The sequence below is a fragment of the Vicia villosa genome, linkage group LG6, assembly GCF_029867415.1.
Source record: "Vicia villosa cultivar HV-30 ecotype Madison, WI linkage group LG6, Vvil1.0, whole genome shotgun sequence".
Taxonomy (NCBI): Eukaryota; Viridiplantae; Streptophyta; class Magnoliopsida; order Fabales; family Fabaceae; genus Vicia; species Vicia villosa.
This window is the reverse complement of record NC_081185.1, coordinates 164,118,756-164,190,374: the sequence shown is the minus strand read 5'-3', so window position 1 is coordinate 164,190,374 and position 71,619 is coordinate 164,118,756. Positions and strand designations below refer to the sequence as shown.

At 31.9% G+C, this 71,619-nt stretch overlaps 7 protein-coding genes, 1 non-coding gene and 2 pseudogenes across 9 annotated transcripts; 4 read left to right on the top strand and 6 right to left on the bottom strand.

Moving 5' to 3' along the window:
* The first annotated feature begins 1,465 nt into the window (after positions 1-1,465).
* Positions 1,466-1,549, top strand: TRNAL-CAA (transfer RNA leucine (anticodon CAA)). Its single transcript has one exon. It is a non-coding gene; the product is annotated as a tRNA-Leu (tRNA).
* Positions 1,550-3,380: 1,831 nt separating this feature from the next.
* On the bottom strand, positions 3,381-6,782 carry LOC131610981 (uridine nucleosidase 1). The gene is made up of 9 exons (XM_058883088.1): positions 6,430-6,782; positions 6,017-6,132; positions 5,844-5,903; positions 5,480-5,662; positions 5,264-5,368; positions 4,219-4,315; positions 4,019-4,126; positions 3,777-3,912; positions 3,381-3,687 (listed from the first exon to the last, which is right to left on the bottom strand). The coding sequence occupies exons 1-9, from the start codon at positions 6,506-6,508 to the stop codon at positions 3,579-3,581; spliced, it is 993 nt and encodes a 330-aa protein (XP_058739071.1). The 5' UTR covers positions 6,509-6,782; the 3' UTR covers positions 3,381-3,578.
* Positions 6,783-19,778: 12,996 nt separating this feature from the next.
* On the bottom strand, positions 19,779-22,422 carry LOC131613088 (uncharacterized). Of its 2 annotated transcripts, XM_058884801.1 has the most exons (11): positions 22,179-22,421; positions 22,005-22,099; positions 21,658-21,715; positions 21,385-21,576; positions 21,223-21,299; positions 21,016-21,098; positions 20,866-20,917; positions 20,730-20,798; positions 20,351-20,437; positions 20,195-20,259; positions 19,779-20,078 (listed from the first exon to the last, which is right to left on the bottom strand). In XM_058884801.1, the coding sequence occupies exons 1-11, from the start codon at positions 22,312-22,314 to the stop codon at positions 19,967-19,969; spliced, it is 1,026 nt and encodes a 341-aa protein (XP_058740784.1). In that variant the 5' UTR covers positions 22,315-22,421; the 3' UTR covers positions 19,779-19,966. The 2 variants fall into 2 exon arrangements, with proteins under 2 accessions (XP_058740784.1, XP_058740785.1); XM_058884802.1 differs by lacking the exon at positions 20,866-20,917 and having other exon boundaries at positions 20,730-20,781; positions 22,179-22,422.
* Positions 22,423-25,528: 3,106 nt separating this feature from the next.
* Positions 25,529-26,735, top strand: LOC131610979 (zinc finger A20 and AN1 domain-containing stress-associated protein 4). Its single transcript, XM_058883087.1, has 2 exons — positions 25,529-25,762; positions 25,949-26,735. The coding sequence occupies exon 2, from the start codon at positions 25,987-25,989 to the stop codon at positions 26,500-26,502; it is 516 nt and encodes a 171-aa protein (XP_058739070.1). The 5' UTR covers positions 25,529-25,762; positions 25,949-25,986; the 3' UTR covers positions 26,503-26,735.
* Positions 26,736-31,313: 4,578 nt separating this feature from the next.
* LOC131615233 (purple acid phosphatase 22-like) lies at positions 31,314-32,998 on the bottom strand (annotated as a pseudogene).
* A 935-nt stretch (positions 32,999-33,933) lies between these two features.
* Positions 33,934-36,904, bottom strand: LOC131610977 (purple acid phosphatase 22-like). The gene is made up of 4 exons (XM_058883085.1): positions 36,222-36,904; positions 34,690-35,258; positions 34,512-34,600; positions 33,934-34,315 (listed from the first exon to the last, which is right to left on the bottom strand). Exons 1-4 carry the CDS (start codon positions 36,748-36,750, stop codon positions 34,096-34,098), a joined length of 1,407 nt encoding a protein of 468 aa, XP_058739068.1. The 5' UTR covers positions 36,751-36,904; the 3' UTR covers positions 33,934-34,095.
* A 1,182-nt stretch (positions 36,905-38,086) lies between these two features.
* LOC131610978 (protein IN CHLOROPLAST ATPASE BIOGENESIS, chloroplastic-like) lies at positions 38,087-40,722 on the bottom strand. Its single transcript, XM_058883086.1, has 11 exons — positions 40,413-40,722; positions 40,240-40,323; positions 40,030-40,104; positions 39,673-39,715; positions 39,532-39,589; positions 39,272-39,439; positions 39,136-39,198; positions 38,952-39,046; positions 38,784-38,865; positions 38,557-38,667; positions 38,087-38,439 (listed from the first exon to the last, which is right to left on the bottom strand). Exons 1-11 carry the CDS (start codon positions 40,642-40,644, stop codon positions 38,299-38,301), a joined length of 1,152 nt encoding a protein of 383 aa, XP_058739069.1. The 5' UTR covers positions 40,645-40,722; the 3' UTR covers positions 38,087-38,298.
* Positions 40,723-42,025: 1,303 nt separating this feature from the next.
* On the bottom strand, positions 42,026-44,700 carry LOC131613087 (protein IN CHLOROPLAST ATPASE BIOGENESIS, chloroplastic-like). Its single transcript, XM_058884800.1, has 11 exons — positions 44,527-44,700; positions 44,355-44,438; positions 44,138-44,212; positions 43,762-43,804; positions 43,622-43,679; positions 43,283-43,450; positions 43,146-43,208; positions 42,963-43,057; positions 42,788-42,869; positions 42,564-42,674; positions 42,026-42,449 (listed from the first exon to the last, which is right to left on the bottom strand). The coding sequence occupies exons 1-11, from the start codon at positions 44,639-44,641 to the stop codon at positions 42,309-42,311; spliced, it is 1,035 nt and encodes a 344-aa protein (XP_058740783.1). The 5' UTR covers positions 44,642-44,700; the 3' UTR covers positions 42,026-42,308.
* Positions 44,701-60,925: 16,225 nt separating this feature from the next.
* On the top strand, positions 60,926-64,007 carry LOC131613086 (probable purple acid phosphatase 20). Its single transcript, XM_058884799.1, has 4 exons — positions 60,926-61,180; positions 62,565-62,853; positions 62,942-63,516; positions 63,613-64,007. Exons 1-4 carry the CDS (start codon positions 61,031-61,033, stop codon positions 63,883-63,885), a joined length of 1,287 nt encoding a protein of 428 aa, XP_058740782.1. The 5' UTR covers positions 60,926-61,030; the 3' UTR covers positions 63,886-64,007.
* Positions 64,008-67,964: 3,957 nt separating this feature from the next.
* Positions 67,965-69,157, top strand: LOC131615232 (probable purple acid phosphatase 20; annotated as a pseudogene).
* The last annotated feature ends 2,462 nt before the right edge of the window (positions 69,158-71,619 follow it).

Genomic DNA, 71,619 nt, shown 5'->3' with positions numbered 1-71,619 from the left:
TATTTTCGTTCATTACTACATAGGTGTGACGTCTTAAGGTGAAACATCTTACGAAAAACACTATTGCTCCCATCCTTGCCATTAGGGAAACAACGAAATCCTTAAAATGAATAATGCAAACCTTTTATATGAGTTGAAATCATTGAATAATTAAAAATTGTTCTTTTCTTTACGCAATACAAAAGAGGTCTAGTTGATGAATTTTATCAAACACTTTGTGGGCATCGGCTAAAGAGCATTTCACCATGGTTGTATTGCTTCCTTACATAACTTTTAAATTGGTAGAATTAAGATAACAGAAATAATAGAGAAAAATGGAGAATAATAATAATAATAATCCTTAGAGATAATGATTCTAAACCAAAACCAAGTCTCTCACTATGATTTGATATTCACGAAACAGTAACGTTGTTGAAAAAATTTAGTATTTTTGGACTTGTGAAAAAGGAACATTGCTAAAAATATATAACCAAACACTGTGAAGTTATCTTCACCATCATAGACACCTTTAATTTAACTCCACCGAACAACACTATTTCTTGATATTAATGGATTCAACATTAGAGGGTTAGAGAATTGACAATTTTCCCTTAATCTATGCACTAGATCTTGTTAGAACAAGATTTGTTTCTACACTTTATCTCTAAGTTCTGATAATAACAACACATATATTTTATATGTAAATAATTTTGTTTCTAATGTTTTCTTGAGTGTGTAGACCATAAAGCTCTGTATGATTTAGGACTGTTGTCTAAAGAATTATCAGAAATGCTGTCGTCAGAAAGACTACTCTCTTTCACCTTGACGGGTGAAAGGACTAACCTTTTCTAAGGGGAACTTGGATAAATGAATATGTCATCTTTCTCTTTATTGCATACGCTAATGTTTATCTTAAATAGATATTTTTTTAAAAGGGAAAGTTTGGAAAATCCAATTTAAATCCCCTTTCTTGTGTTTTTCTCTACCTTCAGATATTAATTTTCCCTTTTCTTTTCTTAATAGATTTAGTTTAGAACAACATTATGATTTTCCCCTTAATGTATATTCTATTATTTATTACTCTTGATACTAATTAATGAAAATCATACATAATATCTCTTTCTCATACAAAATTAAATGTTTTTTAATATTAATAATGGTATAAGATGTTACTCCCTCCGTCTCATAAAAAATGTCTCATTTGAGCAATGCGCGATTCTTAAGAAAATAATTAGATGTGTTGGTTTTAATGTTAAAACTAATATCAATTACTAGAATACCTTATTTGTTGTAGTGAATAGAACGGTTGAATAAAGTGAAAGTTAATAAATAGGGGTATAGTAGTGGAAAAATAATAATAAATATTACATTAGTAACGTGAAAGGACAATTGTTTTGAGACAAAAAAAAAATGCATATGAGACACTTTTTATGAGAGGATGGAGTAATAATATATATTATTGCATTTAACAAAATTAACAACATAAGTCAGGATGGCCGAGTGGTCTAAGGCGCCAGACTCAAGTTCTGGTCTTCGAAAGAGGGCGTGGGTTCAAATCCCACTTCTGACATTTTCATTTTTTTTGATTTTTTTTTTTATTAATATTGTTTGTATTTTTTTCTTATTTCACTAACATGTAAAATTATTCTCTTTTGCTTAATTTTGAGTTTGATTTAAATTATTGTGATATATATTTAGATAATATTGTATTTTTTTTTGTTTAAAATATGTAGTCATTGTAACTACAAATTATTAGTCTCATAAATTTAAACATCTATAAAACAACTCTTCAATGAAAAAGTCATAGGTTTTCTTAAAAATTTATATAGGTTTGAGATAGGGAGATCGTTTATCTCCTCTTTTCTTTTGCATTATATAGGAAGCTTTCAATTGACAAATAGTTAGAGTGGTGGAGGAGCAAGTAAAAAGTAATTACAAAACTTCAGGTAATACAGTCATTATTAGCTACTAGGATGAAGGCAACAAGCATCCAAAATCTTCTTCAATAATATGGACAAACTCATGACAAGATATTCCCCATATCAAGTGCAAGATAATTAGAGGATATTCAACCATACTAGGTTCAACAACTTAACTACTATGTTTGGCTTTAACATTGATCAAACCCTTTTTGACTACCTTGAAGTACCTATATTAAGAGGCAAGCCTAGAGTCATACATCTTTAAGTTGTCTCAAAATCTATGAATGGACAATGGCCATTTTGAATAGAATGGATAGTTACATATGAAACTTTGTGTGGAGACGAAATTTTCACACAAGAAAACTTGTCACTATCTTATGGGATAAAGTTGTACTCTTATCTCTATAGGTAAACTTGATTTGAAGAAAATTAAGAGTATAAATAAATTAGGATGTCTCGCTATTTGATGGAGCATGATCAAAACTAACAAGCAATGGATCATTACGCTTATAATCAAGAACTTCAAGAAAAAACAACCTATTAAGCATCACATATCTTCCTCTATATGATTTGGTTTAAAGCATACTTTGAATTATATTGAAGATCTGCTATGTGGAAAATAAAAAACATGAAAATTAATTAGGTTATAAAATGAAAGACTTCATTGATCTTTTGGATCAACTATAAGTACCTAAAAACTACTAATATTCAATATCTTCTAATACAAAGAAGTATTTGGATCATTCCTCAAATGTTCACCACTATTGTACCAGAGATAACAAATAATATTATATCTCTCTTTTAAAAAATTTGGTTCATGTTATATGTAATCTTTATATTCATGTATGACTCTTTAATATTAATACTTGTTTTAACTTTGCCACCTAAATCATTATTTCATGGGGTGACATGACATCGAAAGGTGTTTGTCATTAATAGATTCAAGATAATTATCTATTTGATACTAGCGCTTAGAGATAGGGTTAGCATCAATATCTGCAAGTACTGTTGTATGAATCGGTGGGGACTCTTGATAGTTTTTAACTATTGGAGCTTAATATTGTGTTGGTTAATAGCCGATATATCAAACTATTAGGTAATGCACCGATCTCTTGTTGTTGAGATCAAAATGAGATACGAATAAGAGTAACATGTGATAATATTAATAACTGAGTATAGACACATATTACTGACCTATGGATGTGCATGATAAACATGTAATGATAAAATCTATCCCCCCAACAAATTTCTTACATTTAACGCCAAAATCTCCATTTAACTTTCTGTCATTTATTTTTATATAATTTATTTTCACGCATCACAACAAATACACAACCCTTTTCTACTAAAGATATTAAAAATTGTTAAACAATCTTTAAAACAACTAGTCTCTATGAATACGATACGATAATTGCAAAACTATCAGAACTTGTAAAGAGAATTATAATCAGTCTTTTAAACAACTAGTGAATAGGATAATTGCAAAACTTGTAAAGAGAATTTTATTGGTACATGAACTTCTAATATTGAAAGGGACAAGGACCCATCGCCCTGAAGATGAGGGGAACTACTATGAGCCCTTGATACCCAAAGTTCTAACTGACAATTAGTGAAATAAATTGAATAAACTTATACATAACTTTTTCCAAAGCTTTGACATGTACAAATGCCTATTCTTCAGGGTTTCATCAACAACTCCTTAATGTAACTAAGAACCCCATCAACATTTACAGTCCAAGCTACTGAAATTGGCGAATAACCCGTCCATGGGTTGCTCGTATTCCATCTGTATGAAATGAACCCAATTATGTTGAGCATTAAAATATTAGCACCAAAAAGAGTGAACAAGAATAATAGTTTCAAGTATGGAGAAACCTTTTTAGTCCTTGGTCTAGAAGTGTATGTCCAACACAGAGGCCTTGTGTCTCTACCCTCACTACTCCTTTCTTGTATGTGAAAAGATCTGGACGCACAACTGCCACAAAACTAACAGGGTCGTGTAGGAATATTCCTGAAAGAAGAAATCAAATTATTATTCTCCTGTCAACTTTAGTTAGTTCAAGATGTGTATTCCTTAACAGCATAATTTGCAGCATCAAAACAGTATGAAAAGTTACCATAGACACCATCGGATTTTACATGCCAATCCCTATAGAATTTGCACATGTCACTTAAAAGAGATGCATGCTTTCCTTTTGATTCCTTCAGTTCAAGGAGATCAGCATCTGAAACCAACCGAAAAAGTTTACTTTCCAGAATAATAACTAATAGTAAAAGGTAGCATAGAAATTGTTGCCAATTGGGATTACAACCCCACCTGTAAGTTGCACTTGGGTTGTGATGTTAATGCCAACAACAACAACATCTGCCCCAGAAGTAAACACAATATCTGCTGCTTCTGGGTCTCCATATATCTGCAAGTTTATGAATAGTCATCAGGATTAAGACCAATATAATATGAGATTGTATTAGACTAAAATGATTCCATTTATTTATTTTCTATAACCACTCCCCTTAGAAAATAATATGCTTGAGAATCAATTTATAGTACAGAGTGAATGGATAATATGCTTGAGAATCAATATATATAGTGCAGAGTGAATGGATAATATGCAGTCCTTAATGTCAAGAAGCCAAAAGGGCGCTTACTTTTCATAAAAGTGTAGATTGTTTATTGGTTTATACATGTAAGGCCCTCATTCACAAACTTTTAGGAGTTACTACAGTAAACTGCATTTTGGGGCACGCCATATACAATCAACATACAAAGAGATGAATTTCCTCAAAAACAACATACAAATAAATGAAGGTTTAGTTTTAACCCCATAAATTACTACTACCCTCAACATAATTGCACAAGTCGATCAACAACCAAATCAGTGTTATAAGTTGTGGATGGCATACAAAAACACTTTGCTAAAAAATTTCACTATGCTATAGTAATATAACAGTGCTATAACTTATATCCGACAACAGTGGTGGAGACATATTTGGATCACAGGCATTAGCGATCTGTTCAAATTCCAATATGTTGCAGAGCTTTAGTGTTGCAATTTGACAGCACTAATAAAAAATACAGTTATACTTTTTTTAAGGCGAAAAATTAGAGAATGAAATAGGATATATAAACACAGTTAAAATAATTCATGGAATTGTGATGCATGATCCTCGATATAACATTATGGCATAAATTGATCCATGTAGCCGACCCTAATTAGTGGGATAAAGCTTGGTTGTTGTTGTTGTTTTGTGAAGCAAGAGGAACTCACAACTGGATATATATATATTTTCTACATGATAATTTTCAAGCAGACAAAAAACTTTATTGCAGGAAACATAGCAAACAGAACTCTAGGACTTACATTTGCTTCTGCAGCTGGATTGACATTTCCCAAGGCAAAGAATGCACCACCAAGTACAACTATTCTCTTCACCTTGCTTGCAAAAGATGAATCTCTTTTGATTGCCTAAAACAAAAAGATAGAACATCAGATCAAAAAATGTATAGCATTGTAAGTTGAAATTGCCAAGGTCCAAGGCCAGGACCATAAAGTACAAGACAGAAGTATGCAACTTACTAGAGCTATGTTTGTAAGTGGTCCAAGTGCTAGCACAGTTACTTCACCGGGACTTTCAGATACCTTCTCCACTAAAAACTCACTAGCACTTTTGTCAATTTTATTAGCTTTAGGATCAGGTAAGAATATGTTCCCTAATCCATCTTTACCATGAACAAAATCGGCAACACGGGGCCTACCACCCTATTTCGAAAAAAATACAACAAATCATAATTATTATTACTAGAAAGACATAATCAAATAAAAGTTGTGAGACGGGGCAAGGAAAGGACGCAAATCACACATCTAAAAAAACTTTATATCGACTAAATTGACAGCAGAGAAGCAAAAAAAAAAGGTCAAAACTAGATAGATAGATAGATACCTTCAATGGCTCAACGCTTCCCTCTGCAACAGGAAGATCTTGACGGCCTGCAATCTCACACTATCCTTTTTGCACATTTAAAACACAATCAAGAACATATTCCATAAACATTAAAAAACACATGATTTTCCAGAATCAATATTCATCATCCAGAATAAAAAAAAACCCCGTACCAAAAGCAATGCATTACGTGTGGCATCTTCGGTCTGCGCATTACCAAAAACCGTTGTCAAACCCACCACCTCCACCTCAGGACAACGAAATGCCATCATAATCGCCATACTATCATCTGCATAATCACAAAAACATCATCTCTATTCTACCAACAGAATCTCAGATCAATTCACAGTAAAAAAACACTTCTCATGCAAAACTTCACAAATCAAGTAAAACTATATTTCTATTTTCAACCACATAGAATCAACCGTAAACAAACAAGCACATCCAGAAATCATAATTATAAACTTCTAACATCAAATTTCATTCAACCTCATGATAATCACCTCTAATCTAATCAAAATTAACACAAAAATCAAACCAATTCCATCCAAATTCACAATTCAAATATAAAAGAAATGAAACAAACCGATCCCAGGGTCAGTATCAATAATGAGCTTCTCAACGTGTTCAACTACACCGTTAACGCCGTTGACTAAACCGTCCATGATTATCAAAACTTGAATTGAATTGAATCGCAAATAGTTAGGGATTCAACAAAATGCAGAGAGAAATTAACGAAAAACGGTTAGAAGATTATGTGTGTATGTATGTATGTGTGAAAATCAAGGTGCATACATACATACACACGAAGGTGAAAGAAGGTGCGAAGGAATATGCAGAGAAGGACGATGAAGTTGAAGATGGAAAATAGAATTGAACGATGACGAAGGTTCTCTTGTATATGTAGTTTGACGAATTAGAACCTCACACGTGGTGGATCATTTTTCTTTTGTGAATATCCTTTTTTTTACAATTCCTAAAATTCTGAAAAGTATATATAGAAAGTTAGGACATCGTAGTGTCGTTTTCGTGGGGTAATGAAAGGTAGGTCAGTAACGTTTTATTTTTAAGAAAGAAAATTTGTTTTTTATTACGATTAACACGACTTTTTTGTATGGATTTATTTTGTGTGCGCTTTAATTCTAAATAAATATGTTTTATATGAATTCAATTCCAAAATAAAATAAGAAATAGCTTAATTTAATTAATGAATTATTAAAATAATAACTTATTTCTAAATAAATATCATTTTAGAATTATTTATTGTTTCCGACTATTTGATGACATGGAGGATAAGAATGACTGCCCATGTCATATCCATATGGTGTAATTATGTACAAATGAAATTATTTTAAAAGAACTAATGGACAAAGCTTCAGCCTCCATGTCAACGAAACAAAACAAGATTGTCTAATGCCACGTTTAAAGATTATGTAGTGTGTGTTTAGTTGTGCGGTGAAAAAAATTGATTTTGAGTGAATTGATTATGTAAAATTGATTATAGATAAAAGTGAGTTAAATATAAAGTGATTTATGTTTGGAGAAATTCTTGCAAAAGTGAGTTGAACAATAAATTTCAGTGTAAAAATTACGTTTAAAAATCATGTTTGATCAAAAGTTTCAAATTCTAACTTCAAGTAGAATCAATTCTTGAAAGCATAATCAATTCTGCTCGAGATCAACCAAACACATCAAAATCAATTCTAAGCGTCCAAAATCAATTCTAAATGCCTCAAACGTGAAACCAAACATAGACTTATTTTGGTAGGAAATGAGTAGAATTGAAAATATGTTAAGGTTTGGGTAAGATTTTATAGCACCCATAAAAAGTTAATTGATGTTTAGGTTTGGTCCCTTATCGATTATAAGTTTATTTTGGCTAAATTTATTTTTTTGTTAGTTTTTTTCTTCTAAGAAACCAAAATGAAATATAATATAAAAGACGACCTCTCTATCATAAGATGTAACACAGAGGCTTCAAAAGTTTCCAACAAATCAACATAATAAGGGCGGCAACCTCACCCTAAAGCCAAACACACAAAGAGATTTTTCCACCACATATGAGATCCAGAAATAAAATAAACGGACTTGGCCTTTAGCCACCAAAAAGAAAGCAATTTAACTCTATCTAACAGTTGAACAATAGATCTAACTTTGGATTTAAACAACCTGGTATTCCTTTTTGTCCACAGAATCCAAATTGTAGCGAGTGATAGTAATCGTAAAAACTCACGGAAAACACTATTGCCATCTGAAGAGTTAATAAATTGTATATCATATCCATCATGATGTAATATGTAAAAATGAAATTATTTTAAAAGAACTAATGGACAGTTTCAGCCTCCACGTCAACAAAACTAAATAACGTTGTCTAATGCCAAGTTTAAAGATTATTTAGTGTGTGTAGAGTTTTGCGAAGAAAAAATTGATTTTGAGTGAATTATGTAAAATTGATTTTAGATAAAAGTGAATAAAGAGTAAAGTGATTTATATTTGAAGAAATTTTTGCAAAAGTGAGTTGAACAATTAATTTTAGTGTAAAAATCACGTTTAAAATTCATGTTTGATCAAAAGTTACAAATCTTAACTTCAAGTAGAATCAATTCTTGAAAGCATAATCAGTTCTACTCGAGATCAACCAAACACATCAAAATCAATTCTAAGCGTCCAAAATCAATTCTAAATGTTTCAAACGTGAAACCAAACATAGACTTATTTTAGTGGGAAATGAGTAGAATTGGAAATATGTTCGGTTTGGATAAGATTTTATAGCACCCATAAAAAGTTAATTGATGTATAGGTTTGGTCCCTTAACGACAATAAATTTATTTTGGCTAAATTTATTTTTTCGTTAGTTTTTTTTTCTTCTAAAAAACCAAAATGAAATATAACATAAAAGACGACGTCTCTAGCATAAGATGTACCCGAGAGGCTTCAAAAGTTTACAACAAATCAACATAATAAGGGCGGAAACCTCGCCATAAAGCCAAACTGATAAGTCTAACAATATCGTTATTTTGTATATATAATTTGTGGCACTTATCGATACTTTTTGTTTATATCGTGTGAATAATCTCCGCTTTTTGTGTAAATATGTATACTTTGTGTATTATTAAGTTTTAGTGTATTTGTGTACCGTTTGATAGTTTTATATTCATTTTGTAGGTATTGATGCATATTTAGAGCATGAGCAATAAAAAGTCGAAGACACCGCTTCAAACGCGCGATTTTAAGCAACTCATCAACGAATAAGGCTCAAAATCAAAGAATAAGAAATCATCAATTTGGTTGTTATTTATTCATTGTTAGATAGGAAATTGAATAAGCTTTCCAACACTTCGAATCGGGCGCAAATCGGAGTTACGGTTCTCAAGTTATGGCAATTTTACTAAAGCTGGAAAAAATTTGACAACACAGACGCGCGATGCACCCTCCCAGCGCGCGACGCGCGCTCTGCGGGTTTCAAAGTGTATAAATAGGGGGAAAACATATTTTTTAGGTTATGGTTTTCCGGTATTTGTTTCCAACTCTATCAAACTTTATTTTTTGGTCTAGATAGCTTAGAAAACAACATTGGAGCTTGCATACAGATGATCCGGAGTCAGATTTCTCATCAATCAGAGCTGACAACCCGTGAGATGTTTGGTTCTTCTTCATTCTTTTTTGTGTATTTCTCTTTTGTTGGATTTTGTTTGTTTGTTGTATAAATTTACTTTACAAATCTTTATCGGTGTTTCCTTGATCTTTTGTCTTAAATGTTTCGGATTTGTGTTGTTGTAGAAATAGACATCACAAGTCTTGATTAGGGGGATATTTGTTAGCTTTAGATTCTAGAGATGGGATTGAGGTTAACATCCACATAATATTTAAGTTTAATGCCTATGTGTTGTTTGATCGGTTGAGACATCGTCGAAAGAGCAATATGGTTGAACTCTCATCGGTGTTGCAGACATGGACATTGACGTGAGAGGTATGTGGTGATTCGGACGAGTACTATAAGTTGAGTGCAACAGCGTGATAGATTTAAATTTGTGACGAGTGAGTGTATTTACATGCCTGATAAGTTATTTCTTTCCAAAGAATGTATTCTTTTTATGTTCATATTTACTTTTCCGTTTTTATGCTTTACCAATTCAATTCAATTCAAACTTTTGTCGAACGATAATTCAATAGCACTAATCCCTGTGGAGACGATAAATTCCCGGATAAATATTTCCAAAACTTTTGTTGCTTGCCGCTCTACAGCTTCAACAAAATGGCGTCGTTGCCGGGGATTGGTGTTTCTATTGGATCTCATTGCGATAGTTTCTTTGTTTTTGAGTTTTGTAGATATCGTATATATTAATACTTGTATACTTCTGTATAGTTATACACACTTCGATTTTGTTTGGTGAGCTGACTAAACAACTTGAACTCGGATTAGCTCTTTAATGACAAATCTTCACTTTTCAACTTGTTTATTTATTTTCACCAAACCGTTTGTAAAAATTGTGTTTTTTCTTATTGTTCGACTTTGTGCACATATGTGTTGTTTACGTATTGTTGTAAATTATATTGTTTCGTAATATTTTGTCAAGTGTGTGGTTAGGATATTTTCTTTAGGTTGCGTTGAGGCGAGAGTGTTGGCGTGTCGTGGAGAAAGTTACTACCTGAGCACAATAAAGGCGTCGAGCTAACTACGTAAAATAAGCCTTTGTTAGGAGGCACCCCAATGGTTGTAAATTTTGTGTTTTTTTTTTAATGAGATGTGTAGGTGATGAGTGGAGGTTGCACTAGGACTGCTTGTTGTTGTCCTGGTTTTTCTGCAACTGGTATAGCGCACTTCACGCGCTAAGCCGCGTGTCCTGTAACTTTCAGCCAGTAAATTCTTTTTAATGGTTTACTTGGATAGCCTTTTTCCTACTTACACCAAGGCTTTATAGTATAGTATTTTATAGTTTTATTTTTAATTCTTTTGTTTGTGTTTAGACTCAAATTTTTGCCCGATTACTTGGAGACGCATTTGGTAATTCTCCAATTTTGATAGATTCAACATGCCAATTGTACGGTAATGATATTGTTCAAAGTTGTACGTAGCAAGGTACTCGTTTGTCACTTTCTATAGCCTAGCATGTTTAGGAGACTTCTCATTTGTAAAATTTACATATCGTTTATCACTTTCTATAGCCTAGCATGTTTATGAGACTTCTCATTTGTACAATTTTCATATCATTCATTCTTTTTGCATAACTTGTTCATGACTTAAATCACATTAATTCTCCCTTTTTACCCATAAATGTGAGGAAGCTTTCCATTGTGTATATATGCGAGTGACCGACATTTCTTGTTTTAACTGGATACTATTATGTTTAATCTGTCGTTTGTATTGATTTTGTGAATGCACGAAAGTGATCAAGGCACTTGTTTAATTTTGAGCACAACTATCATAGCCAAATATCAATTCACCTTGTGAGTGTGTGACCATTAGTAATACCCTTAGAGCCTTTTTGTCAATGTCCATAATGTTTTTTCTTAATGCGTTGTCTATGAGCGTTTGATTCTCAATTCTGTATGAATGTTGATTCTTTGTTTTCTTGAACCCTCAACTATGATTTATAGTTTGAATTTTTGTCTTGCCTTAAAAAGTAGGGAGTATTCATATTATGATGATGGTTGTATTCAAGTTGGAGAGAGGATGTTTGCTTACATATGTCGTGGTTGGTATGAGGTTGTGAAAAGAAAAAAAAAAAGAAAAAAAGCGAAAAAGAAAGAAAAGAAAAAGAAAGAAAAAAGAGAAAATTTTTGAAAAAGAAAATAACAAAAAGAGTATGGAATAAGGCGTGCTAATAAGTATTGTGTTTGGTGTGAAACATATGGTTAAGGAAGAAAGTATAAATCGAGATTTTATTGCGTAGAACTTTGTGGAATGATCGCTCCTTAAGCTTAGGCAAGTATTAAAAATATAAAATATGAAGAATTGTACAAAATTCTCCTTCATTAATAATATTCAAAAAAATTAAAGAATGAAAAGTCCATTAATAGTATAAAAAATATTAATGAATAAAACGGAGAGTATAGTATATATTTAAAGGGGTCTTGCTAACAAGTGCCCTCAGGGCAATGGTTAAGCATTCCTAAAAAAGAAAATATTTTATAGAATTTTTAATATTTCAATTTCCAAGATATTAAATACGCAGATTACTGAGATAAATTTACTATTTTAAAGTCTTGGATATTGTCCTGAGGGCACTGGTTAGCATTTTTCGTAAAGTAGAAAAAATATTATTAATAATTTTTTAATATTGTAAAATAATTTATAATTTAATAAACGATTTTTCTCCAAAATAATTTATAATAAAATACGAAAAAAGTATTAAATAGAGTATAAAACCTTGAAGAAAAAAAGAAAGAAAGAAAGAAATAATACACATTTGGAAGACATAAAGTAAATAAAGGAAAAAAATAGGTTAGGAGTATGATTCCAACTACTTCAAAAAACTTATCCAAGAACTTATCTAGTAGTTAAGCTAATTTTGACCAAGCACGTACATGTGTAATTCATGCAAATAGTATCTTATTTAGTGTAAAGAGAATTAGGTTTCAGAATAAAGTGAGTTATTCTCTAAAGAAACATTGGCCACAACACATGTTAATGTTGTCTTTTACGATTTTTCTCTTGTCAGTACTTTTCAAATTGAAGTTTAAGCCTAACATTAATCATTGCATCAGCAAAATCAAACATTAACAAAAATATAAGGGTCTCTATTTGACAACACCACATTTTAAGCTTACAACATGTGACTTTTTTAAAGTCACATGTATGATAATATCATTTATCGTTTAGACTAAGTTTTGGTGGCTCTTTCTTCATCCTTTGTTCTTTTTCTATTCTCTTGTTGTACCAAACTTCTTCTTATCTCTTGAATCTTGAATCTTTTATTATTTATAAGTGTTGGTGTATTTTTTTTTTTTGGTAATCCTTTTAATATCTCTTTTCACTCTGGTAATATAAGCAAAATTCGTTTTACCCATTAATAATATTTTTTTTAGTTTCCCCTATAATATTTTTTTGTTTGGATTACCCCCTAAGCATGCAATTTAAACACCAAATCTATGGGAGAAAATCAAACAAAAGAATATTATAGGGTAAACTTTACACTTAGTTCGCAAAAGACATAGTATTTTTATATTTCAAATAGGTGTTTGAAAAAAAATTACAGAGAAAAACGAATTTCGCCTATTTTACAGTAAAATTTTATATATTTAACCCTAATAATAACAATATTCTTTATAAAAATGATTTATATAACTTTTTTTTCGTAAACTAATTCAAATAGTTTATAGTTTATAATTGAGTGAAGACCCATTTTGGTCCCTCATAAATATTACACGAGTCAAATTAGTCCTTCACAATAAAATAGACTGAATTTAATCCCTTATAAAATTTAACCGGATCATATAAGTCCTTGTGTTAATATTTTTTTCAAACCGGTTTTTTTCTAGTTTTAAACCGTGACTGGATTGCCACGTTGGATTTTATTTTATTTTCATTTTTAAAATTTTTATTTTTAATTTCATTTTTAAACAATTATAAATTAATAATATAAAAAAGCCAAAATTGTTTCTTATAACGAGTTGAACTCAGGCCCATGTGGTTAATCTAAAACAATTCTAAATTTAAAATAAAAAATAAAAAATTTGTATCAATATGGTCTCGAACCTAAGTCTCTTCAGATTAAATGACAGTCAATTTAATAAAATAGAAATTGATCTGTCTATTTGTAAATGATAGTCACTTTACTAACAATAAAAATAGATTTGTACGTCTAGTTGTTATTGATAGTCACTTTACTAACCGTAGAAATTGATTTGTCTAGTTGTAAATGATAATCACTTTATTAACAATAGAAATTGATTTGTCTTGTTGTAAATAATAGTCACTTTACTAACAATAGAAATTGATTTGTCTTGTTGTAAATAATAGTCACTTTACTAACAATAGAAATTGATTTTTCTAGTTGTAAATGATAATCACTTCATTAACGATAGAAATTGATTTGTTTAGTTGTAAAGTGAAAATCATTTAACTTGAAGGGACTTGGATTTGAGACCTCATAGATAAAAATTTATGTATAAAATTTGTTTATATTAGTAGAAATCATGAAAATTACTTATTTAAAAATTACTTTATAAGAAATAATTTTTTCTTTTTTTATATTATTCATGGATAACTGTTTAAAAATGAAATTAAAAATCAAAATTAATTTACTATTTAAAAAATAAAAAATAAAAAAAATCCAACGTGTCAGTTCAGTCACGGTTTAAAAGTATGAAAAGAACCGGTTTAGAAGTAGGAAAAAACCGATTTGAGAAAAATATTAGCAGAAGAACTAATATGATCCGGTTAAATTTTGTAAGAGATTAAGTTGGATCAATTTTTTTATGAGGGACTAATTTGACTCGTGTAATATTTGTGAGGGATCAAAATGCATCTTCACTCTTTATAATTTAAATCTTATAACTTTTAATTTTTTTCCTCAATTTCGTCGTTGTTATCTTAATGGAAAAAACTAAATATTTTTTTCTTGTAAGTATAAATTAGTCTAATCACTAATTTTACATAACACTATAAATTCAATTATTTTTATTTGATGTCAATCATCAACTAACTTAAAAAATTAACATCTATTAGCTCATATGTTGAAAACTAATTTATGAGTTATTATATTAATTAACAGTTGGCCACATGTGAATGATGAGTCAATCAGAGGCCTAATCAAACTTTATCATGTGGGCAGCAAGATTATGTTTGAGAAAATGGCAAGAGGCATGTGAAGACAACAATAACGTATTGCTGTGTTGTAGCTGAATGTGTTAAATTTGGCAGTATTATGAATAAGCCATTTTAGAATGATCAGAGAATTAATAAAGAATGGACTTTTCTTTGGATCCATATGACCTACTCACTCATACTTACAAAAAAAAATGTTAATAATATGTTTTTTGTTTAACTAAAAATGTTATAATATGTTGTATAACACAACATTTTGAAAATATAAATGAATATAAGAAAATTAAATTATTATTGGTTAGTTTTCATTATCATAAAGTCAAATATTTACAACGACCAAAACCAAATAAATAAATATAAAAATTTAAAATGAATAATGTTTTATTTACATTTAAATCTAAATTATTTCACACAAATTAAAAAATGAATAAAAGAAAATAAGTTTTATAAAATAAACTAAATGAATTATTAATTAATTAATCTCATTATCATAAAGTTGAATATAATAAGATTGATGTTCATAGTATTGATTAAAAAATATAATTGAAAACAAAAATTAATTAATAATACATTAAAATAAAAAATGGCAACTATTTTAAAATATGTTTTGTTGGCAATTTGACAATTATCAAGAAGTATTTTGTTATGATTTGTATGCTTCTAGGCGTATCCCTTATGGTCCTCCGGCTATGGGTGATGAGGCTTTTAATTTGTTGTGGAAATCGGATGTTCCGTATAAGATAAAAGCGTTTGGTTGGAGGCTCTTTTTGAATAGATTACCTACCAAAGATTTATTGGTGTATAGAGGTATAGATATCCCTTTTAGTAATTTAAATTGCATTTTTTGTGAAGCTCATGTGGAAGAGGCGGATCATTTGTTTTCTAAATGTTATGTGATTAAGTTGGTTTGGAATGAAATTGCTCAGTGGGTGGGATTTCCGGGTTGGATGGAGGAAGAATGTGCATCTTTTTTTGTGAATTGGCATTCTTTGAGCCGTAGTAAAAAGTTCAAAAGCGGCAAATTGGGGGTGCTTTGGTTAGCCACAGCTTGGATAATTTGGTTAACTAGGAATGCTTTTTGTTTTAGGGAGGAAGTGTGGAACATAAATAATATGGTTTGGAGTATTAAGTTTTTGGTTTGGAGGTGGTCTTCTTATGGCAATATTACACATTCCAATTGTTGTTTTTACGATTTTTACAAAGATCCTTTGTATTTCATGTCGTAATTGTAATTGGTTGTAATATTGTTCGTTGTAGGCTTTGTGCCGTGCATTTTGTACATGGGTTGAGGAACCCTTTGTTCTCCTTATAATATATCTCTTGCTTTCAAAAAAAAAAAAAGAAGTATTTGTTAGTTCTGAAAAAAATTAAAAAGAGTGTACAACTCAACTCATAGTCGAATATTTGATGAATTAGACACATTCAAATACACAATTCTCATTCCATCATCTCATTTTATTAGTTCATTTACTTGCAGATGACAAGATTTTACAATATTTGAAGAGCATTTTGTGAAAAAAGATTTTGTTTAAAATGAATATAAGTGCTATAGGTTACAATGATGTTGTATATGCGGGTTCAATTATTGATCAGAGATCCACTACAGTACATATTTCAGAGAAAAATTTGTAACTCAATAGAGAAAAAAAATAGAAAGTTGTGGCCTGTTCCAATGCTGAAGTTGAGTACCGAGCGATCACACAAACTATTTGTGAATTACTTTAGTTTAAAATTATGTTAGTAAATTTTAAGATTAAATGGAATCAACCTATGAAGCTTTATTATGATAATGAGTTAGCAATTAGTATAGTTTTCAGTCCAGTTCAATATAATGGAATAAAACACATTGAGGTGGATATGCAATTTATCAAAAAGAAGATTGATTGCACTTTGATTTGCCCTCTTTATGTTCCTTCACAAAGTCAATTTGCGGATACCTTCGTTAAAAGAGCGAGTTGTTCAATAATTAAAGAATTATGTCCAAACTGAATATTAAAGTATTGCATCTTTTAATAAAAGCCAGAGTTCATTGCTCTCTCTTTTATGTATTATCTAATAGAGAACTTAAATCTTTAAAATCTCCAAATTTTTTAACATGTTCCATTTCACATATCCCTCTATAACAACCGAAAATATAACAATAATCTTATTTAATGTATATTTGGTTTGACTTTTGGAATTGTCAAAAACAATTTTAAATGTGTATAATTGATTATAGATGATTTTAAGATATTTGTTTAGGCCATAGTAGAATTGATTTTGTTTTTAAAATTGATTCTACTTGAAGATAAAATTTGTAACTTTTGTCTTAAAAATTGATTTTAGATGATTTTTACATTGAAATTTATTATTCTACTCGTTTTTACATAAATATATTCAAATATAAATCAATTTTAACAAAATCAATTCTACTATAATCATTTCTATCCACCGACAATCCAAACATGCCATTAGTATTGTCCTCTTTAATCCACTTTCTTCTTCTGCTATTTTAAACCGTTCTCTTTAATTCATTTCTTCTGCTCTGTTATCAGTTTTGATTTTACTTTTTAAAATAATGCATTTAAATAAGTCATAACTCTCTTTCTCCATCCCTCCCAGAAATTATAGATTCATTAAGTTTTGAAATATCTAAACATATTTAAATTGTTCAAAGTATTAAACTTTAGGTGGATTAGATTTTAGAGTTTACTAGATCTCAAAACTCATAATATTTATACAAGAAATCATCACATCCACGAAATAAATTAAACTCTTAACATAATTAAATCAGGGATCGAAGAAGATCCAAACTCGCGGGACCTATCTGCATTCGAATCCGAGTCAACGGGTGAAAATCTGGGTGTCACTCGATATTTCGGGTGCGGATTTGGATGGTGTAAAATCCACACCCGAAACCCAAAACCACACCCGCTTAGATCTTAAATTACATTAGTGCCCCTAAATATATATAATTGTAACAAACTTGATGAAAAGTTTAAGACTTTATTTTAAATTTCAATGTTGACGAAAAATTGTAATGTTGATGTTGAAAAGTTGGAGTAAAATTGATGGGAAATTGTAATGTTGTTGTTGGAAAGTTGTAGGAAAATTGATGGAAATTTCAATGTTATTGTTGTATTTTATGTGTTTTGTTAGGGTTCGAGTTTTGGTGAAAAAACCTGAACTCAACGGATGTGAGCGTGAGTGATATTTTGCAACCCGAATAGTCTTTGGATTTGGGTTCGGATGGTGATTTCGCGTGCGGATTTGGGTAGTGTGAAACGCGCACCCGACCTTACCTGTTGCTATCCCTATTTATGTCCCAAAATCTGACCCAAATAAAAGCACCAAAATTTTTTAAGGGACTCTAGAATGTTTCTTTATTCTATAGAGGTTACTCTTTCTTTTCTACTCGTATGTGTCCTCTCCCACCATTATAAAAAATCACAACAACTCATAGCATTCGGAGATGCATGTTTAAAAGCATATTTTTTTACACACTTTTTAATACAAATTTTGATATATTTGGAGATTTATCTTCAAATACACCCAAATATTAATTAAACATGTTACTTTGAAGAGACACAATCATGAATTCATGATGGTGTTTATACTTAACAAATAATTTTGCAAGTGTTGTATCACAACAAAGAAATATGAAAACAGCTGTGCTATATGGCAAGAATAAAACAATTCACAAATATCACGAATAGGTATTTCTTTCTTAAAAAATATTAAAAGTAATGGAACTGCCATAAAAATTTCATAATAGCTAAAAAAATTCATTTCAATTATTAACTACAATCCATTGTCATCGCTTTATAATAGAAATATATATATATATATATATATATATATATATATATATATATATATATATATCATCCACTCATCTAGATTATTTTTCTTGAATTTAATTCACGAAAAAATCAATTATTTATCGAATTTTTTTTTCTTTTTTAACATTTTTATTTAAAATTAATGATGTATCCAAATTCGCGTAACCGAACAGAACCCGTGCGTATGCACGGGTTTGTTACTAACCAATATTTTAAGTCCAATGTAAATTTATGACAAATAATTCCTATGATTTTTAGTAATATTAAATAATTTTTAATTTAAAACAAAAAAGTTGAAATTTGTACCAATGAGGTATCAAACTCATGTCCGTTCAAGTTAAATGATAATCACTTTACAACTAGACAGATTAATTTCTATTGGTAATATTCCTAATAATGAATACTTAAGTTAATAATTCAGAATAAACATTTACTTATTTCAAATAACATACAAAAATTTAAAAGTAAATTTAATAAAATATAAATCATAAATATAATTAATCAAATAAAATTAATTAATTAATATTTAATTGAATTACTGTTAAATTAATAGTTTGAATTAACTAAATAATTTTAAAAATTAATTTATTATTTAATTTAAATTGATTAAATATTTTAACAATTAATTGAGTTAATATTAAATTAATTAATTATTATTTAATTTGAATTAGTTTGAAATAAATAAATATTTAGTTCTGCGCTATTTAATTTTAATTACATATAATTTAATTTATTTCTAATTGATTAAATAAATTGAGGATTTACATTTTATAAATTTTATTTTTATATTGGTGTATTATTTAAAAATATTTGGTTCAATTCCTTATAAGAAACAATTATGTCTTTTTGAATATTTAAAAAATGAAAAATAAACAAATAAAATACAAATTTTGTAAGAAATTAAATTAAACTTTTTTTTTTGTGATGAACTAATTTAGTTGTGTGATTTTTATGAGGGACTAAAATAAATCTTTCACTCTTTAAAATATAATGGATTACAATATCAAATATGACCGAGTGCAATATTTGCTAATATTTTTTTCAATTTTAAAATATAATGGATTACTATATTGTAACATGGATAAAAAATTAAAATGATATTATACTAGTTTCTTTATTTATTTTATAATTATGTTTAATTTTAAGAACAAGCTGTAAAGTTTTTATTATTTTATTTATGTATTCACAAATTTCCTTTAAATATTGTAAGAAGAAACTTTTTTAATTTTTTTTCATTAAAAGTCACTTTAGACCTAAAACTGTTGAATCAACCATGAATAAAATTTAATAAAAATATAACTTTTAGACAATATACAATATTTATTATTATAATAATCATAATAATAGTAAAAAAAAATTATTATTTGTCTTTTACTAAATAAACCGACATAACTTTTTATTTTAGTTATTTCTTAAAGAATATATTTATGGTCCAACTTATTTTTCTAATTAAGTATAAAGACAAGCACAAAAATAGCTAGCTCAATGCAGAATAAGATTTCCCTCATGAAACAAAAGAATCATTGGTTTGATCAAGTTGATGTGGTTACACCTTCACTTTCACCATTAAGTATTTGGTATTCTGTGTTCAGATTCTCATTTTCCTCAATAGTAGTACCTGCTGCAGGAACTGATTTTTTCTCTCTGATAAAAAGAAAAACAAAACACCCCAATAGTAATTAGTAACATGTGTTTTCTCTAACAAGTAACAACAATGAACTGATTATAGTTACAATTATATATAAATAAATAATACATACGTTGTAGAATAAATTGTTAGACCAATACCAACAACTGCAAAAGAGACAAAGTATAACCAATCCACCTGTAAATAATATTATTACATTGTCAAATTATAATGAAAATTAATATTTCAAAAAAAAAAAAACTTAAAATGAAAATTTGGAAAATAATACCTTTTGGTGATAAAAGAAAACTCTGAAAACCACTGCCCACATATCAGCCGTTAAAAGAGAAAGATTAAACATTGTTGATCCACTCAACTGCATGGGACAAAACTCCACTCAGCTGTAATATTCTAAACAGAATTGCCACATTGTCGCAAAAAGAGACGGTCCGTCTTTAGTTTTTAGAGGTTCTGTCTGGGTTAACTACAATTCAGTTGGGACAAAACAACTAGGGCACTAATTAGTCATAGTTTAACCTAACAAATCTATTATGCGATCCTATTTAGTCACAATTTAATTGTTGAAAATTTGAGATTCTGTGCTGTAGTCCATCTTACAGACCCTCAAGCCTCTAAGACCACCCTATGTCTCAAACAAGTAAACTAACCTTAAGAACAAAAGGAGCAAGTGAGTAAAAGATGAAGCTTGACACACCATAGCTAGCAAAAGCAAGGACCTGTTACAAATATGAATTTTCAGTGTTTTGTAGTATACCTAAAATGTTTTGGGAATTGACCACTTACAATATCTGCAGACCATTTGATTGATTCCAGAGTCTTCAATTCTAAAATTGAACTGTCAAATAATGGAGTAATGGAAGAAACTAAACCAAATTTAAATTTGTAGCATTAGGTTTCCTAATTGGAACCAAATTAGAATAATAAGAAGGATACACTTCAACGGCCGTAACTAGAAATCCATAAACACCGAGCATTGCAACTACTTCAACTCGATCTTTTTTCTTAACACAAAATTCCTGCATTTTATAAGATCATGAAAAATCAAGTTAGATTACTCGTTACTCCGCAACTTAAATGGTTTTCATAATTACTAGCGTGCAGACTGATACAGACACGAACACAGACAGGACACGCACTTACCTCGCCAACATTGCTTATTGCATAGAAAACTGTCCCTACAATAACAAGTACATCACCCAAGATAATTTTTGATCCACCTGAAAATTTTGAATTTGGAATCAAACTAATTAATTGATTGAAATGTTCTATCAAAATAGGTTTGAATAAATGAATGTGACTAACCTCCACCACCACTCCAAGTGTCAGAAAGTAAGACTAAAGAGAGACCAAGCACACACAATGTTCCACCAAATAACTGCCATAGTGAATATCTTGTGCCAAGGAAGATCCATGTGAGTAGAATCACCCAAGGCACTGTCCAACAGTCTAGTAATGTTACACTTGTAATTGAACTGTACTGATATGCTTTGATAACTGCATACAAAATCATAACTCGGAATTCAAATTAAATGCAAAAAAAATGTTTCATAGATGGAATGGAACAACACTACTTACCCAAGTAACACCCTTGAGCATCAGCAAAACCTAATAATAAATACCAATACCAAGAAACCTGCACAAAATATAAGGACTCACATGCATTGCAAGATCTCAAAAATTCCAACAATTTAAATTTATTAGGCAAAGATATCGTGGAAGCACCAACATCTCTTAACAAAAAAGTGTCAGGTGTTCGAAACATGTTAATGTGCAATGCAGACATGATATAGCACACGTGATTATGTTTCAATATATTTATTTATTAAAATTATAACTAGTTTTGACGTATCAGTGTTGGTATTGTACGTATCATTGTATATGTCGGTGTTTCTAGATATTAAAGAAGAAATGAAAATACATACCATAGGTTTTTGATGCCTATAAAGCAATATACTTCCATAAACCAAAGCTAAAGATCCATATGTAAGAAGGCTCTGAGTTAAAGGTGTATCAACACCTATATAAAAATCATATGAAAGTTTTAAAATACATATAACTCATAATTAATAACCAGAAAAATAACAGATTAAGAATACCAAATTCAGCAATGAGAGAAGTAGTGATGCTCATGAGTGCAACTGCGGAAGATACTATTTGACCAAGAAGAAGTATGCCAAGGACTTTTAGAGTTGCATTGCTGCTCAAGTAAATTCTCATGCTGGTCCAATTCATTGTTGAAAATTTTTCTTTCTTTGTTAATTCATTTTATGATAATATTGGAATGTGAACTGAATTTCATTGTGATTTGAGAGATGAATGATGATGGGATTTGAAATTCGGATGGATATCGCAGCCACCATTCTTTGTTATTTGAATTGAATGGTGAGTGAAGGGAAAATAGTATAGTGACTTTTTTGTTTTGTTTTGGTGGTTTTTTTTTTACTTTGTTACCTTTAGAATGGCCAATTTAACTTATCTTCGATGAGCACCCGCAAAAATTATCTACAATGATAAGGATAAAAATCTATAAAATGGACACAATCAATTATATATCAATTAAAATTAGTAAGTATGAGTGCAAGTACGGGTACTTTAGTATCCACCCGTCTCATTTCCGCACGATGTATAATTATATATTTTATTTTTATTATCATATACACGATTTTTATCAATTTTATTAAAAATATCACTATTCTTGCACGCATTTGAATATAAATGTTTTTTAATTTCTTAATTCAACAATAACATTTTTAAATTTTTTTCTAAAAAAAATATTGTTAAAAACTTAAAATGATATGATAAATTATAATTGATCAAACTTTTTATTTAAAAATATCAATAAACATGTGAGGCTTTGGGTACTTAGGTACTTAAAGGTACATGAATAAATATTGGTGGTCACACAAATATGAACTCAAGTACAAAGATTTTAATAAATCGGAGATATAGAATGTAGACGAGTATTATAGTACCCTATTCATACCATATCTATTATATCCCTAAGTCTTAAGTTGGTCCAAAATTATATAGTTTTTTTTCAATGAATGGTTTTTTTTGGAAAAATACATTGTACTTAATTAGTTTTAATTTTTTAGTTCATTATTTTGACAAAAGATAAAAATTAATATGTTATTTCCCCTTAAAAAATATTACATTATTACTTAACAGTTCAAAAATACTTTCAAAACGGGAAGTGAACCCACTAATCACAAAATTTTGAATATATGTTTTACTTTTAAAATCATTATGATTATAATTAATTTTTTTTATTATATGATTACTATTTTTTTAAGGAAAATGCTAACCAATGTCCTCGGGGCAATGATTAAGATCTTAAAATAGTAAGTTTATCTCGATAATCTGTGTATTTAATGTCTTAAAAATTAAAATATTAAATTTTTTATAAAATATTTTCTTTCTTTTGAATGCTTAATTATTACCCTGAGGACATAGGTTAACAAGACCTTTTTTTTAATTGTTGATTTATAAATATCAGTAACTCGTTTATTTTAAAGTTGTTGTAAGGGGTATTATTACACTAAAGGATTCTATAAATTAATTGACTGAAGGAAGCATGAGCTGTGACTACTCTCTAAGGTTTTGTTTGCGAGTTTGAAGGGGAAGAGAGGTGAGGGCTTTGGAAAATAGGAAGAATTGAGTGAAAAGAATAAAAAGATTTTGGCTAGGAGGGTTTTGGAGGGTTTGATTTTATTAATAACACCAAAAACCCCATAAAATGGGAGAACTAAAAAATTGTATTGAAGGAGGGCTTTGGAGGGTTTTGGAGGGCTTACATAAATTTTCTAAATATCTTTTAGGGTGTTATACTATTCTGAAAATTAAATATTTAGTAATGATAATGACTATTTTATCATTCTAAACAAAGTTATTTTTTCAAAAAATGTCAAATTTTTTTCTATAATTTTTTAAAATTTCGTATTCGGAAGTCTTCCCCTTTCCTCCCCTATAAACTCGCAAACATATTCTAAAACAGATACCTTTTTAATAACTCGTTAACCACACCTTTTGGTCCAGTCACAATTCATTGAAAATATGGTCAAGTGTCTCCTCATGTCTGAGGTACATAGGACAGAATATGGGACAATGAACCCTTTGCATTATCAATTCACTTCTGTCCGGAATAGCATCTTGTAGGATCCTCCAACTTAATATTTGTATTCTAGGCATAGTTATAGTCCTCCATAATTTTTTCCATGTAGTTCTACTCTCATTATTGTTGACTTGTTCTGGTTCTGGAAATTGCTTGATTATCTCCACATCATAGACACTAAAAAAATTTAATAAGGTCTAAATTTCACCTTGTCCCTCTTTTATCAAGTAGGTCCCTGCCCCAAAACATATTGAATACTACTGATTTTCAAATTAGGACTTTAAACCATCCTTAAATCAAGGATTCTCCCAAATGTTAGTTTTTTCTCATTACCAATTCTCCAAGAGCACCCCTTGAGAACATGCTCTTTGGTATATATGATGCTATTCCATATATAGCTATCACCTAGTTTAACTTTGGCTTCCAGAATGTTGCCCTTAGAAAAATATTTAGCTTTGAGACATCGATGCAACAAGGTGTTATTACTGCTATAGATTCTCCAGAGTTGTTTGACCAGCAGGGTTTGGTTAAAAATATTCAAATTTCTGAATCCCATACCTCCCTATTCTTAATTTGGCCCACTTTATTCCATTTTTTTCAACATATATCTTTATCTTTGGTCCTATTTGTGTTTTTCCGGCAGTAGTGTGTTTCATCAGCTTCTCAATATCATCACAAAGACTTTTTGGATATCATAGCATAATTAGTAGAGTATTTTTAATTTTAAAATAAAATTAAAGAAAAAAGAAAAAAACATTAAAAAAATAAATATCGACGGTACAATAGAAGAAAAGAGATAACTGTAGACTGTACATGTTAAAAATTCCCCTTTAGATCACAAATTCACAATTCACAAAGATATAACTTTTTCCCTTTACACTTTTTTTTTCCGTTCCCTTTACACTTTTTGTTAATGAATTTTCTTTACCTATTTTTTCTCTTATTTATTTCCCAAAAAAAAGTGCTATGACGATAATATTGTTTCCATCGCAGCACTAGATAGGAACGACCCTACCTCCCTTCCCACTCTCCAACTTGTTGCCACGCCTTCCCTCCAAACACGCATCAACTCTCCAACTTCATTAATATTATTTTCAATATTTATTTATTTATTTTTATCAATCAACGCCGTCCAATAAAGAAACTTAGATAAAACTGTGGGTCCTTTCCATTAAATTCAAAACAAAAAACCAAAATAAAAAATATCTATAATAAATCCATTGAATTTAAATATACGTCTAGTTTCATTGAATTTAAATAATATATAATACGTTAAGCTTTCTCAGCCGCTACGTTGTTCACCACAGCCGTCAAGCCAGCGTGTCTTTTGTTCTAATCCCATTCATTAATCAATTAATTTACACTAATCCTCAATTACAACTCTTTATTATTCTCATTCTATTAATTAATTAACTAATCTTTCCCCAGTTGAAAACGATTAATACCAATTTGTCCCCTTTCGCCGTTTCTTCCTCTCTCTCTCATCATAACCTTTCCTACTCTGTTATCTTTCCCGTTAACATTCTTTCTCTTCCTCTCAATTCCTCAACCACTCCTCTCTTCAATCAGGTACAATTTCATTCATAGTTCTTGAAATTTTCTCTTAATTTTTTCTTAATTTCGCGATTTGTAATCAAGATTCATCGTTTCGATTATTCTTTGAATTTTCTTGGAATCGAAACGATGAATCTTGATTGAAAATTCGAATATTCATCGGTTGATGTGACGGTATATTCGTTGTTGAAATTTCTGCAGGATTTTTTTCGTCTGAAAGAACAGATCTACCTGAATCCATGGCGGAAGAGCACCGATGTGAAACTCCGGAAGGCCACAGACTCTGCGCTAACAACTGCGGCTTCTTCGGAAGCTCAGCTACGATGAATTTCTGTTCAAAATGTTACAGAGATATTCATCTGAAGGAGCAAGAACAAGCCAAAACCAAATCCACAATCGAAACCGCTCTCTCCTCTGCCTCCTCGTCATCAACCGCCGCCGCTGCTGCCGTAGTTGTTGCATCTCCGGTTATGGAGATCGAATCTCTCCCTCAATCTCAACCTCAACCACCGGTACAGTCGATCGTGACCAACGCGGCGGAAGCTTCGATCAGATCGGTTCAACCGAACCGGTGCGGGACCTGTAGAAAACGGACCGGGTTAACCGGGTTCAAGTGTAGATGTGGAATCACGTTCTGTGGGACCCACAGGTACCCGGAGAAACACGAGTGCGGTTTTGATTTCAAGGCGGTGGGGAGAGAGGAGATAGCTAAAGCGAATCCCGTGATCAAAGCCGATAAGCTGAGAAGAATCTGATTTGATTTCCGCCGTTTGATGAAGGATGTGATTTCGATGATTTGATCTGGACCGTCCGATGCGGTCCTTGCCTACACAAACGAATCATGTGGCGACGCTGATGAAATGTAAAAAATCTATCTATTAAAAAAGGTTGAATAAGTCTTTTTCTTACGTGGCTTTTGCTTTGTGTATTAAATGGAAAAAAAAAAAGTGATTTCTTATGTTGAATGAAATTGAAAATTTTAAGTCTACATCTACGCGTTTGGAATTTACGGTGTTGTCCAAATGTAAAGCGTTGCTGTTTCATTTTTTACTATTTTATTCGTAGTATTATAGCAGTCCTACTCATTTCTTTTGTTGGCACTAGTGTTTGGTTAGACATATATGTTTGAAAATGAAAAATATGAATAGGTTCAAATGCAAACATCTGATATATTAATTTTTAAGAAAGCTGGCTGAATTCTTCATTAAAAATCGCATTTTATTGAGTTGTTACCTTTTAGAAAATTCTAAAAGAATTGTACCAAAAGGCATAGTCTCAAAGAAACATTCTTCAGCGCGTATTTAAATTATTATACAATTATCATAAATAGGCATTCATAACGAGGAGAAGCTTCTCATCAGTAACGGTTGGAATTTGAAGGGTTGGCAGGAGGTGGAAGGGTCATTGTTTCGCGTGCGTCTGGAGCATATAAAAAGCTAGGAACGATAAGCTGTTCTGCAATAAGGGGATAGATTCTGGAAAGCTACTTGAGGACGTAAAAGAGTACTCTCGTAGGTGGTTGTTCACAAAATCAATCAACATGAAAGAGAACGCAGCTCAATGGAATGCAAATCATTGGGCCTGCCTAGGCTGTACAGAATCATAAGTTTAACATGTTGGGACTGGATATGGAAATCTTATATTATGAGGTCTTTCAACTGTTATTGTTTCTCTCGTGTCAGATAGTTGTGTTGTTGTCTGTACATATTGTAGGATAGTCTCGTTGGTTTTTTGTTATCTTTTTAGCTTTGTGGTTGTCTTGTAGAGCAGGTGTCATTTCTTGGAGTTTGTGGTTGCTTAGGTTGCGGTGGCAGTGTGTGGCTTTTGTTTTCGGACATGTGATACTTGGTGTAGATTTTTCAATGTTTGTTGGCTCTTGGTAAGGAGTTTTATTACTCCTTACCATGTTTAATATACTTCTATTTTTCCTTTCAGCTATACCATTATAATGTGGTGTATAGTGAACAATGACCTAATGCTCTATACCTTCCTCATTTTAATATCTTGAAAATTCTAAAGAGGTGTATTCACCTCCACCATCTGTTCTCAGTTTCCTTAACTTGCATTCCCTTTGTTTCTCGAGATGCAATTTAAACTTATGGAATTGTTACTCTTCTTTTCAATAAGATGCCAGTGCACTTGCCCTGGATGTTTTGAATGATGTCAAAACTAGGAAAACTTTAGCAAACGGTATCTTTGAGTCATCATATGCACCTTAGTATTGAGGATCTTAGAATGCACCTAGAACATGTTTGCAAAAGGTATCATGCATCAAAAATGAATTACATAGCATTAAAAATCAGTTGCAAGCTTTAAAAATCACCTTTTACTCAAAACACAAGTGTATGTGTCGACACATACCTTTCATAGGTTAACACATACAACATTTTAGGTCGACATATAATGAAGAAATTACTTCTATGTCTGCACACCTAACAAAAGCACAAAAGACCGAGAAGGTGGATAAGGCCAGGAGTGCCATTATCTTATGCCTCGGGGATAAAGTTCTAAGGGAAGTCGCTAGGGAGAAAAATACGGTTGCAGTGTGGGTAAAAATTGAATCATTGTATTTAACCAAGTATTTTCCTCATATGTTGTGTTTAAAACAACAACTCTATTCATTCTAAATGGTGGAGAACAAATTCATAGTAGAGCAGTTGACTGAAATTCACAAGATTATTGATGATCTTGAGAATATCAAGGTGAAGATTGATGATGAGGAGAAGACTCTTCTCTTGTTGAGCTCATTACCCATATACTTTGAGAACTTTAAGCCCCTAAGGAAGGTACTATTACTTTGGATGAAGTCCAGACGGCAGTGAAATCCAAAGATATTTCAAAAGAGAAAGATTTAAAAATTGATGATAATGTTGAAGGCTTGAGTGTCTCATGAGGAGGAACTGAGCAAAGAGGAATAACTAAATAAAAGAGGTTTGACAAGTCAAAGGTAAAATGTTATAATTGTAAAAAACACAAGTCACTTTAAGAAGGATTGTTTTAAGAGAGAGGAAAATGATGATGTTGTTAAAGTTGTGGTTGTCTTAGATGAGGATGGTTATGATAATGTTGATGCACCATTGATATCGAGTTTTGAGACTAAAGGTAGTTGGGTCATAGAATCGGGTTCCTCTTATCATACGAGTCCAAATAGAATACTTTGAGACTTTAAAGTTGGAGGAATGTGGATTACTTCGCCTTTGTGATAATAAGGCTTGCAAGGTTCATGGTATTAGAACGCTCAAACTAAAATGTTTGATGATTGTAAGTTTCTTATTCACAATGTGAGGTATGTTATAAAACTTAAGTGAAATTTGTTTTCCATAAGCATGCTTGATGATCTAGGCTATTGCACTAGAGTTGAACGTGGGGTGTTGAAGGTTTCGCATGATAAAGTGGTCATTGTTAAAGAGTCTGAAATAAGAGGTCTATATATTTTAGAAGGTTCAAATAGTGATGTTCACTCATCATTAACTAATGAATACTTTCATAATAAGAACAAGCTATGGTATTTAAGGTTAATGCATGATGATTTCTTGAAATTTATTTTAGAACAGTTCAATAAATTTTACATAAAACAAAGGATAAAGATGCATGAGACTGCTGAATTGTCATTGAGTTTATGGAATAAGGCTAGTGTCAAAGCAACTTACATGTTTGGTAGATAGTTCTTTCAGAGGAAGAATAGTAAAACCTAAGGATGAATCTTTTAGAAACTATATGGAGAAAACTTTGTTTTAGGTGGAGTTTTATACTATATATACTAATATTAGTGAGGGAACGATTAGAGAGATATCTGATTATAACTTGACTCCTAATAAGGTAAGGAATGAGATTGTAGAAATTCAAAGGAACAATAATTCTAGTCTTGGATATTATGCTTTAAATGTGGTTGAAGGATTGCAAATACAGAAATAGAGACCTTCGGGGATGTGTTCGAAGGCATGTGGAGTAGATGATGGTTGAATTAACCATTCTTGTGGACTTGTCAAATTACCTAAGTAGAAAAGGATAATTGGAAACAAGTGGATGCAAGTGGCGAGATCAAGGTTTAAGAGTGAGTTAAACTTTATCAAGGTTATTAAAGAGTGATTCAAGATTTGAATAGAGCAGTAAGGTGGTTGGTGGTTAAATTGACACCACCATCAGTTTTGAGTCAAGGTGGATATTGTTATAATATGCCTTAAAACCTCAAGTGGGAAAGAGAAGGAAAATGACATATTTTGGTAATGACATACTCGCGTACATGTTTGTTAATGAGTTGTGTTTTTGGGATTCGTTATGAATATGTTAGGTTTTAGCAATTATAAATATGTCTCTTCTGTTATCCGCAATGTGACAATTTTAGAGTTTTAAAGTAAAATGGAGAAATAAGGGTTTAGGGAATTCCAAGGGAGAACATAGAAAGGCAAGAGTTGTTTTGGAAAACTTTGGAGTTATTTAAGAGAATTGAGAAATACTTATAAACACCTTGAGTTTGAGAGTTGGAGAGAGTTGGAATGATTGAGAAACTTTTGGGGTAGAAAATAGGGTTTGTTCTTAGACCTTGAAAAACTATTTTCTTGTAACTCATTTGTAATATCTTGTAACAACTTTTGGAGTATAGTGAATTGAAAAGCTGCTCTCTACCCTCGACGTAGATTATTTAATCGAGTTTGGGAAACAAATCTTTTGTGTTTATCGCCTTGCTTTATCTTCTTTTGCTAAATTCACTATTTATTGATTATTATTAATAAAGATCGTTTGTTTTGGTTGTTACTATTCTATGTCCCCATACATCAAAAATTTGATGTGAATTGAACCTTATAATTTTCACAAGACTAATTAGAAGCGTTCTATGTAACTTTGGAAGAACAAAAATGAGTTGAATTGAAAAATAATATAATTAGATTGAGCTCTTAGTATTTTTAAAAATACAAAGAAATGAAATTTACATAATTGTGCTTATATGTTTCACTTCTCCTAACTCAATATATCACCCAAGAAGTAGAGAAAATAACTACTATCCAATTAAACTTCAAATTATGTATCAACAAATATTGTTCAAAATTGTAATTTACAACTCTTCATTAACATCTTGTTGGAAATTTGGTATATCTGAGCAAGCTTTAACCTTGCTTAAGTTCTCTATCCAGATTCTATCAGCTACAACTGCATCCTTAACGTTGTTTCGATGTCATGACCATTCTGCATGAGTTTCATTTAGTATCTGTAACCTTCCATGACCAAAGCTTGGTTATCTAAACAACGAAAGCGGACTTGGAGGACTCTTAAACCTATTATCAACAAATTAGAGGTACGTTAGTAAAGAAATAATAAATAGTTAAATATACTTATCATATATTAAGATTTCAAAAAAATTAACACATTTAAAAAAGTTTATATTTAAATATCGTAGTATCTTACTTTAATGCAAGTCCCTCGCGATTTCCTCCATCTCCAATTGTCACGTACAGTGAACCGCACGAATCAGCCTTGTTATCATAAATTCGAGTCTGCAAATGAATCCAATTAATTAATCAATCAATCAAAATATATCATGTCAAACAACTAAAATTTATGAAAAACATTAATCTAAGAGATGATCACTTAGGAAGCGTTTGTATGCATGAACATGTCCAGCAAAAACCAAATCAACACGACCATTATAAAGCAACTCATCCATAGCTTCTCTCATTGCTTCACCTTCACCTTGATGCGCCTCATTAGTATTATACCAAGGCGCATGCACCAATGTAATGACCCAAGGTGTTTTCGCTCTATCAATCTTAGCAAGGTTTAATTTAAGACATTCGTATTGTTCCGAATCAACATTAAAATCGGCATATGAACCTAACAAGATGATATGAACCCCCAACAACATCAAAAGAGTAGTAGAGATTTGAGTTTGAACCACTTTCTTGAAATGACATTGGCCAACGTGTGTTGTAAGCTTCAAAGCCTTTTGGGTATATAAATGGAAAGATTTCGATTTCGTGGTTTCCTTCTGTTACCATCCATGTTCTTTTGCTAGCATATGGTTCTACTAAACGACCAAAAGAATCCCATAATGGTTGTTGGGAATCTGCATAGGATAAATCTCCTGGTAACAAGAAGACATCGTAGTCAGTTTTGTCGACATGTTTTAGGGTTGATGTTGTCCATTCAGTTTGTCCCAAGTCTCCTGCAGAGCATATAATATGTACATTATTATAAAAAGTGTTAAATATATTCGGTGGCAATTTTTTAAAAAACTCAACTCCTACAAAAGTATACAATTTTTTTAAAAAAAAAGTGTATTTAGTGCTTGAATTTGATTTCTTTAAAAGCAAAATAAAAACTATAATTGAACATAGTTAATGTAGGGATATATTTGAAAATTAACAACGGAAAAAATAAAGGTAAATTCCCTTAGTGATATCATTATGTGTCATATTCTGACATACATAAAAAACTTATTTTAGTATTCCAAGAACATAAATATATTTTATGTGTGACTTATTGTATTTTTTTTCTTTTGAAGAAACCCGTTTTAAAAGTTGTAATATCCGTGGGACCGTTCTGTCCTGCACTTATTTTTCTAGACAGTTAAGATTTTGGACCCGCACCCTCAACAAAATATGTCTCGTCTTTTTTTTTTTTTTTGGCTTTTGAAGAGGGGATCTAAACGGGTGGAAATACCAATTTGCCAACCCTATATGTGACCCACTTCAATTATTCTCAGCCCTTGCCCAGTTGCCACTTGCCCTAGCTACATTCTTTTTTTTTATGTAAAAGAATCTTGATTTTTTTTATAACAATGTATCTAATGAATTACCTGTCTAGTTATAACGTTTTAGATTACCCCTGCTTGAAAAATTGTTGTCAAGTTTGAGATTATGCGACAATGATTTCTAATAATACCACATTTACATTATTATAAAAGTTGTTTTTTTAGGAGACTTATGTAAAACTATCTAAGATCGTGTACACTTTAATCAGAGGAAGAATAGTAAGACCCAAGGAATGAATCTTTTAGAAACTATGATGGAGAAAACTCAGTTTTAGGTGGATCTTTCTATTATAGATATTAGTAGTAGTGAGGGAACGGTTAAAGAGGTATCTGGTTATCATTTGACTCGTGATAAAGTAAGGAATGAGATTGTAGCAAAGGAACGATAATTCTAGTCTTGGGTATTATGCTTTGAATGTTGTTGAAGGATTGCAAATACAGAAATAAAGACCTTCAGGGATGTGTTCGAATGCATGTGGAGTCAATGATGGTTGAATAACCATTCTTGTGGACTTGTCAAATTACCTAAGTAGAAAAGGGTAATTGAAAACAAGTGGATGCAAAGATCAAGGTTTACGGATGATTTAAACTTGATCAGGGTTGTTAAATAATGATTCAAGTTTTGAAGAGAGAAACAAGGTGGTTGGTGGTTAAATTGAAATCACCATCGGTTTCGAGTCAAGGTGGAGATTATTGTAATATGCCTTAAAACCTCAAGTGGGAAAGAGAAGGAAAATGACATATTTTGGTATTGACATACTCGCGTACCTGTTTGTTAATGAGTTGCATTTTTTATTCTTTATGGATATGTTAGATTTTAACAACTATGAATATGTCTCTTCTGTTATTTGCAATGTGACAATTTTAGAGTTTTGATGTAAAATGGAGAAATAAGGGTTTAGGTAATTTCAAGGGAGAACTAAGAAAGACAAGAGTTTTTTTTTTTTTGGAAACCTTTGGAGTTATTTAAGAGGATTGATAAATACTTATAAACACCTTGAGTTTGAGAGTTTGAGAGAGTTTGAATGATTGAGAAACTTTTGTGCAGAAAATAGAGTTTGTTCTTAGAATTTGGATAGCTATTTTCGTGTAACTCATTTATTATCTCTTGTAACAACTTTAGAAGTATAGTGAATTGGATAACTGCTCTCTCCTCCGACGTAGATCATTTCATCTAGCTGGGGAAACAAATCTTTTATGTTTATCGCTTTGTTTTATCTTCTTTTGCTAAATTTAGTGTTTATTAGTTATTATTATTATTAAATATCATTTCTTTTGGTTGCTATTGTGCTACTGTTCTTTGATGTGAATTGAACCTTATAGTTTTCACAAGACATTGCTATGCATACAAAGGTTAAAACCAATTAGAAGCATTCTATGTAACTTTGGAAGAACAAAAATGAGTTGAATTGAAAAATAATATAATTAGATTGAGCTCTTAGAATTTTTTAAAAATACAAAGAAATGAAATTTACATGATCATGCTTATATTTTTCACTTCTCCTCCTAACTCAATATATCACCCAAGAAGTAGAGAAAATAACTATTATCCAATTAAACTTCAAATTATGTATTAACAAATATTGTTCAAAATTGTAATTTACAGTTCTTCATTAACATCTTGTTGTGAATTTGGTATATCTGAGCAGCCTTTAACCTTACTTAAGTTATCTATCCAGATTCTATCAGCTACAACTGCATCCCTATCGTTGTTGCGATGCCATGACCACTCTGCGTGAGTTTCATTTAGTATTCGTAACCTTCCATGACCAAAGCTTGGTTCTCTAAACAATGAAAGCGGACTCGGAGGACTCTTAAACCTATTATCAACAATTTAGAGGTGCGTTAGTAAAGAAATAATGAATAGTTAAATATAGTCAATTGTAAGATTAGATATTAAGATTTTAAAAAAATAATGAATAGTTAAATATAGTCAATCGTAAGATGAGATATTAAGATTTCAAAAAAAAAATCCAAGTTAAAAAAAGTTTATATTTAAAGATTGTAGTATCTTACTTTAATGCAAGTCCCTCGCGGTTTCCTCCATCTCCAATTGTCACGTACATTGGACCGCACGAATCAGCCTTGTCATCATAAATTCTAGTCTGCAAATGAATCCAATCGATCAATCAAAAAATATCATGTCAAAACTACTAAAATTGAAGAATCATTAATCAAAGACATGATCACTTACGAAGCGTTCGTATGCATGAACATGTCCTGCAAAAACCAAATCAACACGAGCATTATAAAGCAACTCCTCCATAGCTTCCCTCATTGATTCACCTTCACCTTGATGAGCCTCATTAGTATTATACCAAGGAGCATGCACCAATGTAATAACCCAAGGTGTTTTCGCTCTATCGATCTTAGCAAGGTCTAATTTAAGCCATTCATATTGTTCCGATTCAACACTAAAATCAGCATATGAACCTAACATGACGATATGAACCCCAACAACTTCAAAAGAGTAGTAGAGATTTGAGTTTGAGCCACTTTCTTGAAATGGCATTGGCCAACGTGTGTTGTAAGCTTCAAAGCCTTTTGGGTATATAAATGGAAAGATTTCGATTTCGTGGTTTCCTTCGGTTACCATCCATGGTCTTTTGCTAGCATATGGTTCTACTAAACGACCAAAAGAATCCCATAATGGTTGTTGTGAATCTGCATAGGATAGGTCTCCTGGTAACAAGAAGACATCGTAGTCAGTTTTGTCCACATGTTTTAGGGTTGAAGCTGTCCATTCAGTTTGTCCCAAGTCTCCTGCATAGCATATAACATGTACATTGTTAGAAAAAGTGTTAAATATATTCACTGTCGATTTTAAAAAAAAAAAAACCTGAACTCCTACAAAAGTTGTATTCAATTTTTTTAAAAGTGTATTTAGTGCTTGTGTTTGATTTCTATAAAAGCAAAATAAAAACTAAAATAGGGATATATTTGAAAATTAACCATAGAAAAAATAAATGTAAATTCCCTTAATGATATCATTATGTGTCACATACATAAAAAAACGTATTATGGTATTCCAATAACATAAATATATTTCTTTCACATGTGTGACTTATTGTATTTTTTCTTTTGAAGAAAACCCCGTTTTAAACAAGTGACTTTTTTTTTTTCAAAATTCATATAGAATTACAATGTCCGCGGGACTTCTCTCTCTTGCACTCATTTGTTTTGAGGTAGACAAAGTTTTGGACTCACACCCTCAATAAAATCCGCCTCGGCTTGTTTATTATTTTTGCAGACTTTTAAAGAGTGAGTTTAAACGGGACAGACATACCCGTTTTCTACCCCTAAGTGTGACCCACTCCAATTATTCTCAGCCCACTGCCCAGTTGCCAGTTGGCCTAGCTACATTCCTTTCATTTTTTTTTTATGTAAAAGAATCTTGATTTTTTTTATAACAATGTATCTAATAAATTACCTGTCTAGTTATAAAGTTTCAGATTACCCCTGCTTGAAAAATTGTTGTCAAGTTTGATATTATGCGACAATGATTTCTAATAATACCACATTTACACTATTATAAAAGTTGTTTTTTTAGGAAACTTATGTAAAACTATCTAAGATCGTGTACACTTTACGCACCCTTCAATTATCAAAACCTTATCGTAAGCCACTTCTAACTATGCGTTATCTTGAAGCACTTACCATAACATAACTCCAAAAACAATTAATCATATGAAACTGAAACCAAATCGTGAAGCAAAAGAAACTTACCAACAATGACAAACTCAATAGGAAACTTGGACGGTGGTGTCTTGAAAGAAAACTCCGGACCCAAACCTCCACACCTGTAAAAGTAAGTCGTGTTTGCATCCAATGGCCCAATCACAGCGTTATGAATTTTACCAGATTTGTAGAAAAAATACTGGTACGAGGTTTTTTCTCCAAATGTTTTTTTATCATACACCCCTGGTTTTTTCCCATACTCCACTATAGTTTTTGCTCCCTTGTCTTCTGTTATCCATGATACTTTCATCTTGTCTTTCCCCACCAACGAGATATGAACCTGTTGGGGTTCTGAGTTTGAGCGTTGATGGGGTGTGATGATGAGTTGACTAGCTGGTTGTCGAACAAAAGTGTTTTCTTGAGACAGTAATGGTTGTGGGAAGACAAGGAAGAGGAAGAGGATTGGGACAGTGATCAAAGAGGTGCATTTTGCCATGAAGTTGTTTGTATGGGATTTTGAGATTGGAGATGTTGAAATGGAGGATGGAGGAAGAGAATATGAGATGGAATAATGCATTTGTTTTGGGTTGAAATGGCTTAGAAGTTTGATGATGATTTATGTGAAAATGTATTACTATCTTAAAGCAACAACCAACCACACGTTGTGTTATTGCTTTTTAGATCTCTTTTGGCTTTTGCTGATTTTAGGCATTTTGTTAGACACGTTAGCATTTGCCTACAAATTAGTACAATGTCGGTATTTTTATTTTGAGGAGTGCTAGCAACACTCTCTTTTCAACACTCTCTTCAACACTCACTTTTTTATTGGTTAAAACATATGTGGGTCCCTCACTTTAGAAATAGACCCCACATAAAGTGGTAGGACCCACACATGTTTTTACCAATAAGAAAGTGAGTGTTAGAGAGAGTGTTGAAAAGAGATTGTTGCTAGCATTTCTCTTTTATTTTTTGTGGGAACTTTATGGTTTACTTAAGTTTTGATGTATACGTTTCCACTATAATAAATTGTTTAATTAAGCATTTTTATGAAGTTGTAAGCATATGCTTCATGTCGGTATTCTCATTATTGCTTTTTTTTTTCTGATTAGAGTACAATGCTGACATCCTCATTTATGGAGCATGGAATCAAGTTAGGCCTATTAAAAACTTTGTGTCAGACAATATGGGGAGGAAAACTTCCACGAAACAAAATTGAGTTGATACAGTGTTCTTAAGTTACTACTATTTCTAAACGTAATTGAATATTTTAAGCCGGGTTGCTTATAAAATAGGAGTACATGTTATTGTTGCTTTTTGTGCAAGCTTATTTTAGTATGCGTGTTAGGCTATAAACAATGACTTGAACTTCAACGGTTGGTTACTACCTTATTGTTTCGATTTGAGTATCTTTAGAATATTCTTCTATTGAAATAGAAAATGCTACTAAAAGTCTGGTTAATCACAGCCACATAGTCTTTCTAAGAGAAAGAGTGATAGATAGAATGAAACTGAAAATTGTGAGAGTTTTGCTCTAAAACCAAAACCAAAGGTGATGCTTTCCTTCACTTAGGAATGTGAAGATTGCTCAAAGTGGAATTCTGATGTAGAGTAATGTTTTGCGCCTACATAGTGTTTTTCATTTTTTTTCACATTCAACTAATAATCACTTTCTCATGATACAATGTGATGCAACTTGAAAGTACATTCCATCAGTATATCTTGACTATACTTCACTTAGCTGACTAACTATGGTTAAGTCAACTAGCAGCTTAAGATGTCCTCTCTGATTCATAGGCATTTTTAGCAGCTGCTCACTTTGTTGATGCAATCTTTCCAGAAACACTCTCGTCAACTTGCAATAACATGCCATTCGAGACAATTCAAGTATCTAGTTAATATTGACTAATTTCGCATGCATAAAGTAATATATGATGAACTAAGAGTTAATGTCATTATTCATACATGTAAGCCATGAAAAATAATGGACATTTGAGAAGTCGAATTATATTGTTTGAATGAAACGTGAATTCAAGCAAAAATATCCAAAACTCTAATATGAAGTACTGGAAATGCCGAACAGGGAAGGCTCTGAAACCTGTAGATGGACAAAAATCTGCCAGATGAATTATGATTTATAAAGAATGAATTTTGCAACATCATTGAGTCCTGCTTCCTCATAACATTTGGCTATCTGTTCCAAATAATCGTCCCAATTTCCTTCTATAGAAGCCAAATTTAACAAGAAAGCTGCCTCATCAAGTAAAACCTGCAATTGTTTTGAAAGTGAAAATAAGAAAGGTTTATATGAACACCAGCAGCTAATGCCATTGTCATGCATGTTTGATGTTGATAGCCATGATAAATAATTGACAGTATATGAAACCTGTGCAGGTTCCTTCCCCTTTTTAAGATCTTCTTGCCTTCCCTCTTCAGAAACTCTCTCTTTAATATACTCAATTTGCTCATTGTCCCATTGGGCTATATTAGCAATGTCCTAAACAAACAGAATTCACACAAAACAAATACCCGAAAAGGAGGAAATAGATGAGAATATGTATTAAAAGGAAGAAGGGAGATTCGTAACCTTATACTCGAGTAAAGAATTCATACCCGATACAAGCAACCTAGAGTCCACCATGGTGATTTCAAAGCTCCCCTAGCAGCATCTTTAGCTTCTACTTTACGCCCAACCCTATATAAAGTTAATAGCAATAAGTTCAGATTTCTCATTTTGAACAAATCCAAGATTTACCAGAATAAAAACTGTTTCCAACCAACCTCAACATAATCTCGGCATTGAACACAAAAGGCCGTGCAAATCCTGGAAAATGCTCCTTCTTTGTATAAAATTCCCCCGTTACTAAAGCTGAGACCTTACACACACAGACATAGTCAATATGTACCAATTGACTTGTGACTAAAGCTTGGGGAAGAAATTCAATTCAAAAGAATCTTATAATACCTGATCTCCTTCCTCAAAATGCCGCATCACTTTGCGCTCTAAGACATCAGGAAATATACCAACCTAAAAACAAATTAGGTTCTTGCACTGATTGATTGTGAAAGGGGAAGATACAGGTATGTTAATTTATGAATACCTCTTTTAGAAGATAGTCATCTAAGTTAGAAATTCCAGACTTTGCAAAATAACCCTTTCTATAAAGCTTTTCACCAGCATCAGCTGAAGCATAAAATAGTTCTTCATTTCTCTGTTGACTGTCCTTTACATCTTCTTCAACCAATATCCTGTGAATATATTGGTCTACCTGTATGAAGCAAATAGACAACTTGCATTAATCAAAATGTATATTACTGACTAGCATATCCTTCAATCTCACTAGAGTTGTGTTTTGCTTACCGTCTTAGCTAAAAGCCACACCCCATGTTTTCTAACTTCCACCACCGGCATATCCAATCTGCAGGTGTTTGTAACTATGAGATTATCAGATTCCGAACAAAACAATTATCCATAAAAAAGGGGATAAACATGAAGCCTCACTTGGGTGGAGCCGTAGGCCATCGCAGCAGCGCAGTTACAACACCTGTGGGAAAACCACACATAAGTTTAAGGTTTAGGACATGTTGGATCGATTTATTTGAGCTTATATCTACACGCATAAGCATTTGTGCTAGAGTTCGAGAAAGCTTTTGGAAAAAGGTTATGACATTTCAATAAGTTGTTTTCAAAACCTCTTCAGAATAGCTTATGAAAACAGCTTATGTCATTTCAATAAGTTGCCTTTATTTTCTCTTTTTTTATAGAAATAGCCTATACATAAGCAGTTATAAACTCATAATTAAGTTGTTTATCCAAAAATACCCAAGTTGTAAAAGCTGTTAACTCTTAAACCCATACCAGAGCTGTTTTGTGAGAGTGGAATAGCAAGGGGGATTAATCCTTGTTTGGCAGCAGGAGAAATAATTGTATCACCTGATATACACAACCATGACAAACAAAAAATAAATCACCTAAACAATACCAAACCCTAAAAGAAGCATTTCAAATTTCATACAACACAGTTTCATACTTAATAACATGATAATGTGTAATGTGGAATAGTGTTACCTCTAGTTTTCAAGATATTCAAGAGTTGTGAGAGATGCTGAGGTGGTTGAGTTGCAGCTACATTCTTTACGAAAGAAACATGTTCTGCAACGGGGAAAAGTAAAGAATGAAGCAAACAGTGGGAAAAAGTAAACAACTAGAATAAGATGAGGGGAGAGGAGAGGTGATATTACCAGAGAAGGAGAAAGAATAGATGGAGGAAGAAGAAGAAGAAGAAGAAGAGATGAGGGGAGATGGGTCATGCTCCTCCTCACGATTTCTCTTTATATTCCTTCTTTGACGTCTAGACCTTTTAGAGATGGAGGCTTCTTCTTCCATAAACAATCTCACGAGTTCTTCGTCCATACCATCATTCATATGATCCATAAACATTTTTGCAATGTGGGAAGAATCGAAAGGATTCATGTGAAAAGAAGTTTGATATTGAGTAAAAGATGATGACAAATGGTAGAGAATGAAAGAGATTGAGAAGGACTATGAAGTTTATTAACTCTTTTAAATGGAATGCTTTCTCCCATTTAAAAAAGTGTGGTTTTAAATAAAATTTGCTTTAATTTAATATGAATGTGATTCTCAAAATGTAACAATATTATAATTTTTTTAATTGTAAACTTTAATTATTACATATTGACACATTTATAAGGTTAATATAGTAAAAGTGCAATGTTTTATGACATTACAATTATATTCTTTAATTTGTCACCTTAAACGACAATAATTTTAAAATAGAGGGAGTATTAAATAACGGCTAGTTTGACTTTGAATAACAATTAGTTTTGCTCCAAATAATTTTTAAACAAAGTCGACTTATTTAAGAATTTTATTTATTTTTAAATAAATTATCAAAATAACGTCGTTTTGTCTAAAAAAATCAAACATTTAATCTGTCAGATTTTCAAAACCGCTGAATTGCCGATTTTTACATGTATTGGCCTATTTTGATTCGTTCTCACTAGTTCAATAACTTACTAAATTCATCAATCACACTAGACCATTGATCTCTTCAATTCCCAACTCGTCTGATCAGTCCGCTATGGTTTTTAAAATAATTACTATTTCAAAATGTAATCTATAACAATATATAAAGGCAAAATATGATTTTGGTGTAGTATATTTTTCTTCCAATTATACTTTTTTATTTTTTTTTTAAACTTCAACTTCTCTTTACTAACTATTGTATAGACAGTTTTTATTTCTTTTTCATTCTATTTTTGTATTATTTTATAAATAATTAAATAAAAATAAAAATCAACATATAAAAAAATACAATTTCTATTTTTATCCGTTTGCACACCGAAGAAAGCATATAGACGGGTACTCAATTTAATAGTTAAATATACATTAAAAAGTGTTTTAAATTAAAAATATATGTTTAAAATCGGTGAATCTTGAATTTTTTTTCCTCCAAATAATCTATTGGTTAAAATTTACTTTTACCACACCACTTGTAAATGTATGCCAAATTTTACTTAACCTGACTTGATTTTGTATATAATATTTCATAAACAGTCATTTGGTTATTCTATTGGCGTCCAATAATTATATTATTTTTTTCTTTATCAAATGTAAAGAACATTGTAGCCACAACAAGAGAGTGGTAATGAGAGCAAATAGAGCAACCATAAAATTATTGAAATTATATTCTTTTCCCGTAATTTCAGAGGTATTTTTATGATTTTCACTTTAAGCCGATTCACTTCAAAAAGTCTGACATTACACAAATCCAAAGGACTTATGTAAATGCAAAAATTCATAGATAAAATGTGTGATTTTTAGCAACGGTCACTAAAGAAAAATTATTGAGGGCTTTTCGGACAACCATGAGACCCTCGATAAAAGATTACTTTGTGAGGTTTAGCATCGGTCATGGTTTTACAAACTAGTATTTGTCTTATAGTAGCAATACTCCCTGACAGTCCTGTTGCCTATGACCCGTGACTAATCCACCTTTTATAATGTTTGAATGAAATGTATTCAAGCAAAAATATCCAAAAATTCTAAGATGAAGAGTACTGGAACCGCCGGACAGGAAAGGCTCCGAAACCAGTAGATGGAATCTGCTAGATGAATTATGATTTATACAGAATGAATTTTGCAACATCGTTGAGTCCTGCTTCCTCATAACATTTGGCTATTTGTTCCAAATAATCGTCCCAAGTTCCTTCTATAGAAGCCAAATCTAACAAGAAGGCTGCCTCGTCAAGTACCACCTGAAATTGTTTTGAAAGTGAAAATAAGAAAGATTTATATGAATACCAGTTTATGCCATTGTCATGCATGTTCGATGTTGATAGCCATCATAAATAATTGACAGTATACGAAACCTGTGCAGGTTCCTTCCCCTTATTAAGATCTTCTTGCCTTCCCTCTTCAGTCACTTTCTCTTTAATATACTCAATTTGCTCATCGTCCCATTGGGCTATACTAGCAACGTCCTAAACAAGTAAAATTCATGGCAGAAATATCCGAAAAGGAAGAAATAGACGTGAATATGTTAAGAAGAAAGAAAGATGAACCATAAACTTATACTTAAATAAAGAATCCATACCCGATACATGCAACCTAGAGTCCACCATGGTGATTTCAAAGCTCCTCTGGCAGCATCTTTAGCTTCTACTTTACGCCCAACCCTATATAAATTATAAAGTTAATAACACTAAGTTCAGATTTCTAATTTTGAACAAATCCAAGATGTAATCGAATAAAAATTGTATACAACCAACCTCAACATAACCTCAGCATTAAACACAAAAGGTCGTGCAAATCCTGGAAAATGCTCTTTCTTTGTATAAAATTCTCCCGTTATTAAAGCTGAAACCTTCCACACACAGACATAGTCAATATGCATCAAATCACTAGTGAATAATGCTTGTGGAATAATTTAAATCAAAAGATGCTTATAATACCTGATCTCCTTCCTCAAAATGTCGCATCACTTTGCGCTCTAAGACATCTGGAAATATACCAACCTAAAAACAAATTAGGTTTTTGCAATGATTGAATGTGAAAGTGGATGATACATGTTTGCAAAATTTATGAATACCTGTTTTAGAAGATAGACGTCTAAGTTAGAAATTCCAGACTCTGCAAAAGCACCCTTTCTATAAAGCTTTTCCCCAGCATCAGCTGAAGCATAAAATAGTTCTTCATTTCTCTGTTGACTGTCCTTCGCATCTTCTTCAACCAATATCCTGTGAATATATTGGTCTACCTGTATGAAGCAAATATATAACTTGCATTAATCAATGTGTCTATTACCAACTAGCATATCCTGCAATCTCATTACATGATCATAATAAACACAAGATGAAGTGCTCATTAGTCTATATGTATGTATATCATCAATTATCAATAATAGTCATTGGAATGGTGATCTGTTTACCGTCTTAGCTAAAAGCCACACTCCGTGTTTTCTCACTTCCACCACCGGCATTTCCAATCTGCAGGTGTTCGCAACTATGAGACTATCAGATTCAGAACAATAAATTATCCATAAAAAAAAGGGATAACATGGAGCCTCACTTAGGTGGAGCCGTAGGCCATCGCAGCAGTGCAGTTACAGCACCTATGAAAAAAAATAATCACAAACAATACCACACATAAGTTTCACGTTTAGGACATTACATCTTGCATCAATTGATTTCAGCTTATCTACTGGCATAAACATTTGTGCTAGAGTTTGAAAGAGCTTATGGAAACACCTTATGACATTTCAATAAGTTGTTTTCAAAAGCTCTTCAGAATAGCTTATGAAAACAATTTAAAGCTTATAATTTGACTTTATTTTTTATATATACTTAAGTACTTATATGATAAGTGTTTTTGCTATAAGTGCATAATTAAGTTGTTTATCCAAAAACACCCTAGTTAAAAAAGCTGTTAACTCGTAAACCCATACCAGAGCTGTTTTGTGAGAGTGGAATAGCAAGGGGGATTAATCCTTGTTTGGCACCAGGAGAAATAATTGTATCACCTGTTATACACAAATCAAGACAAACAAAAAATCAATCACCTAAGCAATACCAAACCCTAGAAGAAATATTTCAAATTTCAAATTTCATTCCACGCACTTTCATAGTTAATAACATGATAATGTGTAATAGTTACAGTGTTACCTCTAGTTTTCACGATGCTCAAGAGTTGTGAGAGATGCTGAGGCGGTTGAGTTGCAGCTACATCCTTTACAAAAGAAACATGGTCTGCAACGGGGAAAGAAGAGAATGAAGCAAACAGTGGGAAAAAGTAAGTAATTAGAATGAGGTGTGGGGAAAGGAGATGTGATGTTACCGGAGGAGATGGAGGAAGAAGAGATGTGAAGAGAAGAAATGCGGTGGTTGAGAAACAGAGGCACGGCGTTGCTGCGAGCACCTCCACCACACAATACTCCGCCGCTGATCTTCATTTCTCGGTTATCCTTTTATCTTACTCCAAACCTTCAAACTTTTTTATGTCATTTTATGAAACTGTTTGATAAATAAAATATATAAAAATGAAAAGTCCAAATATATTATTTTGTTTTATGCATTAAATTGGAAAACTCTTAATCCACCCATGGGTCTCTTACGCACAATGCGCGTTGTCAAAAATATCTCTGCTTCCATACATGTATCTCTAGAAGTACTTTTTTTTTTCTAAGTTGTTTTGTTCCGTAGGTGCATCTACGGAAGACTTCCATATATGCATCTACGGAAGCATTTGATGTTATATTCGCGTCAGACTCTTCTCCTTCCTGATTCTTCTCATTCCAACTTCTACTCTCTGAATCTCTCTAAACCTCTAAAATCAAAGTTCCACCAAACTTCGTTGTTTTCCCACGAGTTCGTCAGGGACCATTAACATCAACTTTCAACAGACTCCATCTCCTTCAAAACTCAATTTAATCGGTAAGTTTTTTACTTTTCGAGTTTTTCCGTAATAGAGTTAGAATTCAATTTTTAGGTGTAGAAATGGTTGGATAGTTTTCGAAACATAGTTTAGAGACAATGTAGGTATTTTTGGATGTGTAAAATGTAACATCGTTTCCCATTCGTCGGGCAAACCATCTCATTCCAATGTAGCTACTGCCTTGCTTCTCCAGGCGAGCCAGCCCATTCGTCGAGCGAACCAAGTCAAAATCGGAATTTTGTAACGGCCATAACTTGAGTTTCCGGCCGTTTGATGCGTTGGAAAGCTAACGCAATGAGCTATACCATGATGGAATAAAATGAATCATAAGATGAAATTTTCTAGTACTTGAATTAGGATTAAGTGATGAACTATGTAGTATTAACATAGGAAGTATGTCATTTGTTACAAATTGACGTAACCACGTCATAGAGTGGCTTGAACTATGTTTTCCTTATGATGATATAATGTTATTATGATGATGTGTGTAATATGAAGTTTATGATGAGGAATGAATAACATGATGAATTGATGTTGTTATGACAATGAAGCGATGGCCTATATTGCCGTTTGTTGAAGGCTTATGTCTTGTAGTTGCATTTCATGATGTCGCATTTGTTGAGTCGCATACATTGCATTACCGATGGTCTGGATTGACAAACTGTGATGGTATGGATTGGCAAATTATGATGAAGGTGTATGCCTTGTTGATGCCTCTATTTATTAGAAATTTTGCGATTAGGGTGTATGCCCTATTGGTACCATATGCATTCGCATAGTCATTGGTCTAGTTGTATTTTACATAATGATGAATAATGATGAGTTGTTTGGTGATGAATACTTTTATAATCGAAGATGTGATGATGAATTGGATGTCGTGGAATAACTGTATACTACTTGGTAATGAATGATGTTAATGTGTTATGAGTGGTGAATCATGTATAACTGTATTCTCATATACTTGTTATCATACGCTTCCTTATATTGTTGTGATATCTCACCCCTTTTGTTTGAATGTTACCCCTATGTTAGTAACGTGCAGGTAATCAGGAATGAAGGATAGTTACCTTCGAGTAGTTCGAGTTGGTGTCGTCACTCTGATACGTAACACTAGAGAGGGATGAATGCTATTTGCTTTATTGTTGAATTTCAAGTTAATTGTTGAAGTTTTATAATTAATGATGTTGACTATTGTCAAACCAAGGTGTTGCTGACTTCTATTTGAATTATGAATGATTTCTGCTGCATTATAAAGGATGTTTTTGAAGACTATATCGTTTTGAATGGTTCATCCGTTTATATGTGTTATGTATCTGTTAACGTTATGAGCAATTGTTTGTATTACGAAGAAAATGTGACATCCTGATTTGGATGGATTGTTTTAAATGATGATTTTTATACTCTGATTTTATTAATATTCGACGGGGTAAATTGGGGTGTTACATAAAACGGACGATCAAGCCATCAAAATGGGGTTTTTAAGCCCCTGGAACAGTGACACGCACCATTGTTGCGTTGTTAGAGTTTCAGAATGTTCCGTAGGTGCATCTACAAAATAAATGAAACGTTAGGTAGTTTCGTAGATGCACCTATGTAATAGCCCCGGGTTTTGAAATGATGGTGCTACTGTATTTGCACATACGGAATTAAATTTGTTTTTTTTTTAATTTTCTTTTATAAGTTAATTGTATCTAACCCGACTTTATTTGTAATACAATGCAGACATTATGGTCGACCAGTCAGACCGCATTATATATGGGGGATCGCACAACATGCCTCCGTGCAATGTGCACGGATGCAGGTAGTCTCACAGGTGACAGATGGGGCATCTGTTCCAGTAGATGCACCTGATACCCCTATTCCAGCAGAGGTACTTGTTTCAGCCGTTTCAGTAGAGGGGCCTTCCACATCAACTACCTCATCCCAGAGGCCTCAGGATGATGGTGAGGGTTCCTCACAGACGGCCTCCGTCCGCAGACGTCGTCAGGACACTTCTACTACTCATGTGCCACCTCTGGAGAGAGATGTTGGATCTCCGGTGCTACCTCTTGTGCTGCACGAGGAGCCTGTCGCCTACCCAGGGGGTCCTTTAGATGTATCCCTATTGACAGGGTATGATAGGGTATCCCTGATTTATTATTTATAACTTTGCTTGTTATTAACAGTATTTTCTTTGGAAATTTTCAAGACATTGCTTCCTAGAAGTTCAACAACCACGGCGGGAAGAGGAGGACATATATAGGCAGTGGGTGTTGACATGTTACTTCCTATTTTTGTTAGGCACTCAACTAATTGTGGACACGAGCTCCTCGTACACAGATGTCGTTTACCTGAGGTACTTATTGGATATCACACGTATCCGTGAGTAAAACTAGGGAGCGGCTACACTGGCGTACAACTACCATAGGACTGTGGCTGGCAGCTGTTCCCTCTTAGTGGTAAGAATCTTATATCATTCTACTTTTTCTCAAAGTTGTTCATTATATATTTGTGTTAATGTTTGATCCCCGTGTTTTTTTTCATTTCAGGGTTGGATATTACAACACTTCCCCATGATCATTGGCTGGGAAGAGGTGCATAGCTACACTGAGGTCGTGCCGCATGCTAGTGCCTTCATCCCCCGTAGAGGGAACCAAGAGCCAGATCCTTACAAACGTTATCTTGAGCACATGGTTGCCGAAGACGTCCTATACGAATGTTATGCTGAGCACCGTAAGACGGTTCCGTTTGATGATGTTGCCCTGTATTCTGGATGGTTGGCTGCCAGTTCCACCATCACTGTTCGTTATTTTCTAGAGCGCGTCATGCGGTAGTTCAGGTATTGTCAGACGATACCTCGCCACCCTTCTGTCTCCGCTCTCATCGCCATAACCCATCGGCAGATAGATGAGGTCTTTGCAGACTTTAAGCATCACATGGTTCCTAACGAGATTCGGGCGACTAGATCAGAGAGGGACTAGAGCTGCGCTGACAAGTACATCACTTGGTAATTCACAGTGTCACACCCATACATAACCCCTACTGCACGGGATCACCACCGAGACCAGCCCACAAGGAGGTCTTGCAGACTCAACAGTCTGAGTTGAACCACTAATGATGTTCTTCCTCGTGGTTGTGATATCATTGACATGGTACAGGCAGCCATTACCGATGGTTTCTTTCCTGAGGGGTCTGATCACAAACGTGTATTGGATGGTATCATGGAGTTAGCAGAGAGCATTTTTGTACCGTCGACATCGTGTCAGGACAGGTGGGGTACTTGACGGTAGATGCAGAGTAGCCAACAGACAATATGGTGGACGCAGAGGCAAAGGAGTGGATGAGGATGTTGTCTGACACACACATTTGTGATGCTTGTGATTTTATTGATGTCTGTATTTTGGTTACATTTATGTACTTTCTTTTGATTGTGTATTTGACACTTTTTTGGTGATCTATACGATGTACTCTTTTGTTGTACTATATTTCGTTGCCTTTAAATTGCACTACTTTGATGTACTATAATTTGATGTTCCATTTTTGTTAAAAATATTGGAGTTTTGGAGTGAAATGAAAGTGATTTAAAATATAGCAGAAGGTTTCGTAGGTACTTCTACGGAACACTCTGTTTTTAACACGTTCCATAGATGTACCTACGGAAAAAAACCAAATTATGTTTAAAAAAAGGTACTTCCAAATGTGTATCTACGGAAGCATGGAGCATAATTGGAATTTCGTCAGGTGAATAAGAGTATAAGGGGAGTAACGAGATATCCCTCATTAAATTTAGATTAATTGTAACATATAAAGTTTTTATCATCAATATTGATTCCTCCGCTTTGTCTAATGGAAAGGCAAAAAAAAACGATTCTATATACAAACGTGAAAGCTCTATCGATAAAAGTAGAGCTGTCAAAATGGGCTACCCGGTCCTAAACGGGCCAGTCCTAGCGGGCCCTGGGCTTTCTAGGGTTGGGCCAAAAAGGTCCGATTTAAAATAGGCTCGAGAATTACTACCGGAGCCCGGCCCTAGATGGGCTTCGGGCTACCCAACCCTAAACGGGGTTTTTTAATTAAAATAATTAAAATAAAAACTCCATAATATTTATTATAACTAAAATTTAAAATTACAGTATTTTAAACATAATACATTTTTAAGTACTATATTATCTCTTATAAATACTGTAATGTGTTTTTAAATACAATATATGTCCAAATTACATAAAATAATACTTGAATATTTAAAATAACAGAAAAACTAATATAATACAATCTAAGAATATTGATTATATTAATGTATTATATTTAAAAGTGAACGATCGAATAGAATAAAGATAAAATTTAGTGAGAAGAGAAAAATCAATATGATATTTTGGAGTAAACAATATAAATATTAATATATATTTTTTAAATTTTATAATTATGCGGGCCTAATGGGCTACCCACGGCCCATATAGGCTATAGCCCTAATGGGTAGCGGCATTTTTAGGGCTGAGCTAAAAAGGCCCTGAAAAATATGGACTCTAATTTGAAGTCCCAAGCCCTATAATTTTTCGGACCAGGCAGGCCGGCCTATATGGGCTAGCCCATTTTGACAGCTCTAGATAAAAACATTCATTCTGACCTATCTTTTTTTAGAGAGGAACGATTTCACGCACTAATCCTCCACACTTTTTGTTAGAAGAAAAAGAACTTTTGTATGGAAAATCTTAGAGTAGACACTAATCATTTTTGTAATTGCTAGTATTTTTTAAATCTAATAATTAATTTAGATTTGATTGGATAAAAAATTTAGTTTTTTTATTCAAATTCAAAACATGTTAAATGTAATTCATATACAAATGTAATATAGATTAGAAATGATGTTAAATGTAATTCAAATTCAATTTTTTTTTATTTCAGTTGCACTTAGTTTTCATTGAGTTTCATTTGGAATTTGGCTAGGTGTGTAACAGATTGAATAAAGAGAAAAGTTAGCTATAAGTTTGTTACGTTTGTTTTCTATCGCTCTCTCTCTAAAAATTCTTTTATCTTCATCTTTAACCTTTTGCATCAATGGAGTTGTAACTCCAACAATTAGTATTCAGAGCTCCGGTTTTATTCATAGAGAAACACAAATGTATGTGAGGTGTGTGCTGGATTTTGTTCCTCAGAATCGAAGATCGAAATCGAAGAGAATCACAACATGTGATTCTCGAATTTGGGAAACACGAGTGTTGGCGAGAACTGAATGATTTGCACAAGAATGCAAATGAACGACGAAAACAGTAGTTTGAACACAAAGCTTCTAGTATTCAACGGAAAGAATTGTAATCGGTGGTCAATTCGGATGCATGTGTTCTTGTTCTCGTCAGTGACGGTTACACGCTGATTGCCAAAGATGAAACAGAAGTGCAAAAAAATATGCAACGTGATACGAGGAAGAAGAAGAATCAGAAGACATTGTTCTATATCCATCAGTGTGTAAATTCGAAGGTGTTTAAGAAGATTTCCGACTCGACAACTGCGAAGGCGGCGTGGGATACACTTATTTGGTGCTATGATGATGATGCAACGTGAAGAAAGTAAAGTTGTAGTTCCTACGCAAACAATACGAGAATCTCAGCATGAAGAACAAGAGAAGGTGTCTGACTACATCTCCAGAGTGATTGTAGTCACGAATAAGATGAGGACTTGTGGATGTCATACCCTAATTTTGCCTCATGGGTCATTCATTAACCGCATTTTCATCATTAATCGGTCATTCATGCATTAGGTTGACCAAAAGTCAACCTTAAGTCAACATTTGCATCATTTAAAAGTAAAAAATAACTAAAAATCGCACAAAATTGCACTTCATGCATTTTCATGGCCTCGTGCATCTTTTTGACCCAATCCATGATTATCAAAATAACATTTCGATTCTATAGACAGCCATTTCTTGAATTTGGTTTTTGGACCCTATTTTAATCTACTAACATGTCATTTTCTTTTTATTATGAGTATTTAAGAAATTTTGGTTGGAATTTGAGCTACTAAAGTTAGAGTCTAATCAAATATGTTGGCAAAATTTAATAGGATTCAATATTTAGTAATAAGAAACTATGCGAATAAAAAAAAGCAAAACCATTTACTAGTATGTCAATGCTTCCAGTCCAGCCTAATCCCTTTTTTTTTTAATTTTAATTTCCTTCTTTTTTCAATTGATGAACATGTGTTGATTGATGTATAGTTATATTTTTGGCTTCCAATAGTGTAAATAAATTCAAATCGAGTTGCTGGATTTTGCTATTTTTGCATTGTGTTACGATTTCGGGAGTTTAATTCAATATTAGCTTTTTCATCAATTCGAATTGCGATTTCTCCGTTGACCAGCGTCGGGGCAACATAGGTCACCGCCATTCCTTGATTAATGCTTCGATTCCCTTGGATAACCTCCACCCAAGGTTTCACGTTCTTCACTTCCGGTGTTGGTTCCTTTGATTTCTTTGTATCCGCTTTCTCATCTTCATTTAGGGTTTCGATTTGTTTCGGTGTTTCTTCTATCGTGTTGCTTTCATCTTCACGTTCAATGGTTGGAGTCATTACGATTGTTCTCTCCACAGGTTTCAGGCGCGCCACCTCCATCTTTTTCAGGCGGCCAACGCCCCTTTTGAATTCACACATCAAATCCTAACTGAATGAATCTTTATTATATTATTTGTTTAAAAATTACACGTAATATTAGTTGTAAACAAACTATAAGATTTTATTATACTCATAACTAAATAGAAAAACCACGTCAAATTTTTTTGAAGAGTATAAAACTATATCATACTAATTTAAATCATATCATACTAATTTAAATCATATCATACTAATTTATTTATATATAGGGTTTGCTAACGTAGACCCACTTGATTTTATGAAAAGTCTATTTTAGCAATATGCACCTTAGGGTGCATTTAAGTATTTTTTTTAGTTAAAATTGAGTTTGCTAAAATACATCCACTTATTTTTATGAAACCAACATGCACCTCAAGGTGCATTTAATCATTTTTTAGTTAATACTTGTCAAAATAGACCTTAATATTTATTTATTTTAAATCAACATAGAAAGAGAAATCAATCCGATTCATTAAAATCAACCGATCAAAATTTAATGGTCATGATTCATTGTTCTCATTTCTCATAATAATAACCAAGTGTTCTCACTTGAGTCGTCATATATATATATATATATATATATATATATATATATATATATATATATATATATATATATATATAATTCACACACTGTTGTATAATTTGAATTTAAATTCCAATGTGATCAACTTCATGATATCATGATTCAAAAAAAAAAAAAACTTAATGTAAATTTCAGTTTAACTATTATAAGAAAAAAAAATTAGGAGTTAAATGTTAATGCTAGTTTAACCATGATTCATTCTAATTTAAAAAGAAATATAAACTTATTGATAAATTCCTTCAAAATATATTGTTTTTTATAGTAGCCCGTCCTGATATAAAAATGGGTCCAATACACGTTTCCAGAATGCTAAATTTTATATAAATAATATTCCTTCAAGGAAATTGTATAAATTGAGTCAAAAATTTAATTAATTTATTAAATTTTTATTCTATAAATAATAATTAAACAAAATTACTTATAAGTATTAGAAAAAGCATTAATTTGAAAAGTTGAACTCTAAAAAACTGTGGTTGGTAAATAAAGTTCAAATGGTAAAAGTATTAAGAAAAATATTAATTTGAAAAGTCGAACTCTAACACATTGTTTGGAACGAATGATTTTAAGAGGAAGGAAAAAAGGAAGGAAAGAAGCACATTTTTCAAGCTCCCTTGCTTGGTTGTTCAATAAACAGGAAGGAAAGACCACTTTTTAGTGGGTCCCACACGAAATTCCTTTCCTTCCAAAAGTGAGAAGAAAGTCATAGAATAATGAAAAAGACAAAAAAACCTATACAAATATTAACTACATATATTTACTATTATTTTAATTTTTTATTGTTAAATTTACCTTGTAATATTTTCATTTTGACTTACTATTTAAATATATTTAAAAAAATGAATTAGTACATTTACAACAATATTTCCTAAATACATTTATTAACAATTTATAATCAAATATAATTTCACATTTTAATTATTAATCATATATTTTAATGTTTATAGGGATATTAATGTCATTTAGTAATTATTAACACTTTCTTTCCTCTCAAATTCAATTCTACCAAACAAGTTGAAAATTATCTTACTTTCTACTCATTTTCTTCTCATTTTCTTTCCTTTAACAATCTTTCCATTCACATTTATTCCCTTCTAGGTAAATAGATTTCAAATGGTAAAAGTATTAAGAAAAGTACTAATTTGAAAAGACATTTTATACGTCAAAGCCAGAGTCTTTGGATAGCCGTGATAAAGAAGTGTAATTTTTTAAATAAAATTGATGAAGATATGAATTGAGATTGATGAAGATAAAGACTACTTTTTTAATTTTTATGAAGATTTGAGTTTGAGTTACGAAGATTTAAAATATGAAAAAAAATGATGCCAAAGAAAAATCAAAGATAACGCTAATTCATCTTTGAACATTATACTGAAAAAGAGTTTGAAATTTAAAGAGCTCAACTTCAAAGGAAAGAATAAAAGAATTGAATAAAATTAAATAATAGAATCAAATAAAAAAGGATAGTCAAAATTCCATTGTTGAAAGTTAAAATATTATCAAAATTAATTTCTTTTAAATAGATATATCTTAAAAATAATTTTATGAACATTTATTCAATTATTTTTAAAATTTAAGTAATTTTTTAAATTTAATATCTAAAAAAATTATAATTAAATAAAAAATATTTAAAATACTATTTTATGAAAAATTATTTAAAGTAACTTTTTCATTTGAATTTTTTTTTAATGAAGTTTCTTCATAAATAAAATATATTTAAATAAAAATATATAATACTATAAAAATAATTAAAAAATTGAAACAAACGAAATTATAACTAAGCATGTTAAAAATATTAAATTCAAATAAGATTATTTTTGTGTATGTGTGAACTTTTATACGGTGCTTGTCACTTCTCCACAAAAAAAAAAAAAAAATTCATCTTAAAATATTCTAATTATCATTAAATTTTAGTTCTCCATTAAAATTAAAAGAGATTAATACTGTCAATGTAAAAAATTTTACACGATTAATTTATCACCATCATCCGTTTGTATTATTTTATAGATGATTAAATAAAAAGTCAAACTTCTCCCAATATCCAACATCTATGATTAGTTGACTGTGTAATTCTTTTACATTGTCAGTGTATTTCAATTAAATTCAAATTAAAAATAACACTATCAATAAATTTGATCTAAGAGAAGTTGCTACACTTATATCAAATGATGGCAAAGATTCCTTCATGAGAATTTAGCACGAGTAATTGTCTCATGGACGATAAGAATTCCTCCATGATAATTTAACATAAGCGATGGATTCATGGCGACAAGTATTCCTCCATGAAGATCCTACATAAGTAATTGCCTCATGGGCAACAAAGATTCCTGCATAAGAATCCAACAGAAGTGATTATCCTATGGGCATCAAGAATTCATCCATTAGGATCCAACATAAGTAATTTTCTCATGGACGCCAAGAATTCCTCCTTTGCGCCTTACTACTAAATGTCGGGTAAAAGAGTACCCCCCCCCCCCCCCCCCCCAAAAAAGTAAATAATGTTTGAGAAATACACCATACACTTGAGAGAGATGACAATTCTCCTTAACCAATCCAAATAATAAATTCAAACTAAAAAAATATATGGCATAACACCTAAAGAAATTAATGGCCTCTAAATGGCATCTTCGTCCACCATTTTCATGTTCCTATAGAACAAGGTGGCCAAATCTTTATTGTCGAGGGCTATGTTTTATGGTTCTATTTTCTGCTTCAAATCTACAATATTCACTTCTTGTGCCTCTGGCTGTTGGGATTAACATCATAATCTCAAAAACACAATTTTAAAAAGTCGTGCAAATTAATCTTTTAAACTCAGCATAGGGTGTTACACCATCTTTACAAAAACATCATTTTCAATTATAATTAAACAGCCCAAATCAAACTTCATAAACTCAACATAAAAATCTCATACATTTATAGAGAAACATAGTTCCAACATAAAGAAATAAATTAAACATTCTTTAAGAAAACATCAACCAAACAAAAATTCGTCCCAATGTTACACTATCATAGTAGAATACGAAAATACAAAGTAAAACCCAAAAACGATAAGATAAAGTAGGCATCTACGCTAATCCTTCCACACCGTAGCAACTAATGCTCCTCTACCTGGGTATCTGTACCATCGACACAATGAACCACACAAACAAACAAACAGAGGTGAGAAATACGTTCATAAAGTTAATGGTGTATGTAAACAGTCGGGATAGTTCAACATCAATATTCAACCATTACCGACAATAGTTTACAACATATAACAATCATATATGCAACTTTATATAATGCAATGCGACTCCTAACTCCTAACTCAAAATGCATGTGATACCAAGTTTTTGGATTTCAGAGTTATGTTACTGATTGATCCACGCCTCTGGTTTCTCATCTGAACCAACAATTCCACCAATGAATCTGAGACTCGTCTTTGGTTCCTCATCTGAACCAATGATTCCACCAATGAATCTAAGATCACCAATAAATATGATGCATGGCATGAAATTGACAACATCAATATGCCACTCAATACACAGTTCATCATCTGAACTAAAACTACGCCAATAATAATCCACCACTATAGTTCCTCATCTGAACTACTCACTTCAACAATATACACATATACATGTAATAACATCTCAATACATGCATATAATTATATTTTCATTTAACATTACTCATCAATAGGGTAATACATATTATCAACGTATATGCTCAACAATACTCATCAACAGAGTAATACATATTATTACTCATGTAAGTCCACCAACAAAGTAAGAAAATTATTACACATGCTCAATATTACTCATCCATCAACAAGGTAAACATGTTATTACTCAACAAATATACTCATCATCAAGGTAGCAAATAATTCCATAACCTTTACAGGAACAACAGGATCGACTCATAACCCACTGGAGTTCTCAAGTTTAACTCCAAACTACCTAATAACTTTACTTTAAACTACTTCGTAACTCAATTAATAACTCTCTTAACTTGACAACATTAAACAAGTAACGAACTAACAATATGACTCAAAACAATTCCAAAAATTCATATTTCAACTTCAACTCTAAACATCTCAAAAGACTCTAAACAAATAAAAATATAACTCTAAACACATGATATTGTGAAAACATATTGTATTTTCCGACTCGATTCACATGCTATTTAGTTTTATTTCGCTATTTTATCGTACTTTTATATTCTTTCATGTTTCTATTTCAGGTGTTATGCTAATAAAAAAGGTTGGTGCAAGAGAACCTAAGAGAGTGCAAGAAAGGGAATAATTTTACTCATAACCCATCAGAGTTCTCAAGTTTAGCTCCCAACTGCCCAATAAAATGGTCAAAGGGCTCTAAACAAAAAATATATATAACTCTAAACACATCACAAGAGCAACAAACGATCACCAAACTCAAAATAACTCAAAAATTCTCGAAACTGAATTGCGAAATTCGCCATCGTCGACCAACGTATGACCACCATTGTCGCCGCGATATTGTTCACCACCGGCCTCCGCATGATACTATTCACCAACTGACGCCGATATGGTGCGCCTTCGTGACTTCTTCTTGCAATACTATTCATCGGTTGTTGTTGCAAGACATTATTCACTTCGTACGCCGTCGTCCGGCGCAGCCCATTGCCGTGGATGCACTAAGAGACATTGTTCCGGTTGCAGCGGCTTTTCCACGCTGCCCCTTGACTCGATTTTTTTGATTTTCAACATTTTTTTTCCTTTTTGACTTTCTCATGATTATCCCCCTATTGAAAAGATCTACAACTCACAGATAAACTGCCATAACCAATAGGGTACAACTATTTCAATGTCACATTTTTGCCTTATCGCGCCACCACAATTCATCAATTAACAATAAGACATCAATAGGGAAAACTAGTTTACAAATTATACAATTTCATATATTGTCGCCTTTTGGCGCAACTATCGCTACTCAAACAACTTCGCCTTATCAAAGGCATCAACTCATAAGCACACCAGTATACATGTTCAAAGATAAATTAGAACTTAATAATAACAATAAAATATCACATCATAATTAGAAAGGAAAATATTTTCATTGATCGCCTCAAAGATTTTGTCCATACCTTTTTGGCCACAAACATGAAACACGAATAAAAGGAATGAAGAAGGCAGTAAGGTAAGGACCCACCTTTATCCCTATGTTTAGTCACCCATACATGAATCATTCCCCTTTAACTCGAATTTGCATGTCGATGAAAACTTTTGGCCTTTTTGAGATTTTTCCTCGCTCTCTAGTGTTTCTCCTACGTATACCTCTTTCTGCCTCCTTTTCCAAGTTTTGCATGTATGCACAAAAATCTACCTCACTCTGTTTTTATATTAACCTAATTAACCTAATTCTTCTCTCACCCCTCAATTATCCTTATACCTTTATTCTTTCTATTTTTCTTAAACTCTATATTTATTATTTTATTTTAAATTAAAATATTACTCTAATTCACTTATTTCGTTAAATCTCACCATACCCTCGGTCCTTACTCAATTCACCCCTTACTCTAATTTTAAGAAAAATTTTATTTTTTTCCCTACTCTAAATTCTAATATTAATTAAATTAAATAATTAACAAAAATTCTAATTAAATCTCCTCCCTCCTCGATTAATCTAATAAATCACATATATCACTCAACTAAATAAAATAAAATAAAATAATATAAGTTCAATTAAAAAGAAATAACTAAAGTTGGGATGTTACACTGAGCATTAACCACAACCTTAATCGCTCTCTTACACTTGAAACTATCTAAATAACATCTTCGGGTGGTCTCCTACCCCACCTTGAATTACCCTAATCCGTCCAACAACACATAGGATACTTCATGCATATGTATATGGTGGACAGTGCGGCTCCTAGCTAGTTAAAATCATTCCACCATATGATAATGTTAAATGTACAAGGTGCATCAATAACAAGATCTGTAACATTGATCGTTCTTGTGCTCTCCTTAGTTCCACACACGGTCTTCAGGGTGATGTGACCCTTCACCTGCACTCATTCCCCTGCGAATCCTACCAATGAGCCTTAGAAACCTTTGATGTCATTAAGGTCCAGGTGAAGCCTTTTAAAAGCATCCTGCTAGAGGATGGCTGTGGAGCTTCCTTAATCAATTAACACTCTATTAATTTTTGTCATAACACCTCACAATTATGACCATGGAATCATTATCATGCGAGTGGATGCCTCATGTGTCTCTCTTAGGGAAAGTGATCTCATACTCCAATGTTTCCTTCACGGGCGTAAATTCTACACACGAGTCATTCCTTGCCTTCCTTGCTTGGTTTCGTGCCATTCTTAGATCTAGGGCTTCCTGAACCATCTCACCCTTGAGAGTTGGATCTTCCTAGTGTATGGTTGGAGCCCTTTCAAGTATTTCTTCAAATGGCCCTATTTGATGAGGCATTCTATCTCCTTCCTAAGTCGGTAACAGTCTTTAGTGCGATGACCATTGACCTTATAAAACTTGCTCCACCTGTTGGGTTCAGGCGCCATAATGTATGACTAGGGGGCAAAATGATTATGAGTGTCGTGCGTATGGAGGACCTCACACCATATCTACTTACGATGAATGTTTAAGGGTGTGAAACTTTCTGTAGGCCTCCCACTCTATTTGAAGGTTGCCTTGTCTCTAACAGGCGGGGTATAGTGATTCTTGCCCGACTACTATGAATTATCATGGTTGCTAGTTGTCCACTTTTTAACATCCTGGCCTTTTTTCAGCATTACTCTCCTAGTCTTTTATGTAGTATTATGCGCGTGTCACTATCTCCGCCAAGGAAGCAACGGGCTTTTGGGCAAGAGATTCATTAAAAAGACTATTCCTCAGTCCATATTGGAATTCTTATACAGACATATCCTAGTTGGGGTGGACGAACTTGATAGTCGCCTCACTAAAGTGGGCTAGATATTCCCTCAAAGGTTCTATAGGGCCTTGACGAATATTGAACAGGATGATGGTAGACATTCTTCTATGTATGCTTGTTATGAACAAATGAACCAATTTCTTAATTAGGTCATGGTAATTGGTGGCAGAGAGTCATGGCAGGATCGTGTACCACCTTAGCGCTGCATCCTTAAAGGTTCTAGAGAGGAGCTTGCTTTTAAGGGAGTCAGAGGCTCCGATAGTTATCATATGTGTGTTAATAGAGTCCATATGCTCTTAGGGGATACTTTGTCCATCAAATTTGGCCAACCTCTTGCTGGTGTTGTTGGATATAAAAGACATTGTTCTTCACCGTATGATTCTGACAACATAACGTCGCCATTGCCGCCAAAACTAGTATTGGCCGAAGTTTCTACCCACTTGTTGACCATATTTGATAGGGGAGATGAAGACGAGGATAACAATCTAACCGTTTGATGCAATAGTTGCCTAAATCATATTTAACATAGTCGCGCGATATATGGCAATTGTAATTGTTAAAAGTACAATAAGTGATAAACCCTAATAGTGTAGGATTGTCAGAGGGTTTTCGGATTATTGTTGGTGAGGAAGCTTACACACGAGTGATGACAAGCTTTGTATCTATTTCGTTTATGGTGAATTGTATGTCCCCCTCAATCATGTGGTTGAGGTATTTATAGAGGTTTGTTTGGCTTGGATCCCTAGATCTAAATGGTGGTTATTATGCCTCTCTTAGGAGCGTGAAACTGTTATTGTCCCTTATTCTACAGGAGAACATGGTTTTCCCCTTTGATTGAGATTTTATATCATTATTGCTCAAGAACAAGTCGATCCTTACATTTCATGTGTGGGCACCAAGCGGTTTTTATCCAAGCTTAACAGAGAAAAAATGCTGCGTCAAATAGGCGATTGTTATAATAAATGAATGACTAGAATACCCTTAGGGCGATACTTGACATTTGTCTACCCTTAATGAACTTTGTATTGCCTCATGTGGGTCTTTTACAATTATCCAAGTAAAAAGAATAAATTGTAATTTAGTTAAAATAAAAGAATTATTCATCTATTCATAATTTTAGAAAAAAAACTCGTTTATTTAATAGTGTCAATGAATTTGGACAAAAATTATTTAAATTTATTATACTATATTTAAATTTTTCAATATTTTTCAATATTTATTAAATTTAAAATTTATTTTATATTATATATATATATATATATAATATTATTTAATTTTATAATGCGTTTCTAATTTTATAATTTAATTTCTATATTTATTTATCTCGTCACTATTAAAATATTATCACATTTATTATCATGCGTTTCTATCACATACTAAAATATTATCTATTATATTATTATCATATCTTATAAGTATCCAGGCATATTCTTATCTTATTTCTTTTAATTTAACAAATAGAATAGGAATTTTTTATTTATAGACATTTAAAATGTCATTTTAATAATTGCAGTCTACTTCTATAGCCAAACTTTAAAACCTTTACAATACATAGAATGTAAATCAAACTCTATACAGTATTTTATAAAAAGAAAACTATTTTTTAATAGTACATAGTAACTTTTTATTTTATTTTTTGACTCAAGTACATAATAACATAGGAAATATATTCTGTATCATATGACATCATCTATAAAGAAAAGAAATCCAAAGAGAAAGTAAAATTCATTTCGGTACTATAAATAATAGTGCTGCTCTCGTCTTCTTCCTTCAAACAAAACATTACACCCATTTGTTCGTATATATAATTATCAGAAACAAAATGGGAACCCATTTTCCGAATCGGAATCTCTTGGTTTTGGTTATCATCGGAATATGCTTAGGATTTGACGCTGTTCATTGCTATGAACGTCCACCGGCTCGTAAAACCGTATTTGTTCCTCAGGACGACGATGATTCTGCGCCACAACAGGTATTACACTGTTACTCACATGTTGTTTCTTGCTTTCAATTTTGATTTGAATCATTAAATGTTTGAGTAGTTACTTGCATGACGACAAAAAAAGTTCTATTGTTTTCATGTTTTGAATTTTGAATCACCAAACTGAAAACAACGTTGGAACCATTTGCGGTTGGGATTAGGAAGTGGGGATACGTGAATAACTGGGTTTTACTACTAGATATTTTACTAGTAATAAGTTTTTTTTTTTTCCAAAAGTTATTATAACTATTTTTTTGACTATTGAAAGTAAAAAATTATTGTATAAAAATAAAGGAAAATGTTTTAATTGAATTTATTTGTTAATATATTGTGCAAAAGGTATAATATAACTATTCATAGTATTACTTTATACATATTTATATTGAATAAGAATGTACTTGAATTTCAATTGGTATACATGTAATCAATATTTTGTTTCAGCTCTGCTATATTTACACTGATTTGGTACACCGTGCTATATTTACACTGATTTGGTACACCGTATGGTAATTACACCGTATGTATCAATTGGTTTTGTACTGCACATATTTCAAAGTAAGCTATAATATTATTAAAAAAATGATGAATATTATATATATATATATATATATATATATATATATATATATATATATATATATATATATATATATATTAGAAAGTACGGTGTATATGTATCATTTAGTGTAAGAATAGCTTTTCTCATTTTGTTTTCCTAAAATGAATAATAAACAAAACAAAAAGGATGTAGATAATCCAAAGTGTTTAATGGATATACATAGGTGACAGTATAAATTTTACTTTTACACTATCATCCATTAAAAAATATCACTTTCATTTTAAATATATATTTGACGTAAACACGGACACTAGAGACCATACAAATATTGTTATGATACCACAAATATGAGAAATGCTTTGTTTACACTCAATTTGACACTTGCACATATTTTATACGATATTGAAATACTCTTTATTTTATTTTATCTTACTTTGAAATGTGTGCAAGCCTAAATCAATGGTATACATACGAACTACGGTATAGATTGTATATGGTGTGGTTTAGTGTAGATTGCATATGGTGTAGACTAGTGTCAACATAGCATTTCTCCATAAATATTGACATGATACCAACACCAAATACCATACAATTATCGACACTAGACACCATATTGATTCTAACACGATATCATCACTGAGATGTTGATATCGATATTAATTTCCAAAAATACATAATTACATATGTTGATATCAGACATTAACACTGTTTTTGTTCAAATATATGAGTGAAATTTATCTATCAAATTATATGTCCAAACATTTATTGACCAAGAATTTGAGAAATCTAATGTGGAGACTATATGGACCCTTGTAGGTACATATATATCAAGTTGGCCAAAACAAGATGGGAATATCTTGGATCACAGAAGACTCAACTCCTGCAACAGTGAAGTACGGTCCATCTCCTTCAGCAGATGCATCTTCTGCCACCGGAACCACCTCTTCTTACCATTATACTGGTTATCAATCTGGTGAAATTCACAACGTTGTAATTGGTCCCCTCAACCCCAACACTGTCTACTCCTACAAGTTAGGTGACTCCCCTAAAACATACACTTTCAAAACCACACCTAACCAACTTCCAATCAAGTTTGCAGTAATTGGTACATTCTCTAAATCTCATTCAATTATATATTAGTACTATCTAAGTTGTAACAATTTTTAACTAATGTTTTTTATTAACATTTGTAGGAGATCTTGGACAGACAGAAGATACAAGTTCAACACTTGATCATGTCAGTAAATCAAATTACGACATGTTGTTATTACCCGGTGACTTATCCTATGCTGATTTTCTACAGCCTCTATGGGACTCTTACGGTCGTTTGGTTGAACCATTAGCGAGCCAACGTCCATGGATGGTCACTCAAGGTAACCACGAAGTCGAGAAGATTCCAGTCATCCATCCTACACCATTCACAGCATACAATGCAAGATGGAAAATGCCGTTTGAAGAGAGCGGATCAGACTCTAACCTTTACTACTCTTTCGATGTGTCTGGTGTTCATGTCATAATGTTGGGATCTTATACCGATTTTGACAAAGACTCGTCGCAATATAAGTGGCTTCAAGGCGATTTACAGAAGATAAATAGAAAAAACACTCCTTGGGTAGTGGTGTTGGTTCATGCTCCATGGTATAATACTAATGAAGCTCATCAGGGTGAAGCTGAATCGGTTGACATGAAGGCTTCTATGGAAGGTTTGCTTTATAATGCTCGGGTTGATGTTGTTTTTACAGGACATGTTCATGCTTACGAACGCTTTGTAAGTATTATTTTTATATTTGTTGTCTGTCTGTCTGTCTTTCATTCCAGTATAATCTTTATTACTATATGTTTAATATTTTTGTTTTTTTTACAGACTCGAGTTTATAATGATAAAAGCGATAACTGTGGTCCGGTGCATATCACCATCGGAGACGGAGGCAATCGTGAAGGACTAGCCTCAAAATACCAGGATCCTAAGCCAGATATATCATTGTTCAGAGAGGCTAGCTTTGGACATGGGTTATTAGAAGTGGTTAATGCGTCACATGCACTTTGGACATGGCATAAGAATGATAATGATGAGTCTGTTGTTAGTGATTCTGTTTGGCTAACAAGCTTATCCTCTAATACCGCTTGTAAAGCGTGAAATTTACTTTGGAAATTTAATTAAATTTCCTAAGAACAATAATATGAATGTTGGTTAGTTTGATTGGAGTGTTTTTTAAGTTGATTATTGAATTTTAGATCATTTTTTAGTATTGTAAACGTCTGGGTATTAAACTCAATTTTTTAGTAATAGAAAAGAGTTCATTCGTTATATGAGTATCACAGAATAGATGTGACTTTATGCATGATATTTCATTCTTGTTTATAAACTATGTTTTTTGGGTAAAATGAAAGAAAAGACTTTTCAGCTTTCTTTTATTTGAGTAGTCATCATTTTTACACTAATCAATCAAGTATTTATCAGTTATCGTCAACTTATCTACAAACTCATATATGTTTTCAGCTAGTCACTAGAGTGATACTAATTCGTGAATGGACAAACACTTGCTATTTATAAAACTATTTATAAAATAGACAAATAAATAAGAAGAGTATTCAATTCTGAACTAGAAATGGTTAAATGATGAGGTCATACTTTGGTAAGGTCCTTGAGAGTGAGAGTGAATTTGGATAATTCCTATATAAAAGTTAGTTGAGATGTTTAAGGTTTGAGTCAGATGTGAGCTTTATCTTATTTGGATATTTAGTTGATCCAGAATAGTTGTCTATAAGGCTATGTTTGTATCCAATAAAAACAACAAAGTGAAGTGGAGCAGAGCGGATGGAATGGAGCGGAACATAGTAAATGAAATAAATATGTCATTCTATTGTTTGGATACTTCATGATAGAATAAAGCAATTTTGTCATTCCGCCCAAATCGGAGGTACAAAAAATGATGGAAAGTGATGAAATGTGATGAATTGCACTACATTTAATTTGATATTACGTTCAATCCGTTTTTAATCAATCCAAACGATGAAACATAACCGTATTCCATTCTATTCCGCTTCATTCCATCATATTCCATCAATCCAAATATACCCTAAAACTTTTTATGGAAAGTTGTTGGGGTGTTACATAGTCCAAATGACATCCTTCTAAAGGTAAAGGTTCAATAGGAACATGTGAAAGTTGTTTTCTCTTGATCTTCCAAGCCATTGCAATTTAATCATAATTCAAATAACCATAAAAAAACGGTAGAATTATTTTTCAGCTAGTCTATCTAACATTTGATCATTGAATGAGAGTGGAGAAATGGTGTTTGCAAATGGCTTTGTTCAGCTTCCTATAATCCATGCATCTCCAACCGGTGACAATTCTTGTAGGAATCAATTCTTCTCATTTTCAATGACGGTCATGTCACCCTTCTTTTTCGGAACATATTAAATCGGAAATTTCTTAACAGACCTTCTAACCTTCTTGACCACCCTTGGCGAAATTTCCAGAATGCCCCTATATTTCGGAAATGCATCTCCGAAATCACTTTTTTTCTGAAAAAAAGGGTGATTTCGGAAGTGCACTTCCGAAAACACGAAAAAAAGGTGTTTTCGGAGATGCATTTCCGAAAACACCCTTTTTGAGTTTTCGGAGATGCATTTCCGAAAAATCCCCTTTTTGGGAAAGGGGGGTGTGTTCGGAGATGCATATCCGAAATATTCCAAGACCAAATTGGTCTTGGAATGTTTCGGATATACAATTAATAAAATTAATAGGTATAAAATCAAGGTGAATCAATAAAATGAAGGTGAATCAAAATTTCCTAAACAATTTTAAAGTTAAAAATTATTTTACTAACTTATATAAATCAAAAACATTTTAATTTCATAATTAAATTTTGATTATTTAGAATTAAATATAAAATTTATTCTTTAAATAAAATTAAGACAAAATCTTTTTTTAATTTTTTTAAACTAAATAAAAATTTATAACTCATTTTTAATTATGAATCAGAATAGAAATATATAAATATATAATAATAATTATTAATTTTATAAGTGAAATATATAAATATATAATAATTATTATATAAATAGATAGTAATATAATAATTATTATAAATTAAAACACTATTTTTTAATTTTTTTAATTATTATATAATAATTATTATATAAATATATAATAATTTTTATAAATATATAATAATTATTATAATTATTATATAAATATATAAATATATAAATTAAAACACTCATTTTTTTAATTTTTTTTGTAAATATATAATAATTATTATAAATATATAAATAAAAAATTATAACTCATTTTGTAAATGAAATTATTTTAATTTTTTTAATTAAAATTATTTTAAATTTTAAAATATGAATCAGAATAGAAATATATAATTATTATTATTCATAACTCATAAATTATATCAAAATATATAATTATTATTATTAATTACTCATAAATTATATCAAATTTATGATATATGAATTAATTAATATCATAAAATTAATTTTTGGGATTTTTTTTGTTGTTTCGGATATGCATCTCCGAATTTGTTAAAATCTCAATTTTTGGGATTTTTTCGGAAATGCACTTTCGAAGTCTAAAAAAATTTTGAAAAAAAAATATTTCGAAAATGCATTTCCGAAACGGAGTAAAATTGGGTTTTCGCAGGGGGTGACCCCCATAGGGAGGTGGGTAAAGAAATTTTCATTAAATAAGGCTTACCCACACACTATTAGAAATAGGGTAAATGATTTCCGTTAAATAAGAACAAAGTTCTACAATTTACTTGAATTTTTGATGAATAAGTGACAGAACATATAACATAAATGGTGACTGATCAATAATTTAAGAAATTTTAATAAAAGAATATGTTAATGGTTAATACAATTTAAATACATATTTAATTATAAGATTAAATATATTTAAAGTCTTTTTAAAGTTAAATATTTTCATTTTTCGTCCCTCTAAAACATTTTATTAAAGAACCGTCTATTTTAATTTTTGATCTATCTTACTAAAATCGTCGCTAAAATCGTCTTTAACTCAGCTGTTAAATTGTAAATTATCGCTAAATTGCAGAAGAGACAAAAATTAAAATTCTGAGATGATTTTTTCACAAAATCTTTTAGAAGAAAGAAAAGTAAAAATACCTATAATTATATTATGATAATATCTAACATCATTAACTAAGGTAATGAAAGGTAATGAAGTGTTTCAAACTCTATCAAAATATTTATTTATAAGTCATTTACCTCGGAGAATTACACAACCCATTAAAATATTTAATGTCAACTTTGTGTGTACAAAACTCTGTCAAAGTATTGATTTATTAGCAGTTCCAATATAATCTTACCCACAGAGAGAGACACATAACCAATTAAAAATCTAGTACATCCATGATCAATTTCAGTTGACATAGTTAAGCGAATATAACAGACAAGAACATGCATATACTCAATATATAATATCCCTTCTACCTGTTGCAATCTAGTATTCAACTATGTGTATCACTGGGATACATTACCTTATTTAAAATACATGAAAAAATTAACAAGAAAATATTAGGAAACCATATTAATAGAAAAAATTAATAATATTAGTACTCTTCAACGTGGATGGGTTAGCTAGAGGAAATCCTCTGTTAATGGCTTGCGGCGGAATTTTTAGAGATGCTTCTGCGTCTCATGTTGGAAGTTTTTCTGATTATTTAGGGGAAGGGAATGCGGTCTTGGCTGAGCTTATGGCGGCGGTTCTTGCTTTGGAAAAGGCCAAAAGTTTGGGTTGGGGAAAGCTTTGGATGGAAACGGATTGCGTTCTTGTGGTGCAAGCTTTTTCTGATTTGTCGTTGGTTCCGTGGAAAATCCGATCTCGTTGGCTCTACTGTTTAGAGTACTCTCGCTCGATTGACTTCATGATATCCCATGTTTTTAGGGAGGCCAATTTTTGTGCGGATTTTCTGGCGAACTTAGGATTAGCTAATAGGAGCTTCTTTTGGTACGATTATGTGCACTCGAGTTTTGTGAAGGATTACCTCTTAGACAAGGAGGGTACCCCTAGGCTTAGGCTTTGCTTCTAAGGGGTCTTGGTTCGGTCCCCCTTGTGTATTTGTTCTTTTTTTTGTTTAATATATTATTCAGTTTAAAAAAAAAAGAAGGGTATAAATATAATGCTTCTCTCTTCTTTCTTCAACTTCAACCTCTGTCTCTTTTCTTTAAAATTACAAATCTAAAATGCCAATCAAGAAAACACATTTTCCTTTCTTAAATCTTTTGGTTTTGATAATTTTTATAGAATACCTAAAATTCGAAGTCGTTCATGGCTACGATCGACCACCACCTCGTAAAACCATATTTATCTTTCACGACGGTGATGACTCCGCGCCACAACAGGTACTAAGGTGTTACTAATTTGAATCAATAGTGTAATTATTCATCCATATATTTTCTTAACTTTGTTACTATTTTATTCATAAGGCTAATGAGAAAAACTCTTTGAGCTTTAATATTCAGGTACATATATCTCAATTGGGCAAAGATAAGATGAGAATATCATGGATTACTGAAAGTCCAACCCTAGCAAAAGTGGAATACAATGAATTTCTTTCTGAAAACACAATTTCTGCCATTGGAACTACCTCTTCTTACGGTTACCTTATTTTCATAAGTTATAATCTAAGTGATTATAAATTTTAACATGTGTCATGATTAACATTTATAGGAGACCTTGGACAGACAGAGTGGACAATTTCAACTCTAAATTAAACCATATAGCTAAATCAAGTTACGACATGTTGCTATTACCAGGAGACTTATCCTATGCTGATTTTATACAAAATCTATGGGACTCCTTTGGGCGGTTAGTTGAACCATTAGCAAGCCAACGTCCATGGATGGTCACTCAAGGTAACCATGAAATTGAAATGTTTTTGCTGGACATGTTCATGCCTACGAACGCTTTGTAAATTTTTTATTCCATTAATATTAGAGAATATACATCTAAAAATTTTCTCTTCGAAAATGATAATTTTATTTGTTTTTACAGACTCGAGTTTATAAAGATAAAAGTAACAATTGAGGTCCAATACATATTACCATTGGAGATGGCCACAAAGTAATTAATATTTGATGTTATTTTTTAACCATTCTTAGTTATTGCTCAAGATCATTAAAGATGAGGTGTAGTATATAATAGTAAAAATGTAAGCTATAATTTTATTAACAATTGTGTGATATGTGTGGACAGGTACCAAAATCCTAAACCAGATATATCAGAATTCAGAGAGGCGAGTTTTGGACATGGGCTATTTGAAGTGGTTAATGCATCACACGCACTTTGGACATGGCATAAGAATGATAATGATGAATCAGTTTTTAGTGACTCTGTTTGGTTAACAAGCTTCTCCTCTAATCTCACTTGTAAATAGTGATACTACTACTTTAAAAAGTAAAAAGTTCTAGAAACAAATATCAGAATGTTGCGGCTGGTTAAAGGTGTTGTATAAGTTAAATACTATTTAACTACATATCATTATCAAGTAATATTAAAAATATAAGGATTTTCTATACCTTTGGTGAATTTGCTTAAGATTTCATGCAAATCTTTGATATCAAATTTTAAGGAATCACAAGTTTAACACTTATCGGAAATCACGATACATTTTCTAAGTTGATTCAATTCATCGATAATTCTTTCATTTTCATATTCTAAAAATTTAACATATTCTTATATGTCCAAATAAAATTTTCTAACTCGTCATTTTCTTTGCAAACTTTAACACTTATATCATACATTTGTTTGTTAGAACAAATGGCTACCTTATAATCATCTTCATAATTAGTCATAAGATAAAGATTTACTTCTTCACTTGATTCTTCAGATGAGTATGAATTTTACTTTGTGATCTCATTTTGATGTATTTTAATTTATATTTCTTTTTTAAGATTCTTGATACTGTGTACCTTATTTGATGTTTCTTGCAATTTATAAACACACTTTGTATCTTCGGATTTTAGTACTGGTATGGTTTCCAACATCACTCCTTATATATATATATATATATATATATATATATATATATATATATATATATATATATATATATATATATATATATATATATATATATATATATTAGCTAGAGATACAATTTTTGAAAATATTGCCAAGAGTTTTATTATGAGAATTTCTTTATTGATCCCCTAACCTTCTTGGTCACCCCTGGCGAAAATTCTCAAATGCCCATAAACTTCGGAAATGCATTTCCGAAGTCATTTTTTTTCAAAATTTTTCCAAAATTCGAAAATGCACTTCCGAAAACATTAAATGGGGGTGTTTTCGGAGATGCATTTCCGAAAACACCCATTTTTGGAGATTTCGGAAGCATACTTCCGAAAAAAGACATAGTAAAAAAAATCCAATCTTCTTCCCAATTTGTTTCCACGTTCTGTTTTCCACTCCTCCTAGCTTCTCATGATCGAACCCTCTATTAATTGCAAAAAACCAACAAAGATGCTTCATTTAACACCCTATGTTGTTTACCTCTACCAGATGATATCACTCCAAATAAAGTTTTCTGCAAATCCTCAATAACCTTCAAAGATGCTTCATGTGAATCCATCCCTTGTGATTCATAATAAGATATCAATTCCTTAGGGGAAGGAATTTTTTCTGATTCGATTTCATTTTAATTTCAGGTATTAATGGTACTTTTGGACTACTTGATGATTACATTTCAATTACTGGTAAAAACAAATAATGGGTGGAAACAGATTGGGGGAAGAAGATTAGTTTTTTTTACCATGTCATTTTTCGGAAGTATACTTCCGAAACCCCCAAAAATGGGTGTTTTCGGAAATGCATCTCCGAAAACACCCCTCATTTGATGTTTTCGAAAGTGCATTTTCAAATTCTGGGAAAATTTTGAAAAAAAATTACTTCGGAAATGCATTTCCGAAGTAGGGGTATTTTTGGTTTTTCGCTGGGGGTCACCCCCATAGGGGGGTCAATAAAGAAATTCTCTTTATCATTTGAAAACTATCTTTAAAGATTTACTTCATTTTCATATGGTATCTGTTGGAGCGGTAAAGCGGCAAGCAACAAAAGATTTGGAAGTATTCATCCGGGATTTATCGTGTCCACAGAGATTGGTGAGAAGAACTGCCGTTCGACTATCTCGCGTTCTAAGTTTCATGATTTGGGTGCGGAAAGGTAAATGCGGGAAAAGTAAATAAAAGCAGATAAACAATCTCAATAGTCTAAGAGAAATAGTTATGGAATTGCATTTCGTTCTACCCGTCTAATACTTAAATCTGAAGATCTTATCGCTCGACACTCACAATACGCATCAACATCACCGGACATCACTCGAGATGCCACATCGGTGTCCATGTCTGCAACACCGACGAAAGCTCAACCGTACTATTCACATCAGCGATTTCTCCACCGACACAAACAACACGAAGGCATTAGACTCGATACCCACTACGATTGTTAGTCCTAAATCCATGTCTGCAACCCAGAAACTAACAGTTATCATTCCTAATCAAGATCTATGGTGTCCATGTCTGCAACAACACAAATCCAGAGCATTTAAGCAAAAAGATCAAGAACAACAACAATGATGATTTGTAAAGCGAATATATAAACGATCCCAAGATCCACAAATATACATACAATAAGAGTAGAAACATACATACAACACCCACCATTGGAATGGAACAAAGGGAAGAGAGAAGATGAACCAGAAAGATCTCACCGGTACAATGAAATCGAGTCAGATCCATGATCAATCCACATGACGTCGCACCCAATGGTGTTTCCTAAACCTCTAAACCACCAAGAAAGGATCAGAGCTCAACTTGTCAAGAAGAGGTGATAAAAAACCTA

Coding starts and splice junctions, on each gene's coding strand:
- LOC131610981 (XM_058883088.1), bottom strand. CDS start 6,508: ATGGACGGTTTAGTCAACGGCGTTAACGGTGTAGTTGAACACGTTGAG. Junction 5,369..5,479: donor CACTTACAAACATAGCTCTA/GTAAGTTGCATA, acceptor TTTTTGTTTTAG/GCAATCAAAAGAGATTCATC. Junction 3,688..3,776: donor CTAGACCAAGGACTAAAAAG/GTTTCTCCATAC, acceptor CATTTCATACAG/ATGGAATACGAGCAACCCAT.
- LOC131613088 (XM_058884801.1), bottom strand. CDS start 22,314: ATGAATTGGACCAGCATGAGAATTTACTTGAGCAGCAATGCAACTCTA. Junction 22,100..22,178: donor TTCTCTCATTGCTGAATTTG/GTATTCTTAATC, acceptor ATTTTTATATAG/GTGTTGATACACCTTTAACT. Junction 21,716..22,004: donor ATAGGCATCAAAAACCTATG/GTATGTATTTTC, acceptor TATTTTGTGCAG/GTTTCTTGGTATTGGTATTT.
- LOC131613087 (XM_058884800.1), bottom strand. CDS start 44,641: ATGAAGATCAGCGGCGGAGTATTGTGTGGTGGAGGTGCTCGCAGCAAC. Junction 43,451..43,621: donor TGTGGCTTTTAGCTAAGACG/GTAAACAGATCA, acceptor TGCTTCATACAG/GTAGACCAATATATTCACAG. Junction 42,675..42,787: donor CTCTAGGTTGCATGTATCGG/GTATGGATTCTT, acceptor TTACTTGTTTAG/GACGTTGCTAGTATAGCCCA.
- LOC131610978 (XM_058883086.1), bottom strand. CDS start 40,644: ATGAATCCTTTCGATTCTTCCCACATTGCAAAAATGTTTATGGATCAT. Junction 40,324..40,412: donor CTATTCTTTCTCCTTCTCTG/GTAATATCACCT, acceptor TCCCCGTTGCAG/AACATGTTTCTTTCGTAAAG. Junction 39,199..39,271: donor ATGACTATCTTCTAAAAGAG/GTATTCATAAAT, acceptor ATTTGTTTTTAG/GTTGGTATATTTCCTGATGT.
- LOC131613086 (XM_058884799.1), top strand. CDS start 61,031: ATGGGAACCCATTTTCCGAATCGGAATCTCTTGGTTTTGGTTATCATC. Junction 61,181..62,564: donor ATGATTCTGCGCCACAACAG/GTATTACACTGT, acceptor GGACCCTTGTAG/GTACATATATATCAAGTTGG. Junction 62,854..62,941: donor AATCAAGTTTGCAGTAATTG/GTACATTCTCTA, acceptor TAACATTTGTAG/GAGATCTTGGACAGACAGAA.
- LOC131610977 (XM_058883085.1), bottom strand. CDS start 36,750: ATGCATTATTCCATCTCATATTCTCTTCCTCCATCCTCCATTTCAACA. Junction 34,601..34,689: donor TTCATGCATACGAACGCTTC/GTAAGTGATCAT, acceptor ATTCATTTGCAG/ACTAGAATTTATGATGACAA. Junction 34,316..34,511: donor CGCGAGGGACTTGCATTAAA/GTAAGATACTAC, acceptor TGTTGATAATAG/GTTTAAGAGTCCTCCGAGTC.
- LOC131610979 (XM_058883087.1), top strand. CDS start 25,987: ATGGCGGAAGAGCACCGATGTGAAACTCCGGAAGGCCACAGACTCTGC.